At 36.8% G+C, this 72,089-nt stretch overlaps 1 protein-coding gene and 1 pseudogene across 1 annotated transcript; one reads left to right on the top strand and one right to left on the bottom strand.

The window, feature by feature from the left end:
- Window positions 1–4,027: 4,027 nt before the first annotated feature.
- Window positions 4,028–5,930, top strand: LOC141522871 (stress-70 protein, mitochondrial-like; annotated as a pseudogene).
- A 5,868-nt stretch (window positions 5,931–11,798) lies between these two features.
- Window positions 11,799–31,460, bottom strand: PSMC1 (proteasome 26S subunit, ATPase 1). Its single transcript, XM_074235516.1, has 11 exons — window positions 31,392–31,460; window positions 27,518–27,571; window positions 26,077–26,173; window positions 24,758–24,882; window positions 24,223–24,408; window positions 21,691–21,819; window positions 19,987–20,083; window positions 16,175–16,364; window positions 15,620–15,771; window positions 13,641–13,795; window positions 11,799–12,165 (listed from the first exon to the last, which is right to left on the bottom strand). The coding sequence occupies exons 1-11, from the start codon at window positions 31,392–31,394 to the stop codon at window positions 12,031–12,033; spliced, it is 1,323 nt and encodes a 440-aa protein (XP_074091617.1). The 5' UTR covers window positions 31,395–31,460; the 3' UTR covers window positions 11,799–12,030.
- Window positions 31,461–72,089: the final 40,629 nt, after the last annotated feature.

A 72,089-nucleotide genomic window follows, 5' to 3' on the forward strand; every position in this document is an offset into this window, starting at 1 on the left:
AAGCCATTATTGAACTCCCTTAAAAAAAAAATCACCAGGGCCTGATGGATTCACAAGTGAATTCTACCAAATATTTAAGGAACAATTGGTGCCAATCCTATATAAACTCTTTGGAAAAATAGGGAAAGATGGAACTCTGCCTAACTCTTTCTATGAAACCAATATGGTACTGTTACCTAAACCAGGAAGAGTTAAAACAGAGAAAGAAAATTATAGACCTATTTCCCTGATGAATATAGATGCAAAAATCCTAAATAAAATCTTAGCAAAACGACTACAACAAGTCATCACTAGGATAATACATTATGATCAAGTAGGATTTATTCCAGGAATGCAGGGTTGGTTCAATATTAGGAAAACTGTTAGTATACTCAATTATATCAACAACAAACCTATTGGAAATCATATGGTCATATCAATGGATGCTGAAAAAGCTTTTGACAAAATACAGCATCCATTCCTATTAAAAACACTAGAGAGTGTAGGAATAAATGGACTGTTCCTTAAAATAATTAGCAGTATCTATTTGAAACCATCAACAAGCATTATACTCAATGGAGAGAGGCTAGAGGCATTCCCAATAAGATCAGGGGTGAAACAAGGGTGCCCATTATCACCACTACTATTCAATATTGTATTAGAAATGTTAGCATCACCAATTAGAGAAGAAAAAGAAGTTGAAGGAATTAGAATTGGGAAGGAAGAGACAAAACTCTCACTCTTTGCAGATGACATGATGGTCTACCTAGAGAATCCCAAGAAATCATCCAAAAAACTACTGGAAACAATTAGCAATTTTAGCAAAGTTGCAGGTTATAAAATAAACCCTCATAAATCCTCAACTTTTCTATATATGTCTAGCAAGAAACAGCAGGAAGAGCTAGAAAGAGAAATCCCATTCAAAGTAATCTCAGACAATATAAAATATTTGGGAGTCTATTTGCCAAGACAGACTCAGAATCTTTTTGAAAACAATTATAAAACACTTCTCACACAAATTAAATCAGATTTAAATAACTGGGCAAATATCAACTGCTCATAGATAGGTAGAGCTAATATAATAAAAATGACAATTCTACCAAAACTAAACTATCTGTTTAGTGCCCTACCAATCAAAATTCCAAAAAATTACTTTAATGAGTCAGAAAAAATTGTAAGTAAATTCATATGGTGAAGTAAAAAGTCAAGAAATGCCAGGAGCTTAATGAAAAAAAGTGCAAAAGAAGGTGGCTTAGCCCTACCTGATCTAAAATTATATTATAAAGCATCAGTCATCAAAACTGTTTGGTATTGGTTAAGAAATAGAGTGGTGGACCAGTGGAATAGACTAGGTGTAAAAGCAGGAGAGGATTATAGTAATCTGCTGTTTGATAAACCCAAAGAGTCCTGGCATTGGGATAAAAACTCCCTCTTTGATAAAAATTGCTGGGATAATTGGAAGTTAGTATGGAAGAAACTTAGATTAGACCAACACCTCACACCCTTTACCAAGATAAGATCCAAATGGTTACAGGACTTAGACATAAAAAACAATAGTATAAGCAAATTAGAAGATCAAGGACTAGTCTACCTGTCAGATCTGTGGAAAGGGGAGCAGTTTATGACTAAAGAAGAGTTGGAGAACATCACAAAAAACCAATTAGATGATTTTGATTACATTAAATTAAAAAGCTTTTGCACAGATAAAACCAATATAACCAAGATCAAAAGAAATGTAGTAAATTGGGAAACAACCTTTACAACTAATGATTCTGACAAAGGACTCATTTCTAAAATATACAGAGAACTGAGACATATTTTTATAAACAAAAGCCATTCCCCAATTGACAAATGGTCAAAGGATATGCAAAGGCAATTTACAGATGAGGAGATCAAAGTAATCCATAGCAATATGAAAAAATGTTCTAAATCATTAATTATTAGAGAAATGCAAATTAAAGCTTCTCTGAGGTACCACCTCACACCTCTCAGATTGGCCAGTATGACCAGGAAGGATAATGATCATTGTTGGAAGGGATGTGGGAGATCTGGGACACTATTACACTGTTAGTGAACTCATCCAACCCTTCTGGAGAGCTATTTGGAACTATGCCCAAAGGGCAACAAAAATTTGCATACCCTTTGACCCAGCAATACCACTACTAGTTCTATACCCAGAAGAGATGAGGAAAAAAGGTAAAAACATTACTTGTACAAAAATATTTATAGCAGCCCTGTTTGTGGTGGCAAAGAATTGGAAATCCAGTAAATGTCCTTCAGTTGGCGAATAGCTTAGCAAACTGTGGTATATGTATGTCATGGAACACTCTTGTTCTATTAGAAACCAGGAGGGACAGGATTTCAGGGAAACCTGGAGGGATTTGCATGAACTGATGCTGAGTGAGATGAGCAGAACCAGAAAAACACTGTACACCCTAACAGCAACATGGGAGTGATGATCAACATTGAAGGACTTGCTCATTCCATCAGTGCCACAATTGGGAGCAATTTTGGGCTGTCTGCAAAGTAGAGTGCCAGCTGTATCCAGATAAGGAGCTGTGGAGTTTGAACAAAGTGCAAGGACTATTCCCTTTAATTTAGGAAAAAACATATCTTATTGTCAGATCTTGTTACCTCTTAGACTTCTCTAAGGATATGTTTTCTCTCTCATCACACCCAATTTGGATCAAGGTACAACATGGAAACAAAGTAAAGACTGATAGAGTGCTTTCCGTGGGGGAAGGGAAGCAAAATTGGGGAGGAAATTGTAAAACTCAAATAATATCTTTAATAAAAATAAATTAAAAAAAAAAAAGAAAGAAAGGGAAATGTCCTTACCTTTTCTCCTAACCCCTGCCCTCTTATCAGAGGATTTCAATGTGACATGATACTTCCTCAAATACCGCAATTTTCCAGATCCTCAACTTTTCATTTTCCATGATTTAGTTCTCCATTCCATCTCAGCCACACACAGAGCTGGTCATACTCTGACTTTTTGCCATCATCCCTATGCCATTTTTGCCATTTCCACATTTGTTATTCTGAAATTCCTTTATCTGCTTACAAGCTACTATGGACCCTACTGTCCTAGTTGCTTAGGCTTGCAACTGAGGTATCATCCTTGACTTCTCATTTTCTCTCATATCCCAATTCCAAGTCCTCTTGATTCTACCTTCAGAATATCTCTTATATACCTCCCCCTTTCCTCTGATGCAGCTACCATCATAATGCAGACCTTCATCACCTGACACCTGTATTTTAGATATACAGGGTGAATCACATAAGCAACTCTGCCCCCCCCCCAAGACATTTCCTGTAGCTTATTTCCTTTTCCTTTATTAACCCACTGGCCTGAATTTATGCTCTTGAACATTGGTTTCCTGCTTTTCTTAACATCTTTGAATTTGGTATACAATTTGAATTTGGATTTTTATACAGAATTTCTATAAAATTAGAAGTGCTTTGTGGCAAACACAGTGAATTGGATTTAGGAAGACAAGTTCCAATCCTGCTTAAGACACTTCATTTACCTATGTGAGCTGAGCAAATTACCTAATCTCACTTTCCTCATCTGTAAAATGAGGATAACAATAATAGCTTCCTCCCAGGGATATTGTGTGAACCTAGCAAGAAAATATTGATATAGCCTCAGTTTTCTCATCTGTAAAATGAGGGGGGTTAGCCTGGAACTTCTCTAAGATCCTTCCAACTCTAACTGTAATAAATCACTTAGATTCTCTTACCTTATCTGAAGTCAAATGGAGCTAAGTGTTGAGGGACAGATAGAAAAGTAAGCCATTCCCTTCTGTCAGGGAGTTCACATTCTAATGGAGGAGACAACACATGGAGGGTCTCAGGTGTAGATACATAAGGTAGTTTCTAAATTGTTGATTGATAGACCTAGACTCTATGATTCTATAATTTTTTATCTTAAAATAATTTATGGAATCCCTAGATAGCAATTTTCCTTCATTCATCACAGGCCAATCAAACAAAATGCCCCTGCTGGCCCCTTCAGTTCACTTCAGCACTGACCCATCCACTCACCATGCTCAGTGCCAGCTGCATTGCTGTTGCCCACCTCATGGAGCCACCTCCTGAGGCCTGTGTTGGCATGCCTGCTAAACAATAGTCAGTCACCAATCCTAACAACATGTTCTATGCCACCAAGCCCCTCAATGACCATCGATTTGAGGGTCCTGCAGAAAGACATTAAAAATGTGCCTTTCAAAATTGTTCGATCCTCCAATGATGATGCCTGCATAGAAGCCCATGGGCAACTATATTCCTCAAGTCAGATAGGTTCATTTATGTTGATAAAGATGAAAGAGACTGCAGAAAATTATCTAGGACATTCAGCAAAAAATGCTGTTATTACTGTGCTTGCTTATTTCAATGATTCTCAGCGACAGGCCACCAAAGATTTTGGATAAATATCTGGTCTCAATGTACTTCAAATGATTAACAAGCCTACAAGCTACTTCCTTGGCTTATGGCTTAAACAAATCTGAAGACAAAATCATTGCTATGTATGCGTTAGGTGGTGGAACTTCAGAAGAGTGTATTTGAGGTGAAATCTACCAGTGGGGATACTTTCCTAGGTGGTGAAGACTTTGACCAAGCTTTGTTCTAGCACATTGTGAAAGAATTCAAGAGAGAGCCAGGACTTGATATGACAAAAGACAATACAGCTCTTCAATGAGTATGGGAGGCCTCTGAGAAGGTAAAGTGTGGATTTTCTTCTTCTGTGCAGACTGACATTAACTTACCTTATTTGACTATGGATGCTTCTGGACCCAAGCACTTGAACATGAAGCTGACTCAAACTCAGTTTGAGGGCATTGTCACTGATCTCATTAAGAGGACTTTGCCCCATGCCAGAAGGCCATGCAAGATGCTGAAGACAGCAAGCCTGACATTGGAGAAGTCATACTAGTTAGTGGCATGAGCAGAATGCCCAAGGTTAAGCAAATAATATAAGAACTCTTTGGTCGGGCTCCAAGTAAAGCTGTCAATCCTGATGAGGCTGTAGCTATGGGAGCTGCCATTCAGGGAGGTGTGTTAGCTGGTGATGTCACAGATGTGCTACTTCTGGATGTCACTCTCCTTTCTCTGGGTATTGAGACATTAGGAGGTGTCTTCACCAAACGAATCAATAGGAACATAACTTCCAGCTAAAAAGAGCCAGGTGTTTTCTACAGCTGCTGATGGTCAGACAGAAATGGAAATTAAAGTGTGCCAGGGAGAGAGAGAAATGGCACAGACAACAAGCTTCTTGGACAATTTTCTTTAATTGGAATTCTTCCAGTCCCACGTGGAGTTCCACAGATTGAAGTCACATTTGATATTGATGCTAACAAGATTGTACATGTTTCTGCAAAGGATAAAGGCACAGGACATGAACAACAAATTTCGATCCAGTCTTCTGGTGGATTAAGCAAAGATGACACTGAAAATATGGTTAAGAATGCAGAGAAGTATGTGGAGGAAGACAGGAGAAAGAAAGAAGGTATAGAAATTGTCAATATGTCAATATTCATGATATTGAAACAAAGATGGAAGAATTCAAAGACCAACTCCCAGAAGATGAATGCAATAAACTAAAAGAATAAATTTCTAGAATGAAAGAGCTCTTGGCTCAAAAAGATAGGGAAACAAGGAAAAACATCAGGTAAGTGACATTTACTCTCCAAGAAGCATCATTAAACTCTTTGAAATGACATATAAAAAGATGGCACCTGAGAGAGAGGGATCTGGAAGTTCTACTTCTGGGGAACAGAAGGAAGATCAGAAGGAGGGGAAGCAGTAATGTCACCAGCTGACCTTGACTGGGGCAGAAATTTGGAAAACATTTGTGAAGCTTGGGAAAAAAGGGCACAAGGACCTTCCTGGGCAGAAATGGGCAAACTTCAGTCTTACTGTGTTTTTGTAGTAATATATATATATATATGTGTGTGTGTGTGTGTGTGTGTGTGTGTGTGTGTGTGTGTGTGTGTGTGTATGTACACACACAAACATATAATGTATAAACTCTAGTGAGTGTATTAGCTAATTATCATTTGACAGGTAATTCAGTTTAATGCAGTTCTAAATGTTCATCCCCAGCCTATCTTTATTTTCCAGCTGCATGTAAAAGGTAGAGGGATTCATTGATCATTATAAAGGCTTGACACAGTTGTCTGTATCGGCGACTGATTCCAAGGAGTGAAATAAAATCATATCAAAAAATTGAGAGTAGGGGACCATAATCCTTAAAAGACTCAGTAGAGACAGGTCCTAGTTAGCCAAGTACTGATGAGCCATGACTGATGGACTCCTTATCTGTAGCCTATGCAGGGCCAACTTCATTGTCAGAGAAGGGAGAAACTAGATTGAAAGAGATGGATTTATTTTGTTCTATCTAAAACTATTCATTTTGAAACAAGGTGGATGAGTAAGAGCCAATGAGGCTCTTCAGCTTACCCAAAGCATTCTGTTTTTTCTACCTTCTTAGCCTTTGTACTGGGTACCTACTTCCTTGATAATTGTTCTTTGATCCATTCTGGATGTTTTAAGAAAAATAAATATGAAAAGAATATTGCTTTGTTGTTTGTGAAGGTTCCTAACCAGCCACCTAGCATCTAAGTAACTTAAACTCAATATGGTCATATGGAATAATTAAAAGTGACTACTTTCTATAGTGACCACAAAAAATAGTTTTCTTAGCAATGGGGTATGCAGATGAAAACTATATCCTGGCTTCAAGGAACTAAGATTAAATAGGGGTTAGGGAGAGACTAGTTTGAGGAAGAAGGGAGAACTAGTAATGATGAGAAACAGATTTGTTATTGAGAGTGACAGTAGATGCACACCTTGAAGGAAGCTAAGAAGATGTGGAGGCAAATCTGGAATGCCTGTGGACCAGAAGAGAATTCATGAATTAGTTACTGATAAGGGTGGTGATGGGTGGAAGTTTGGGAATAACTTTTATTTAATGAGTTTGAGGGACTCACATAACATAAAATAAGGGCAGTCAGTGATTTAATCCTGGAAAACACATACACATACACACACACACACACACATATATATACATATACATATATATATATATATATATATATATATATATATGGAGAGAGAGAGAGAGAGAGAGAGAGAGAGAGAGAGAGAGAGAGAGAGAGAGAGAGAGAGAGAGAGAGAGAGAGAGATCTGGTAATTGTTTGCATAGAGATTTAAATCTCATGGAACTTACAGGCATGTGTATTCCATGGAAATGATGGTATCTTCTGGGTGAAGTTGACCAGTTTCTAGTATGTATAGAAGAGAATCAACCAGGATAAAATGGATAAAAGCAAATAAGATAAATAAACATCTACCCTGCTTTTGAGGAGAGTAAATAGAAGCAAAGGTAGGATCCAATGAAATTAAATTCTACAGGGGAACTAACTAACCCAAATGGGTAGGAAATTCAAGATGGAAATAAAGATGAGAGGATGAATGTAAGCAATGGAGCTATACAAATAATTTGAGGGTACTTAAACTCAAAATGAAATTGGTGAGGGGATAAAGATTATAAAAGGATGGCTTTTGTTTTAGGAATGCCAAAGAAGAGTTAGGGGTACTACTTGGGTTGATAACTGGCAACAGGCTGTTGAATTATTTTGCTTTTGTTTTCTATCCTAGAAAGAATGTTCATAGAATTGGAAATGACAGCAAAAATGGCTAACTGGGAGAGATAAATAAGGGGTAAATAAAATATTTAGTTGTGCAAAAAAAGAAGTGCCCCTGGCCCTCTTTTCCCAGAGAAGGGTGCAAGATTACCATTTTTCTTTTTCTTTATATTTTTTTGTAATTTTCAAGTCTAACTTCTGTCTCCACCCACTAAGAAGTCATAAAATCGGATACTCATTATTTTGTTAAGTATTTTTAACCCTTGAATATGAAACTCCAAGTTGTGGTGGTTTTCTGGGTCACTTAGGTTTTGGCCTTGGGTGGGTGAGTGGGGTTTAAATAGAAATGCAGATTCCCAAATGATGCCTAGATGAACACAGCAAAGTTAGAATGTGATTTTTCCTGTCCTGGACTTTGAGAATGAGGTCAGATTCTTTGTCTTCCTAGGATGGTTCAGATGCAATACTGATTAGAGATAGGGTGATGGACAAATGGAAAGAACTGGATTGGGAATCAAAGCTTGGTTCTAATGTGATTTCTAACCACTGACCTAGGCCGAGCTGCTTTCTGACAAAACATAGCCCTGCTTCTGTGAATATGTTTGTCTTTCTTTGTCAAAGAAGACCATGACATCAGGGAGGTGATGCCATGACAAGCACACGAGTTGGATTTGGGTGAGGGGGTGCTGTTCAAAGTCATCAGCCTTACTTTCTCCTCTGGGTCCAGTGCCCAGATATGAATCAGGATGACTAGAGATGGCCTTGGATGTGAGGCAGTTAGGGTTAAGTGACTTACCCAAAGTCACAAATAGTAGGCATCAAATGTTTGGGGCTGAATGCAGACTCCATCCTCCTGACTCCAAGGTCAGTGGTCCATCCATTAGCACCAATATAGATACAAGTTGTCATCATCATTATTATTATTACCAATTCTCTCTGAGTCACTTTGATGACCCTATGATCCATCTCCTCCTACCTCAGTTATTTTGTCTGAATAGGAATTTAGGCAACTTCCCTATTTTAACATTCCCCAAATATCAAATTAATCACCTTTTCAGAATTGTGAACAGATCTTAAAATAATTATATCCCAAGAAGGGAGTGAAAACAGAGATCAGGAATAAGGTAATTTATAGAAGCATACAACTGGAGGAGACCCCAAAAGGCTTCTATTCCAACTTACTCATTCAAAGATGGGGATGGGGGGCTGTTAAGTGACTTATCCAAGTCACCTAAGTGACTTATCTAAGGTCACATAAACCAGAGGTAGGAGTTAATTCCAAACCAGCATTCTTTCCATGTACTGCCTACCTCCCTGCTGGCACCTTTTTGTCATGGTGATAACCATGAATTCTCTACTTCCCTACAGAAGCACCTAGCTCTGCTGGTAAATTAAGCTGCCACATGAACCAATAATTATATAGGGCTGTGTCAACAGCCATTTGGTTGCACTTGAGAGGGAAAAATCACCTCTTTTATGACTATTCAGCTATTTATTAGAGAAGTCAGTTCATTGTTCAGGAAATACTGTGCTAAATATGATTTCATTTGTTACAACAACCCTGGGAGTAGGTGCTGTAATTATCCCCATTTTATAGTTGGAAAAAACTCAGGCAAACAGGTTAGAAGACTTGCCCAGGGTCACATAGATAAGAAGTATCTGAGGCTACATTGCTTCAGGCCTAGCAATACTGGGATTCCAGAATTACATCTGCAAAGGAAATATCTCATGTAGAGTAGCCAAGAAGAGGAGACCAGAGTTAGTTGCCACAGTGTTTTACTATTTTATGCTGGTGGAGTTGGCAACAGTCAAGATGACACCAGGTCAGTTGCCTGATGAAGCATCATTGGGTTTTAGAGGCATCCTCACGATGGAGAAAAAGTAGTCCTATTTGCTCAAGTCAGTTGATCAATTTTCAGTGTGAACATTTCAATCTCAGAAATTGGAAAATGTTACAATCATGCTTTGATCTATCATTTTTCTTTGATTTTCAAGACTTAAGAAAGTAATGTAGAAAGTATTCATAATGCAGATCAAACTTGTTCGTTTTATTTTTCTGGAGAGCTGGTTGTTAAATATTTACCACCACACACACCCCTACGGTCTGGAAAGTGTATGGATAGCAAAATGGGGCAAGCAGGGACGGGTTGTGATCAGCATTGTTGAAAGAGCTACCTAACGTCAATGAGATCACAAATTCATTTGGTTGAGTTGAGTAAGATGCATCCTGGAATAGTGGTGAAACCCTGGACCAATTATTCAAGAATTGAGTTCAAGCCCTGGCTCCAGGAAAGTCAATCTCTTAACCTCAGTTCTTTCTCTACCTTCTTTTCTCTAAGCATCTTGATGTACGAACTGTTTGTTTTTATATGTCCAGTACCTGCAAGTTAGTTTTTTATAGCATTTAAAAAAAATGTAGAACTGCATTCCAAGAGATGATGTATATAAATGTATAATGTATATAATATATATAAAGCATGGAAGTCAACTGTACTGCACTGTATGTCTAGACCACTGGCATTATTCAAGCCAGGGGAGTCTATGTTTCATCTTTTATCACACCTGTTTTCCTCAGAGTAGTTTCCTTGACTACCACACAAAAGCAACAATGGGAGGAATGGGAGGAATTTTAATTCCAAATAAATCAGCGAAGTTTAAAAGTTATTTAACTTATTAAAGCTTAAAAGTATGTACTTGCCTATGACTTGTCTCCTTTAGAGTTGACCTTACACTTTTCAGTACCAATTTAGTTAGTTCTGGAACCCTCTCACAGGAAGGACCAAGCCCAGGTGTTTCCTCCCATTGCAAGGTAAACATTCTTATCCTATCAGCCAATCACATTTTTTTTAAATTCACCACCATTTAGGACACTCAATAACAGGATTTCCCTTCCTCTCTAATATCCTTACTTTAGCATTTTTGTAGGAAAGTATTCTGTGACATCTCCAAAAAGCACCCCTGAGCTTTCCTTGAGAGGCAGCAGAATAGACTCAGAGGACTACTAAACCATATTGATTTAGAATATCACATGTTAACAACTATTTTCTATTGCATTTTTATTTGGTTAAGTATTTTCCAATTGCATTTGATGCAGTTCCTCCTACACTGGAGGCTGGGATTACAGGCTGCCTCCAGGCTCCTTTCATGTAACCGATACCCAGCTTCAGCCAGGAAAACTTGGCTTCACGTGCTACCTATGACATATACATGACTGTGACTGTGTGAGACTGGTGAAATTACTTGACCTCTCTTGCCTTAGGCAACCAAGACTTTATTACAAAACACTATTGATGGAGAACATTTAGAACCTCCTCTAAGGGGCTCTTCCATTGATCCTTGACTTATCTTGCATTCAACCATTTATCAACTTGTCTTCTTCCTGTTAGAATATGAGGACCTCATGCATAGTATAGTGCCCAGATTTGATAAGCATGTTGATTTCCTTACCTGGAAACTCCCCAATACCCATGAAAACCATAGGTTAAAAAAAAGAAGACAAGATTTACTATTTCCTGGAGAGGCCAAGCTACAGATGAGTTGAGTATGAATAGGATCACACTGAAATAATTAAGGTAAATACCAATACCAATTAAGGTAAATACTATACCAACTTAAAAACGTTAAGAATGGGCTAGGTAGACTAGATGATGTCTAAGTAAGTTACTTTCCACTCAACATTCTGACCTCTGACCATCATTTAATCTCTTTGCAGTCCAGGTGCCTCCATGAGTAAAATGGAGAGAAGAAATAGCACTGCAGGCAGGGCTTTGTCAGTGATGGCCTGGTCTTGTTGGTGGGGGTGGGAAGAGGCCAAGCCCATGGCAGCAGGCAGGCAGTGCTGGCCTGAGATTTTTCACCTTGACTTTTAAGACTTGCGTGTGTATTGGAATGGGGACCCCAAACATGTGCTTTGCCTTGTTCCTAGGGCTTACTCCGTAAGAGCATTACACTTCTGAATCAAGCAGTAAAATTACTGTCTTGCTAAAAAGACAACCCACCCACAAATGTACCAGTCTTCAGAAGAGATGTTGAGGTGTTAACATAAACCTACAACGTTTATCCTTTATATAAGCTGTCTTTGCAGGTGAGCAGTTTAACACATGGAACTGTGTTCACTGGCTGACTGTTAGTGGTACCACCCTCACATGCACTGTCTGTCTATGAACAGATGACACAACAGATTCATGAATGCCTTCTGAAGGAGAATGTTTTATTGTAGAATACAATGTTAACACAGGAACAAAAGACTAGCACAGTTCAATGGGTACCCCACACATCCTATCTGAATTTTGTTCCTAAAGATCTACAGGAGCATGTATGCTCCTTCAATTCTCCCAGTATTATTAGTGCAGGGGTCAGCAAAATTCCCAAAAACTCTCCTGAAGGCAGCACAGTTCATTTAGAGATATAGTCCCTCGGGGGTGCCTTCCTGTTTCTTATAAAGTACATTTTCTTTAGATTTTTTGAAGTCTTCATTTGTTACTTTCATTCTGCGTTCTCTTAGGGCCATGAGACCAGCTTCTGTACAAATTGCCTGCAAAAGAGAAAAAAATTTCAAAAGTAATAACTTGGGCATTTGATATCTGTAAGTTTATGCTGGCAACATGGAGGGGGAGATATATTTTCAAATAAGGTGTGTGACAGCCAAATTGACCTGTAAAGTGCTAAAATACTACAGGAGAGATATAGTGATCATTTTTAGCTGGAAACTAAATTTGGTTATTTGAGGAGATAGGCAGCAATTAAAAGTTTAGACTCAGAGAATCCCTAATTGAAAGACAGTGACCTTTTTTGGTCACATCAAGTCTTTGTAGTTTGATAACAGAGCTGTTTCATGGGAAACAGCATGGTCCTGTGGGATGACCAACTTATGACTGACTCAGCTCTTGTTAGCAATACAACGATTAAAGACAATAACAAAAGACATCTACATCTAGAGAAAGAACTATGGAGACTGAAATTTACTTATTTTTGCTTTTTGTGTTTTTTTCCTTTTTGTTGTTTCTTCTTCTATACCATGACTAAGGTAGAAATATAGATCCATGATTGCACAAAAACAAATAAATAAATAACCAACAATGGATTTTGGAGCCAGAAATCTGGGGGCAAGTTATCACCTTTCTCAGTTTGTTTCCTCATCTGCAAAGTAGGAACAATAATACTTGTACAACTTACCTCACTGGATTGTTGGGAAGAAATGGTTTTGTAAATTAAGGAGAGCTATGTACATTACTGTCTTTCAGCAATTTTAAAATTATTTCACTTAACAGTCAATGATGACCAGGTTCTATAAAATCTTCAGGTTCTAAAACTGAAGTCTAGTTACCTAAATGGAGAGGTCTTAAAATCTATGACCCATCTTGCAGGTACTGTTAAGTTAAAGTTTGATGAAATGTTAGAAAAATAAGAGCTACAGGTATAATTAGGCTTTGTTATATATTTTGATTTCTACTAAAACTTTTCTTATATCAGTGATATAAAACCAAGAGACGGGGTCTTCCCAAATCATGGTTTAATGGTCATGGTCAAAATATAATAAATAAAACACTCAATTCTTAGGTCAGAACAAGATCATTATGTGTTTGACAACTCTAGTCAAATTTAAGAGCAACAGCTACTCTTTCCCTCTGAGGAGGAAATTGTTCACTTTTCAAGATGTACAAAGTCAAACCACTGCAAGCATACTTGAGAAAATTATTAGCAGGATCAGAACAAGAAAATGGCTCACTATGGGGATCTGTGATTATATTTAAAATTTTTTTAAACTGAGAATGATTTTTTTTAATAAAATTAGGCTATAAAGATCTTCATTACAAAAGAGCATTTATAATTTTGATGTGATAAATCAATAATAACAGATAAATTAGAATAAAAATACCATTTATAATAGTATCTAATTAGTATCTAGGAGATATATATATATATATATGTATATATCTATATATAATATATTCAGTAGTCAACTTAAATGAATTGATTTTTCATTAATAACATAAACATATTTCTTACCTTGATATCTGCTCCAGACAAGTCATCTTTAGCCATGATCAAATCATCTAAAGTTACATCATCTGCCAAAGTCATTCTGCTTGTATGAATCTGAAAGATGCGTTTCTTGGTCTTTTCATCTGGCAGAGGGAACTCAATCTTTCGATCAATACGTCCTAGTATATAAAATGTTTTTAAAGTCATTTACACAATTCTAGCCTTTCATTTAAGCCCTGCTTTGAAAATGCAAGGAATGAGGAATTTGTCAATAAAACCAATGGCTAATTCCCCAATTGACAAATGGTCAAAGGATATGCAAAAGCAATATACAGCTGACAAAAACAAAGCAATCCAGTCATATGAAAAATTGCTCTAAATCCTTACTTATTAGAGAAATGCAAATTAAAGCATCTCTGAGATATCACCTCACACCTCTCAAGACTGGCCAATATGACCAGAAAGGACAATGAACAATGTTGGAAGGGATGTAGGAAATCTGGAACACCAATACACTGTTGGTGGAGCTGTGAACTCATCCAACCTTTCTGGAGAGCAATCTCTCCCGAAAGTGGAAACAAAAATGTGCATACCTTTTGATCCAGCAGTATTACTACTGGGTCTATACCCTGAAGAGATGATGAAAAAGGGTAAAAACATCACTTGTTCAAAAATATTTTATAGCAGCCTTGTTTGTGGTGGCAAAGAATTGGAGATTAAGTGAATGTCCTTCAACTGGGGAATGGCTTAACAAACTGTGGTATATGTATGTCATGGAACACTATTGTCCTATTAGAAACTAAGAGGGATGGGAACTCGGGGAAACCTGGAAGGACTTGCATGAAATAATGCTGAGTGAGATTAGCAGAACCAGAAGAACACTGTACACCCTAACAGCAACATGGGGGTGATGATCAACCTTGATGGACTTACTCATCATGCAACAACCAGGGACAATTTAGGGCTATCTATGATGGAGAATATCATCCATATCCAGAAAAAGAATTATGGACTTTGAACAAAGACCAAAGACTATTACCTTCAAATTAGGAAAAAACCTGTTATCTTATTATGTAATTTTACTATCTCAGACTTTATTTTTCTTCCTTAAAGATATGATTTCTCTGTCATCACATTCAACTGAGCTCAGTGTTACTATGGAAACAATGTAAAGACTAACAGAATGCCTTCTGTGGTGGGGGGGGGAGGGAAGCAAGAGTGGGGAGAAAATTGTAAAACTCGAAATAAACAAAAAATAAATCCAGTGGCTACTAGATAAAGGCAAGTTTCTTTTGGTCCCTTCTGCCCACAAGGGATTTTTCTGGAAAGCATTAAGAGTCAAAAGTTATGGAGAGATTTCTTGCACCATCAAGGCAATTATTTCTCAAAGAGGCTACTACTACTGTCAGATTGTGATTTGTCCAATCATTCTCTGACTTATTAAGTAATGAATTTTCCAAAATACACTTGGCAAAAAGCAACACAAAAACCCTGGTGTACAAAGTTAACATTTTTCAAAAATTGAAAATTTTCTTGTGTTAATTCTTCTGACCCAGGTCAAAGAAAATCTGTGACTAAATGGAGATAAATTAATGACCTCTTAATGGCATTTTATTCAGTGGGACCAGCTCAACTTAAAAAAATGCACAAAGGATACAAAATAAACATTTAGTCATAGTTGCTTAGAAACCAAAATGAGCTTATAAAATAGAGGTACTTCACAAAATATTCTTTTAGAAAAGGTACTGCTTGCTTAAGATTTAATGGGACATTTATCTTAGGACAAGTATCAAGTTATAGGCTAAAATTTAAAGGATTAAAATTTTACAGATAGGGTCTTGGCAGTAGGATCTAGTTCAAAGAGAAGGTATTTGGTATCAAATTTTAGTTACAGTACTGACATAACTTAGTTTAAAGTTGCTTTTAAAGATTTTCTCAATAGCTACTCATTAGTTTCTTGAGCAAGTTAAAATGCCATATAACATAATAAAAACAAGTTTAACCTGGTCTGATTAGTGCTGGATCCAAAGTTTCTATTCGGTTTGTGGCCATAATTACTTTCACATCTCCTCTAGAGTCAAATCCATCCAACTGGTTCAACAATTCCAACATCGTTCGTTGAATTTCTCTTTCTCCACCTGAATTTGAATCATACCTTGGAGGATGAGGAATAAAAAAAGAAGGGAAGGAATAAAGACCAAATTAAAATTAAGACTTGGGCCTTTGTACTAACTTCACAGATATTAAAGCTTGTATTAAGACAGAAAAATACAAATTGTCTTTTTCTCAAATATTCGTCTTCAAACCCATATGCTGCATCTTAATATCACATTGTAGAATCAGCATTGAGCCAAAATACTATACATTTGAAAGGAAAAAGTAAAGTACAAAAGAAAAAAATGATCAAATTAGCCAGGTTTACAGATTTCCTTATCTGTAATAAATGATATACCAGAGAGATCCACTTATAATCAAAATGATGGTAAACATTCATTTTTGCAAAACAGCTTTTATTTATTATCTTTGAAATACTCAAAATTCAATAAAGGAGGGAATACCTTTTGGTCCCAATGGCATCAATTTCATCAATGAAGACAATTGATGGAGCATGTTCCTCAGCTACTCGGAACAATTCTCGAACAAGTTTAGGCCCATCTCCTAAGTACTTCTGTATAAGCTCAGAACCAACAACTCTGAGGAAGGTTGCAGAGGTCTGGTTTGCTACAGCTTTGGCTAACAAGGTTTTACCTATTTTGGATTAAAAGCAAATAAAGAACTGTTGAGAAGCACTTATAAATCCTTTTGCTTTTTAAAGTCTCAGTTCCCTCATTTATAAAATGGGAATAATCATCTTTGTAACACTTACCACTATTCTATAAACCATTAAATATTCTAGAAACACACACTGCTTGTAAGACACATCCCACGTATTTGCTGTTACAGAGGTAACACTGATACTTGAGGGTCAGAGGAAGAGGCCTATGGCAGAGGCAAGTCTTCTGACACACAGTACCAAATGCTTCAGCATTCCCTCTGATCACATTCTAGTCTTCAAGAAATGGTATACAATCATATTAACTACCTCCTCACATTTATTAAGCCTTCTGAAATATTTCCAGCAAAATGGCTAGAACATAGAGGGTACTGGTCAATTTTCCTCACCACAAGTTTGTTTAGTATAGGCAGCTGAGGCATTTTACAAATGAGAAAACTGAGACTCTCTGTGGGCAGACAGTTAATGGAGGATTTAGGTCTCTGGCTGGTTTGCCTCTAAAGTCAAGAGTCCTTAAATATCCAGTTATTTGTGGATGCTGCCATTCAACAATGTTTGTCAAACTGATTGAACTATATCAGGGTAATTTCCCCTATTGTAAAAGTAATGTAATCTCCTTGTATATCAAGTATGCATCTTTGAATCCACATGTCCCAAAGACAACCCTGATCAGATCCTTTCTGGGAGGATTTCTAAAAGATTCTTTTAGATCTTCTTGCATACAGCTGGTAACTTAATTGGGATTCTGACCTGAAGTTATGATAAAATAAGTGACTCAGTTTAATATGTAATATTCAATCAATACATGTTTCATGAATTATTTGTGAACTCTAGTCAATCATTTAACTACCATTTTAATAATGGAGAGAAAATTACTGTCTTTTCCTTTCCTACCTCACAAAGATATTATGAAAACCTATTATTAAAATTCAGGGAGGGAGGGAGGAGACTTTTTTAAAAAGGTGCAATCAATATTATTTTTTTTTAGTTTTTGCAAGGCAATAGGGTTAACAGTGGCTTGCCCAAGACCACACAGCTAGGTAATTATTAAGTGTCTGAGACTGGATTTGAACTCAGGTACTCCTGACTCCAGGATCAGTGATCTATCCACTGCGCCACCTAGCTGCCCCTAATCAATATTATTCTGCTTCAGATATCAATGAGCAACATGAGCTAAGTCCAAGGTCAGGGAGGAAAGAAAATAATAGAAACCATCATGGTGTTCCATTCTCAAAGTTAGAAAAAAAAATGAAAGAAATTTGTTAACTTCCCAATTTTAGTTACTCAAATTACCCATGATTTAAAAATCAAGACACGTGTAGTTCACAAATATTATTAGTCATTGTAGCACCTGAAATATTTTTGACTAAGGCATTAAAAACATGAAAGAGTTGCTCTATGCCTTTTATGAAAAAAAAATCCTGTCACTTCCTGTGAGCATCTGTCCCTTATGTGTTGCCTGTACAAGTTAGCTGCACTACTTTCCCCCCCCTAATTATTCTACCCTACCAACTCTATCAAAGAGTTTGGAAACCCCAACTAAATTCCTTCAAAAGATTTAACAGTTGAAGATGATGATTAAAGACTTATCTCAAATTATAATGAGACAAATTAGAATTGATTTAGGAATTTAGAGGGAGAAAATTTGGATAGCCTGAGAATTTTACTGGGAGTTTAGTGAGATGAATTAGATGACCTCTAAGGTCCCCTTCACCTGCTGTCTAGAATTTTTCTGAGAATTAAACCCTTGAGAGGCTGATTATTTTCTCATTATTTTGTGCCTACAATTCCCATAGCTTCCATAAAGGGAATGGTGCCTCCAGTTCATGTAAACCCAGCAGAAAGAGCTCTTACCAGGTAAGTAGGAGTAATATATAATGGAGTCTTTTCTATAAAAGTGTATCTCTACATTAAAAACATGAGAGGCTAGTAAGCACTAATTTGTTCTTTAAAAAAGAACTAAACCAAGATCGCCTATAGAACAATTTGAATAACAAGGTCCAGGTTAAGTCAGAGTTTAACTAATTCTTTTGATGCAGGAGGCCACCTAGTAGTTCTCAACAATTTAATTTCTTTGCCTATGGTCAAGGATTTGTGATTTTGACTGTGAGGTAAGCTATCTATTGACACTGATCACAACTCCCCTACCATTTAGGAGTTGGACTTCTGAAACTAAAACTAACGTTTTAACATCAATCGAATGGTGATGAATTTCTCTAAGATTTCTAGAAAGAAAGAAAAAACATTTACCTGGAGCACTAGTTCCCAAACTGAATTTAGTACTCAAATTAGGGTCATTAATTGCCTGAACTGAGGGTGGTATGGATATTTTCTTTCTAGATGATTGTGTTAATGTCCTAGGGGTCATAAACATTTTTGATAGGAATGAAGTACATGCCTATAGTCTCAGGGTAAGAGTCGGTTGGAAGTACCAGGTGGCTGTCCAATGAAATTGCTTAGGTATCTTGGGATTTGCCACATCTTCTATTAAACTATCAATCAATGCCTAACTCAATTTTGGCTCTACTTTCAGGAGATACATTTTTAATGTCTAATCTAGTGTGTTCCCAGAACTGAAAAATTCTGAGCCCTCAAGCCTGGCCACAGCACTTTGGAAAACCCCTTGTGGTTTGAGAGTTAAATACTCTCAACCAAAACTAATCACAAAACATCAACAGCAGTGTCCTTCAATTGTTCCTCAAGTCTAACTAGTTAGTCCAGGTGCTGCTGCCTTACTGTTGGTCTCAAAGAAATACTCAAATAGCCTATTTCAATATAGACTATAGATGAAAAGAAACAAATGACAAAGAATAAGAGAATGCCAGAAAAGAAAGATTAATTCTTCATCGAATGTCATACCTATTTAGTAGCAGTAATAATAATAATAATAATAATAATAATAATAATTAATAATGTATCTGCATTTACATAGAATTTAAGAGTTGTGAAGTCCTTTATGTCTTAGCTCATTTGATCCTCCAAACAACATGGGGAGGTAGGTATTATTATTATTATTGTTGTTGTTAGCATTTTATAAATGAGGAAACTAAGGTTGACAGAAGTTAGATGACTTGACTAGGTTTATAGAGTTAAGAAGTGTCTGAGGAAGGATTCAAACTAAGGGCTTCTGTCTGTGAGTGGCCAATTGTAGCTACCCAGATAGTACTTAGAAGATGGAAGGCTTATAGGAATAAAGAAAGAACTTTGTGGCACTGATGGATATGCTTTGGTGATGAGGTATGGTAAGGATTTTCTCAGAAACGAGGGAGGAGAAAAGTAAAATGACTTGAAAATGGGATGGGGAAAGCAACTTAAGAGTAGTCTTCAGCACTTCTGATTGACAGATGGAAGGAAGGCCAGCTCAGTTTCCTGCAAGCAGCCCATTTGATAAGCTTCTAATTGTGAGAAATTCCTTGTGTTTCAAGGAAATCTGCATTCTTGTAATTTAAACTCCCCTAGTCCTGGTTTTGTTCTCTGGAGCTATATAGGATAGGCTTATTTCTTGTACCAGACAACCTTTGTCCAGTTCTAGAGAATGTAATTTTTGTCCCCTCTTTCCCAAGACAGTGCAATAAAAATATCAAACACAAAAAGTACCTGTGCCAGGCGGGCCATAGAGAATCACTCCTTTAGGTGGTTTAATACCCATCTCCTCATAATACTCAGGATGAGTGAGGGGAAGCTCCACAGATTCCTAAAGAATGCAATTGTTCAGTAAAACAATGTTGCTTTTTTTAATCAGAATTAAGCTTTTTAAAGTCCTTAAATTGAAATCCACAAATGTGTGTATGCATAATCATTAGTTTGTTTGAATTGAATTCTCTCATTTATTAATACTATTAAATTTCTTTGTTTCCAATTACATAATCTTTATTCTTCTAAGCAAGGGCCAGTCTCAATCACTATTACTCAAAAACGGTCTACTTATAAATAGTCATCTTACACAACTGAAGTACTTAACGAAGTTCCTGGCTACTATTCTATTTCAATCTTATTCTACTCATCTCAAGGTGAAGGTGATTCTAGATTTCTAAATTTTATAAGCCATGTGGGGTACCTCAGGAGCAGCTTAGCTGAGTTATTACCAAATTTGACCATCAGGTGATGAATTTTATTTTCCCTGGCAACAACAACTGGTCAAAATCATCTACTAAGTTATAAAATGATTATGAACTGTAGAGGTGAGGTCCTCCTCTTTCCTGGGCAATTGTTCCTTCTTAGTCTCTGATATTGAGGTAGCTCTCTCTCCTTGACAAGACCAAAATTCTATCCTCCTGGTCTTCTCCTGCAGATTGCAACCCCAACCATCCTTTCTTTCTCTTCTTCAAAATCCCTTTCTACAAGTTCTTCCTCTAATGCATTCAACACACCCAAGTTTCCCTCAATCTTAAAATGATTTTACTAGATCCCCTCAAGCTATCATACCATTTGGCTCTTCCCTTTCTCAATCCAACTCCTACAAAAACAAAACAAAACAACAATCCTATCTATATACTCAAAGCCTTCACTAACTCCTCAACCCTTTGCAAGCTGGCCTCTGATCTTGCTACTAGACACCCATTCCATTTTTCTCATCTTTCAGTCTAAATGTTGCCTCTGCCACTGTGGACTACCAATTCATCTGTCCTCTCCAGTTCATTAAATACTCCCCCCCCCCCATTTGATTCCTACCAGGTTGCAGTGAAATCAAATGAGACAAAGTATGTAAAAAGTGTTTTGCCACCTAAAGGATGTTAAACAAATGTAAGTTTAATTGCACCATAAAGAAACCTTATAAGGAATGACCAGGGCCCACACAGCTCTTTCTGAATGATTCACTTGTATGGTAAACTGGATGGATGGCTAGAGAGAGCTTTGGTGCCCTCCAGTGATGATACAAGGGATCTGTATTCCAATTACTAAGGCTAGGTTCTAAATTCAGCCCTTTATCAACTACAGTACATCTTTTCCAGACCACAAGATGTAAGTAAAATCCACTGAAGAACTAAAGAATCTATTTAAAAACAAAAAAACAAAAGCTCCATATGAAAATATTTTAAGTTTGAGTCACAGGATTATGTTTGTTAAAAATTATGAAGCTGTAATACTTTTACAATTTATTTTGCCTACTTCTTTTCCAATAACAGAATTAACTAAACTTGTTAAAACCAAAACAATAAACTAATCCCCAAACTGGCAGGTACTAAGGCAATCACTAATCTAGTTAATAAAGAAACCATGAATATTAGTACATTAGGCACACTAAATAATAGAATAAGAAACTAGAGTTCTTATAAAACCATACCTCTTTCCCATTCTCACCTTAATTTCTTGTATCTGGTTATCCAATCCACCAATATCAGCATATGTCTCTTGTGGGGCCTTCTCTACTTTCATTACTGTAACGAGGGGATCTGTGTCATCCATCAAAACTCCTATCACAGCATGAACCTAGTAAATAATGGCAATATCATGATGGGAAATGATTGCTTATAAAGTGTTATCATCTTTGTCTTCCTCACAAACCTATCTGGTAGATGGTACAAATTTACCTATAAGGAAAGTCAAATGCATATATCACACACAGTCAATAAATGACATACTAGATTTGAACTCAAGCCTTATATTTTTCCCATTAGACCACATGCAAATTAATCTTTTTCTTTTTTAAAGGTTCTCCCTTACTGGAGATCTTCCAACAAAAACTAGATCTCTACTTGTTGGATATGTTCTAGAATGTTGAGGAATCTCTCGAAGGGTATTTATGGAAGGACACAGACAAATGTCACACAGGATAGGCAGGAATGGAGGTGTTGTGACCTGTATTGTTGGAGGAAACATCTAAATGACTAAGATTGGGGCAGCTAGGTGTTGCAGTAGATAGAGCACTGGCCCTGGAATGAGGAGCACTTGAGTTCAAATCTGACCTCAGACACTTAATAATTCCCTAGCTGTGTGATCCTGGGCAAGTCACTTAACCCCACTGCCTGAAATAAAATTTTTTTTAAAAAGACAAAACACTAAGATCACAGATCCATCTAAGTATCTCCTTTGAGTAAAACTGACTCAGACCCAAGTAGGTAAGTACATATAATCTTCAGTATACAGTCTGCTATTTCTTCCCCATTAAATCATGGGTAACAACTGTTTCTTCACCATTAAATAATGGGTAACAAAGGAATTCTTAACCAAACAAGGGAAAGAGACAATTAGAAAAGATAAAATAGTTAATCTGAATTACATTAAACTGAAAAGCTTTTGTATGGACAACATTAATGCACGTAGGAGAAGGGAAGTGATCAAATGGGGAAAAAAATCTATCAAATTTTTATGAAAAGGTTTGGTATACCAGCTACATAAACAAACAACACAAAGTTTAATATTTATTCTCCAATAGATAAGCGGTCAAAGGATTTGAACAAACAATTCTCAAAAAATATTCACAAGAATATTGGAAGAATGCTCAAAAATACTAATAATAAGCAAATACAAATCAAAATAATTATGAAGTTTTATCTCATACCCTGCAAATTGACAAAAAATGTCAATAGTCAGTGTTGGAGGTATGGGATAAAAGGCACACCATGAACTGTTAGAGGGAAGTGGGGACTTCCATCTCATAGAAAGCCAAATTGTGCCTAATCTCTAGCCTCTTTTGGGAAAAGGAATGATGCCTTTGGTTAAATAACAAACATGAATTCACATACTATCAAAGACTATAAAACCCAGTAATTCTGAAGTTCTGTAGGGTATTATTCAAAGGCCATTGCCCATACTCCCTCACTCAATTCCATATTTCCCTCTCAACCCTTTCATCTTAAAGTCTTTGGCTTCCTTTATGTCTCAAAAAAACCCCATCTTCTATATAGGAAGGAAGCCTTTCTCAACTCCTCTTAATTCTAGTACCCCCCCATTAAATGCTTCCTATTTATTCTGTATATAGCTTGTTTGTATGTATTGTTGTTTTCCCCATAAGATCATGAATTCCTTGAGGGCAGGGGCTGTCTTTTCCCTTTATTTCAAAATATGTAACACTTAGAAGTGCCTGATTAATATTTAAATACTTATTACCTGCCTGATGGAGCTAGAAATTCACTCCTGCTCTGAAAAAGCTATTTGGAATTATGTAAAGTGACTAAGATGTTCATAATCTTTGACCCAGAGATTCTATTACCAAATTCATCCCCAAAGGAAATAATTGTTAGTTATGTCTCCATATACAAATAAAATATAATAGCACTTTTAGTCACGCAAAGAATTGGAAACAAAATAGATGCTCATGGGTTGGAGAATGGCTTAAACATATATGTAATGGGATATTACTGTGCTTGCTGTTAAGAAATGTTGAAGCTGAATGCAGAGAAGCATGGAAAGTTAAGAGATCTACATGAACTGATGGAGTATAAAATAAGCAAAGTCAAGGAAATAAATACACAATGACTACAATAATGGAAAGAACAACCATTGATAAAAAAAAAAATCAAGAGATCATAACAAAATTATAAAGATGAAATAGGACTCCTCACAAAGTTAGGGACACTCTCAACCCATCCCTTGGTGAAGGTTTGGTGGTCTCAATACATTAAACAGCTTTTTTAGATATTTTCGGTACATTGATTGGTTGTACTAATTTTTCCTTCTCATTTTTTTTAAGTCTTTAAAAACACTACATTTTCTATGAGATGCCTCTATGGGCAAAGGAGAGATATTGGGGAAAAATTATGAAGTTCTTTAATAAAAACTTTTTAAAAAATAGCAAAGATTAGATAGTTTGATCAATGATCAAACTGGCCAGAGCCAAGGCAAGGTAATAACTGCCAGTACTTCTCATCCTTCAAAGGGTTTTCAACTTACCTTATGGTTGAGGAGGACAGAACATCCTGGTTCTAGCAGATCCTTGTCTACAAATGACAGAATGCTGACATAATGCTCCGATCCCACCGAGGTAGACACAATGGCATGATTATCATCAATGATCTCCTCCAAGGTCCCTACAGACATTGGAGTCCCTCTCAGATCATCCACCTTTGATCGTTCTTCCTATTGGAAAAGGAACAGATTAGAAACAAAAACATTAAAGCAAAATCCCAGCACTTGATGTTGTGGATTTAATCTATTTACACAAATGTGCTTACTTTAGAAATGCTTACTTTAAAATAAGTTTGAGACATTTTTATCACAGAATAAGTAAAAATGTATAAAATATTATTTTATGAATAAAAAAATTAAAATATGAAATGTTTTAACCATAGAAGTAAAATTTACCAAATATTTATAAATTTACTTTTACAAATTTTATTTATGTTCAGTTATGGTTCCAAGAGTTGATTTCTAAAAATAGTATCCAGAGCTTATGTGTTTAAAAAAAATGAAAACTGAAGCAATTTACCTCTTGTTTTTCTTCCAGTGGTTTCATCTGTTCTTGATTTCTGATGAACTCTTCTTCCATGAGAAGATAATCTTTAATTCTCTCTAATTTCAATAATTTTAGCCTGCATTGAGTGTGAGGTGTTACTGTGATTAAAAACAAAGAAGTTTCATCATACTGGGACTGTAAAATGCTAAATAATACTTATTAATAATTCAGTACACTCAATTAAAAAAAATCTAACTTAAAAAAGGCCCTCTCCAAATCCTGAAATGTCAATCAGTTTAATATCAGTAATTAGATAAAATGGAGAGTGAGACAATTTCTATCAGTCAGAAGGTAGTGTGGGTATGAATAATTCCATGATTTAAGATGTAAAGCTGGGTCGGGGAACTTTTGGCTCTCAGGCCAAGGGACAGGCAGGACTCAAAATTCAATCAATCTAGGAGCTTTTAGAGGTGAATTAATTGTTTGACCAAACAAAGCCCAAGAATATAAATATCCAAATGGCCTCTGGCAGAAAAAAAGATACCCTATCCCTGATGTAGAGTGTAATTTTATATGAGGCCTAATCCATTCTTGCATGTCCTTATTGAGACAAAAGAAAAGCATCTTTTTCCTCCTGAATATGTGAAGTCTGGTGTCAGGGAAGGCAAAGGACAGAGTAGAAATGAAGCCAACACCAATCTGCAGGTCAAGTGTCTATGAAGTCAGTGCCGAGAAGTGGCATGGGAAATTTGATGGCAGCCTCATAAGTCTGCATGAAACCAGAGCTCCACATTCCTACACCAGAGTGCTTCTACTCATGTACTTTATGGCTTAGGCTCCAACAGATAAGCAGTATTAGAAGCAAGTTTTCTTTTTTTGTGGCTTGCCCAAGGCCACACAGTTAGGTAATTATTAAGTGTCTGAGACCGGATTTGAACCCAGGTACTCCTGACTCCAGGGCCGGTGCTTTATCCACTACACCACCTAGCCGCCCCTTAGAAGCAAGTTTTCAATCCCACCACCTTTTCACTAATACCACCCTGACCTTCTTTTAGTAAATACATGTTAAGATTACTTTTTTCAAGCATCAAAAAACCTTTTGCCAAGAGAGTTTATGGAAAATACTTTAAGAGTCTCATCTTCACTACCTATCTAAGCTGTCAATTCCTATGGATCAGAATTGGTGAAAATCTATCTCATCTTATCCTCCTTTATGTTCTAAGTACTACAACCCCACTATAGATAGTTAAATGTCTACCTTTCTAAGACTTATGTCTTGATAAGGCAAATTCTCCCCATTCCCCCCCACCCCCTTGAGAGTTGACTTCAAAAAATATTAACCATGTAATTACCAAGTGGCAATTTGCTGGCAGCATCTGGTCCCTTTGTTTTCTTCTTCTTTTTTCCCACCCTAGTTGGAACTGGAGGCTCATATTTCTTTTTCTTGTCCTTTGATTTATAAGTAAAATATATATATATAAAATTAGAATACACAGGAATAAAATGAAACAAGAATTTATGTTCATAGTACAATGATCTTTCCTCATCATCTACTTCCCTTATCTTTAAAAGTAACATAAAGTAGTTCCTTTGTGACTATGTTAGCACACCAATGTAGCTTTATTTTAAAATGTGTATTAAAAGGGAGAGAAAGAAAAAATCTAAGTCAGGTACACAGAAGTAAATATCCAGAGTTATACTCCATTTCTTACCAAAAGCTTAGATTTGAGTACTTGGAACAAGTTTTCATGGTTCAGGGATATGGAAACTTTGAAGTGTTCACTTAGGAATATGAACCAAGCAAGCCTTAAACCTACACTTCAATAGTGTCCTATACTTTTATCATTTTTTGAAATCAATGATTAACACTCAGTGTCTAGAGGACATTTTCTGTGTCATCAACTTTTCTGGTAATCTGATAAAATTTATGGATCTCTTCTCAGAGTAATTATTAAAATACAGAAGATTATACAGGAAACCAAATATAATGAATTATAGACTTTAAAATAGGAAAGACTATGTGTATGATCTTTTGTGAACTAGAGGCTACACTGAAATATTGATGAATGTACTATTTTGAGGTTTCATTAGTGACCCAATCAGAGGAACTCCTAATACTACTGTGGTTTTGCAATTGAAGCAAACACTACATTTCAGCTAGACATTAGTGAAAATTTTGATTAATTTTTCTAATCCAAATTCATGAGCCACAGGCTAAGAATCTCTAGTTTAGGGGGTTAGCTAAATAGAAATTTACTTATTTAAGTTTCATTTTTCCATTTTGCTTTTGTATTATTTCTCCTTTTCACCTGCTTTCCCTTTTCACTTCCACTGGTCAATAAACTTTTTTTATATATAACAAAGAAAAAAATTAAATAAAACTAATGATATAGAATCAGTCAAATGATCTTAAAAATTACCCCCAAATCACAGTACAAGAATATATGGACATGGTACTTTGCTCTACAATTTACAGTCATCCCTTCCACATGGTGACTTTCTTCATCAGTTTCAATATATCACATGCTGACATAAGAAATTATGGGAGCTTGGCAGAAGCTGAAGACAACGTGGAAAAAGCTTAGAAACTCAGAAATGCCTAAAAATATGTACTGACTTTTATATTCTTAACATATTTCATCTTTTAATACCGTAATTCAGGCTTCTTCTCTGGTACAAAGGGAGGGCTAAAAAATTTTACATGACTTTTCCAGATTGAGGGAGTACTGTGTTTCTAATCCCCATGATTGAACAGGGTAACACTATTTATGTTATGTCTGCTCTGGCATTTACCTTATCATCCTTCTTGCCACCCCCAGGACCATGTCCACCACTTTGACTTTGACCCTGAAAAAAAAAATCACAAATTACTTGAGTTGTTCTAAAATTAAACACAAAATACCAAGACACAGCAGGTGAATGCAAAAATTTATGGCAGCCAACAGAGGAGAGCAGAAAATAATTTGTGAAACAAGAAGCAAGAAAAAATTAACAGAAGGAGGACACCAATAAATTCTTATAAAAGAGGTCCCATTTTAAAACCAAGAGGCTGGATTTATTCATTTTTTAAGAAAGTATCAAATAACCAGGATGCCTTTCTTCTAGCTCCCTCTGTAGCCCCTACAAATCTTAAAAACCTAATTTAGTATCTAATCCAGGTATAACCATAGTTTGAGAAAACAATGCTATCAAAAAGAAAAGAATACTAGTGAAATTGTACTGGATAATGTACATGGCTAATGACTACAGTCAGCTTTGCCAATGAAAGTCAATGTATTAGAGCAAAATGATTGTTAAATTTGGAGTCAGAGGTCATACATAGAATCCTGTCTCTACTATTTACTAGTGATGTGTGTTTGGTAGGCAGGTTACTTAGTGTCTTTGGGTCTCTAGTTTCCTGATCTGTAAAAAGAGGTGACTGGATCAGACAATTTCTGAGGTCCCTTAACAATTCTTACTTTTTTTTTTTTTAGGATTTTTTTGGCAAGGCAAATGGGGTTAAATGGTTTGCCCAAGGTCACACAGCTAGGTTAATTATTAAGTGTCTGAGGCTGGATTTGAACTCAGGTACTCCTAACTCCAGGGCTGGTGCTCTATCCACTGTGCCATCTAGCCACCCTGAACAATTCTAATATATATATATATGATCCTATAACTTATTAGCTGTATGACCTTAGGCAAATTAAAGTCTTATCACCACACCAGTGAATAGTATACATCTCAGTTTTGAGATTTGATAAGAATCAAATTAAATGTTTGTGAAGAGCTTTAAGTAAGAGTTTAATTATTATTTAAATCACTAGTGGGAGCTTCTTAAGAATTTACCTAAAATTACCTGGACTTCTTATAGTCTCAACAAATAGGCACTGTAAACGATATCACTGTAGTCTTCCTGGATTGTTTTCCTTTTTCTAAATAACTATCATTTTTTTTTTCCTAGAACAGTAATAAAACCACTAAGCAAAGATCTGAGTAAGAATACCTTTTACAATATCCATAAGTGGTAATCTAGCTTCCATTTCAATGCTTCTGGTGATGGCCAATTCACATATTATGATGCAGTCCTATGAGACCATGTCGTAAGATCATACATTTGGAGCTAGAAAGTATCTCAGACATCATTTACTCCACTTTCCTAGTTTTACAGATAAGAAAGTTGAGGCTCAGATATGGAAAAAGTATTAAGTAGCAGACTTGAACTTAGCATTCTTTTCCCCCCACAGAATAGACAATGGCTGGGATGCTGGCTTTGGAGCCAGGGCATTCCGGAGTAACCTCGGGCGTCACAACTTCTGAGGCTCAGTCTCTCCATCGGTACAATGGAGGTTTGACTTGATGGCCTCTAAGCTCCCATACGGTCTAAATCTATGATTCTATGATATTTGGTAAATGACTCAGGAAGGACTGTGTCTGAGCATTTGAAGGGCTTACACATAGAAGAGGGTTTCTATCTGTTCTGAATCAGGAGTAAAGGATACAAGCTATAAATTTAGGCTTAATGGCAGGAAAAGGTTCTAACAATAAAAGCTGTGCAAAAGTGAAAGGAGCTGCCCCTCTACCCGCTATAGAAGATTTCCAAGTAGCGGTTGAGTACTTCCTGGTAGGGTTTCTATTAGATATTCATAGGCTACAGTAGCTTCAAATGCTAAAGTCCTATGATTTTGTATTACAAATATATTCCCATTCTTCTGATAATAAAAATAATTGGAGGTCACTGGAAGATCCACAAGTGACAGTATTAGTCATCAGACAACAGGGCACCCATATTCATCTTTATTATTTTTACTATTGGAGATGGGGCCACTAATCAAAATCCATTCTCATCTACTCCTTGTTTGCCCCATGGAACATTGTTGTCTTATTATATTATTATATAAATTTAAATGTATTATATGTTGTCATCACTAAAATTTCTTTGTGGCTCCAAATATAAAAAAGTCTATAGTACAACTAATGTAGGGTTTCCTAAAACTGTTGTCCTGGCAAAGGAAATATTGTCACTGGAGAAGTTTGAGGAGAGAATGTACAATGTAAAAAAAGTCATTTAGGGAATAAATACTATTTAAGATTCCTTCTAATTTAAGAGAGTTTATAATCCAACATACAGTTACAGGGAAAGTAGGGGAAAGTATCTGCATAGAATCACAAACAAGCTAATTAAGAGTAGCCTCTTATCCATGTGTAACATGGAACCAATGTAAACACTAACCTAATGCCTTCTGTGGGAGGTGGGAAACAAGAATGGGGGGAAAATTGTAAAACCCAAAATAAATAAAATCTTTCTTTAAAAAAAAAGAAGCATGGAGTTGGAACAAAGTTCAAGGACTATTCCCTTTAATTTAGAAAAAAACAGATATCTTATTGTCTGATCTTGTCACCTCTTAAGACTTCTTGTCTCTTCGTTAAGGATATGATTTCTCTCTCATCACACTCAACTTGGATCAATGTACAACATGGAATCCAAGTAAAGACTGACAGGTTGTTTTCCGTGGGGGTGGGGGAGGGAAATAAGATTGGGGGGAAATTGTAAAACTTAAATAATGTCTTTAACAATAAAACAAAAAAAGAAAAAACTGATATCTTGTTGACTGATCTTGCTATCTCTTGTACTTCACGTTTCTTCCTTAAGGTTATTTCTCTCTCATCACATTCAATTTGGATCAATGTATACCACGGAAACAATGTTAAGACTGACAAATTGCCTTCTGTGGGGGGTGGGGAGAGGGAAGATTGGGGGGAAAACTGTAAAACTCAAAATAAAATCTTTCTTTAAAAAAAAAGAACCCTGGAATTTGAAAAAAGTTCAAGGACTATTTTCTTTAATTTAGAAAAAACAGATATCTTATTGTCTGATCTTGTTATCTCTTGTACTTTTTGCTTCTTCCTTAAGGATATGATTTCTCTCTCATCACACAATTTGGATCAATGTACAACAGGGAAACAAAGTAAACAGATTGCTTTCTGGGGGGGGAATAAGATTAGGGGAAAAATCGTAGAACTCAAAATAAAATCTTCAGTAAAAAAAGAATAGGCTCTCTTGATTGTCACAGAACAGCAAGAGACTCAACCCAAGTACGGGACAGAAGGGAGCACAGACACATCGGGGCTGAGGGGGAAGCCTAGAATCTCTGATTTCCAAGGCCCCCTGGTCCCACATTCTCATTTTACAGACGAGGAAACTGAGGCTCAAGAAGTTCAAGGGTTGAGTCCGAGTCACAGCCGGGGTCTTTTGGGCCGGCCTCAAGTTTCCGGGGCGTTTCGGGGCTGAAGGCCGTGGTCACACGGCTAGGCCTCGCCGTCCGAGCGGGGAGGGAGCCGCGAGAAGCGGCCCGGGGACCCAAACAAACCGGCTGCTCCCGGCCCTGCTCTCAAGGAGGGGAGCCGAGGGGCAGGGGCCGAGGCGCCTGTGCGAGCGAGGCCCGGCCGGAACCCGCTCCCCGCGGCCCCACAGCGCTCCCGGCGCCGGGGCAGGGCGCAGGGGGAGGGGCAGGGGCGGACCGTGACTCCACAAAACCGAGGGCCCGGCCCCCCGCGCTCCTTCCCGGCTTGCTGCCGGCCCCGGCCCCAGCCCCGGCGGCTCGGCCCCTCGGCCAGGCCCGGCCTGCGGCCGGCGGGGCCCCACCGACGCCAGCGGAGGCCACCAACGGAAGGCGGCCGAGTCACTCACCATCGCGCTCCCGGCTCCGCGACTCGCCCTGACGCCGGAAGTGCGTCCCGCGACGCCGGCCGCGCGGAGGCGGGGCTTCCGGCCCTGGTGGCTACGGGGGCCCAGAAGGGCCTGACGCCGCAGCCGCCCCGCCGGGAAGCACCATTAGGTCTGGCCATGCCTTCCGCGCTCCCTCCCCTGCTCCCTCCCTCCCCCTCCCTCCTCCTCCCTTTCTTTCTCCTCCTCCTTTTTTCCTCCCCTCTCTCCCTCCCCCTCCCTCCCCTCCTCCCCTCCTCCTCCCTTCCCTCCCTCCCTCCCTTCCTCTTTCCCTCCCTCCCCTTTCCCTCCCCTCCTCCTCCCTTTCCTCCCTCTCTTCCTCCTCCCTTCCTTTCTCTTTTCTTCCTTTCTCCTTTTTTCTTTTTTGTCTTCCTCTCTCTCTTTTCCTTTTCTCCTTCCTCCTTCCCTCCCTCCCTTCCTCTTTCCCTCCCTCCCCTTTTCCTTCCTCCTCCCTTTCTTTCTCTTTTCTTCCTTTCTCCTTTTTTCTCTTCCTCTCTCTTTTCCTTTTCTCCTTCCTCCTTCCCTCCCTCCCTTCCTCTTTCCCTCCCTCCCCCTTCTCCTTCCTCCTCCCTTTCTTTCTCTTTTCTTCCTTTCTCCTTTTTTCTCTTCCCCTCTCTCTTTCCTTTTCCCCTTCCTTCCTTCCTTCCTCCCTCCCTCCCTCCTCCCCTCCTCCTCCCTTCCCTCCCTTCCTCCCTTCCCTCCCTCCCTTCTCCCCTCCTCCTCCCTTCCTCCCTCCTTCCCTCTCTTCCTCCTTCCCTCCCTCCCCTTTCCTTCCTCCTCCCTTCCTTTCTCTTTTCTTCCTTTCTCCTTTTTTGTCTTCCTCTCTCTTTTCCCTTTCTCCTTCCTCCTCCCTTCCTCCTCCCTTCCTCCTTCCTCCCTCCCTTCCTCTTTCCCTCCCTCCCCCTTTCTTTCCTCCTCCCTTCCTTTCTCTTTTCTTCCTTCTCCTTTTTTCTCTTCCCTCTCTCTCTTTTCCTTTTCTCCTTCCTCCTCCCTTTCTTTCTCTTTTCTTCCTTTCTCCTTTTTTCTCTTCCCCTCTCTCTTTCCTTTTCTCCTTCCTTCCTTCCTCCTTCCTTCCTTCCCTCCCTTCCTCCCCTCCCTCCCCCTTCCTTTCTCTTTTCTTCCTTTTTCTCTTCCTCTCTCTCTTTTCCTTTTCTCCTTACTTCCTCCTTTCTTCCTTCCTAACTTCCTTCCTTTTTCCTTCCTTCCTAACTTCCTTCTTAACTTCCTTTCTCTCTTCCTCCCTTATTTCCCCTTCCTTCATTTTCACCATCCTTTCCTTTTTTCTCCCACCTTTCATTCTCCTTCCCTTTGGCTTCTTTTTCTCTTCCCTTTCCTCCCTTTTTTTCCATCTCTTCCTTCTTTCCTTCTCCCTCCCTCCCTTCCTTTCTTCCTCCTTTCCTCCTTCCCTCCCTTCCTTCCCTCCTTAACTTTAGGAAATAAAGAAGAATTAAAGGGAAAGTGTCAAGTATCCATTGTGAGTTCTTGAGCAAATCACTTCATCCCTCTGGGCCTCAGTTTCCTCTTCTGTAAAATGGAGGAGTTAAAATTAGATCGTCTCCAAGGTCTTTTCAGTCTCTGTAACTATGATCCTTTAATCCTACGAGAGAAAAGGAAGTAAAGAGGAAGAAAGGAGCAAAAACTTTTAAGACTTTTCCAAGTGTCCTTTGAAGTATAGACTCTCACTTTACAGGTGGAGAAACTGAGGCTGGAGGGGAATGCCTTGCTAAATATCATGGAGTGGATTTTTTTTTGAAGTATTTATTATATGGCAAGCACTAGGGATTCAAAAACAAGAAAAGAAAAAGACAATTCCTGCTTTCTGGGAACTTACATTCTAAGACAGGAAGAAAACACAAAAGGGCCTGAAAAACAGTGGAGAGAAGGTTTTGGGCCATTGTCCAAAATGGAGGTTCATAGAGGAGTGCAAAAACTTAAGAAGAGGCATGAGGGAGATACCAAGATCTATTCTGTGGTCAGTGTGCTATAATGTAAATATTTATGGATTTGGAGACATAGGGCAGTGGTCTGAGTCTTGGATTTGCCATTTTTTTAATTGATCAGGTCATTTAATTTCTCATGGTCTTAGTCTCCTAATCTATAATATAGAGTAGGTGACCACTAAATCTTTTGTTGTTATAAGTCTATGATTCTGATGGGGTGGATTTTAATCTCTGTTTTCTGAGTTCAAATCTAGTACCTTTCTGGAGTTGCCTATCCTGGAGAAGAAAAGACAGCAGTCTTCACATATTTGAAAGACTGCCAATTGGAAGATTTGTTCCGTGTGACTCCACGTGGCAGAATTCAGACAAGGGGGCAAAAGTTGGAGGCAGAGTTCAACTTAAGGAGAAATTTTCCTTACAATTATAGCTCAAAAAAAATGTAATGGACTACCTCAGTGGGTAGTAAAACATGCCCCCCCCCCCAAATTGGCATAAGGTTTTTAGGTATTTTGTTGATGTTATTGCCATGGTTTAGTGAAAAGAGTCCCAGACTTGGAGTAGAGGTTGTTGTTGGTGTTCAGTTATGTCTGACCCATTTGGGGTTTTCTTGGCAAAGATACTGAAGTGGTTTGCCATTTCCTTCCTTGTTTTATAGATGAGGAATAGAGGCAAACAGAGTGAAGTGATTTGCTCAAGGTCACAAAGTAAGTGTATGCTGAGACTGGATTTGAACTCAAGTCTTCCTGACTCCAGTCCTAGAATTCTATTCATTCCAGCACCTCGATGCCTCTTTTAATTTTAGTGTCCTGCAAATTCATTTTGGATGTCTATGTATATGTATGGGAACCCCTCCAAAAACTAATGTACCCTTAAATTGGATTAAGAAAGTTTATACTAGATGGATAATAATCTTGATTTTCAAAAATGGAAAAGTAATATTTTATGAACTAGAATGTGATCTTAATTCTTGGGAAAATTTTAGAATGGATTAGTGCAATGGTCTGTGAACCCTCTGGGATATCAGAGATCTTTTCAGGTGGTTTAAGAGTTCAAAATCATTTAAGCAATGGTACTAAGAGGTTATTTGTCTATTAAAATATTCCTTCCTTATCTAACTACAGATCTGTGTGAAACTGGACTTTCTTCATATACTTAAATTGAAACATTATTTCACAACAATTTGAATGTAGAATATATGAGAATATATTTGTCTTCCATTAAGCCAGACATTAAAGGAATTTGCAAAAATATGTGAAACAATACCCTTAAAAATTTTTCCATTTTGGAAAATATAATTATTTTTCATACAATGTTATTTAATTTATAAGAACTTTATTATGATTATTAATCACTTTTAAGTTCTTATAAATATATATTTTAAAATTATCACTTAACATAATAATATATAATTTTATAAAATATATAATCTAATATATTATGTAATAAAAATTAATATAATAAAAATACTGATAATTATAATACATGTAAACAAAAGCTCTTCAGGGTCCTAAGTATTTTTTTTTTGCAAGGCAAATGGGGTTCCGTGGCTTGCCCAAGGCCACACAGCTAGGTAATTTTTAAGTGTCTGAGACTGGATTTGAACCCAGGTACTCCTGACTCCAGGGCTGGTGCTTTATCCACTACACCACCTAGCTGCTCCAGCCCTAAGTATTTTTAAAGAAGAAAAAGGAACCATGAGGCTTAAAAGTCTGAGAATTCCAATTTAGAGGAATGTTGTAGACACTGTATATCTGGAGCTCAGTGAAGTATTTAATGAAGTATCTAATACTACTGAGGTGGAGAAAATGGAGAGATGGGGAGTAAATGATAATGCAATTAAATAGATTCAGAACTAATTACTAGATGTCAGTTTGGCAAGAGATCTCCAGTTTGTCTGGCCTTTTGCTATTTAGTTTTTCTATCAGACTCAATTAGAGGCACGGATAGCATGCTTATCAGATTTGCAGATAATACTAAGGTAGGAAGAATATCTAACACACTGGATAATAGAATCAAAATTTTTTAAAGATTTTGACAAAGAAACAGTGGGCTGAATTTAATAATATGAATAAATGTTACATGTTCAAGATGTCAAAGATAAGAGTTAGCTTATCTGAAATAGATATAGGGATGATGGTAGGTTCCAAGATCATTATGAGCCAACTGTTAGGGACCCCCCCCCCCGAAAGGTTAACCTGCTTTTGAACTGCATTAAGAGCAATTAGTAGTCTTTCTATGGTTGGTCCTGACTGATCTACTTAAGGAATTCTGTTTGGTTCTGGGTACCATATTTTTTCTTTTTTTAATAATATTTTATTTTTTCCATTTATATGTAAAAACAATTTTTAACACTGGTATTTTAAAATGTGGAGTTTTAAATTCTCCCCTCCCTCCCTGCATCCCTCCCTCTTTGATCTGCATTCAGATAATATCAGTTCTTTCTCTGGAGGTGGATAGCCTATGAGGCCTTTGAAATTGTCTTGAATCATTATATTACTGAGAATAGTTAAATCATTTACAGTTGATCATTGTACCATATTGCTGTGACTATGTACAAAGTTCTCTTGGTTCTCACTCCATTTTGCATCAGTTCCTATAAGTTTTCTAGGTGTTTCTGAAATCATTCAGCTCAGCATTTCTTATGGCACAATAGTATTTCATCACAATCATATATCAAAACTTATTTAGCCATTCCCCAATTGATGGACACTGGGCACTATATTTTAAAAAGTTTATTGATTTATTAAGGAGTGTCTAGAGGACAGGATGGTGAAAATCCTTGAGTCCATGTCATATGAAGATTGAAGGATAAAGGAAAGAGGGCTGTTTAACCTGAAGGGAAAAAAAAAACAATCAGGGGAGGCATAATACATTTGTTCAAGTCTTTGAAGAGGGAATATGGAAGAAGTAGACTTTTTTCTGGTTGGGGTCAGAAGATAGCTCCAGAAACAAGTAAAGGGATGATGGACAGAAGCAAATTCATCCTTAAATGGCAGAAGGAACTGTCCAGAAGTAGAATAGACTTGAGGGTTTTCCCCTCTGAGGTCATCAAGCAAACTGTATCTTGTATATATTATAAGGACAATTTAAAAATAAATATTAATTAGGTTAGACTGTATGCTCCTTGAAGGCAAGGACTGTCTTTTGCCTCTTTTTGCATCCCTATCATTCTTGCCACATAGTAGGTAGATTAACAAAATTTTTTGATTGATTAATGAGTGGCACAATATGTCCCCTGAGGGGTCTTCTAACTCTAAAATTTGGCGATTTTGTCATCCACATGTCCAAATTCAATCACATTTGGTATATTGTGTTCAGTTCTGGATACAAGCCTTTAAGAAAGTTATTGATTAGCTGGAGAGTATCCAAAAGAGAACAATTAGGATAGGGAAGGGCCTCATGATCATTTAGTATAGAGATTTATGAAGGAATTAGGTATGATAAGCCTGAAGAAGAGAAGACATGGAGGTGAATGAATACAAAAAGAATTATGAATGTGAAAACACTATTATATTCTAAGTTTGGCAGTCCTGAGGCCTAGGAATCTAAAAAAGAAACACAAGATAGTTCCTCCTATATTTTATTATTATTCTAATTAGACACAATCACACACACACAACCCAAATGTATGTACAGTAAACAAAAATGGCAAGGCAAGTGATCCATAAGGTATAGCAGTAGGTTAGATGGCAATTCCCAGAGATACAGAATGTATTGTGGCAGATGGTAAGGTCCAATGGTGTGGGACAGATTCTAAGACATGGTGATCTTCCATTTTACCAGAAATATTGTAGATGCTGATTCCTTGCTTATCCAAATTATATGCTTGTCTATGCCCATCAGGAGTGGAGAAGGTGAGTGATGGCGAGAAGACTGCATAGGCTCCCCACCACCACCATTAGGAAAGTGTCAGAGTGGATCAGAGACTCTGGGTTCCCTACTGTAATGATGAGAAATCATTGTCCAACCAGGAGGGGGGAGAGGAAGAAGGAGGAAGTTTAGGGGAATGATTCTCTATGGTGTCTGCTCCTGTTGTGATCTCTACTTACTGTACATAATAGTTGTCTTTAAGGATCTGAAAACTGTAATTTGGGAGAGAATGTTTCTACATTCCCCAAAAAGCAGTGATAATGGCAAGGTGCATAAATTACAACGATGCAGATTCATTTTGATACAAGGAAAAACTGCATCACAATTAGATCTATCCCAAATTGAAATGAGTTTCCTTATGCTCGTGGATTCCTCCTCCCTAGAGGTCTTCAAGAAGAGCCTACATGATCACTTGTTGGGGTGATCTATAGGGGATTCTTGTTCAGGTATTTGTTGGATTAGATGACCTTTGGTGATAGTCCCTTTGAATTTTGCTTATTTGGAGATTTCCTTATTATTTGGTTGGGGAAATAGTATGTGACATAAAGAAAAATTCATCAGAGACAATATATACTCAGCACAAAGGTGGAGTTACAAGTGGAGCCCATGATGGTTGCGTGGACTGGGATGATCAGATAAGGCTTCTTGAAGGTGGGAAGATCAACTTGAAAGGATGAGCTAGGACTAAAAATGGCAGAAAGATGAGTCTTTGTATAGCCCTTCCAGATGAATCAATTGAAGATCAGTATTTCATCTGGTAATTTCAGTGAAGAAGAAGAAAAAAGAAAAAAAAGAAGAGAAATAGGGAGAGGAAGATAGAAACAATAACAGAATGGTCAGAAAATTGTGAAAAAAAAGGAGGGAGCAAGCATACTTCCAGATTGCAAATTATTCTAGAAAACAGTAATTACCAAAATTATCAGATACTGGCTTTAGAAAATAGAAAAATAGATGATTAAAAGAGACTAGATGATAATGATCTACAACCAAATGCTTACATTAGAACCTAAGATATATATATAAAAAAAGAACCTAAGATTGCAAGACATTGGAGGAGGAATTCACTTTGTTTCTAGGGTTTTTTTTTTTTTGGTAAGGCAATGGGGTTAAGTGGCTTGCCCAAGGTTACACACTTAGGTAATTATTAAGTGTGAGACTGAATTTGAACTCAGGTCCTCCTGACTCCAGGGCCTATGCTCTAATTCACTGCACTACCTAGCTGCCCCTAGGAATTCACTTTTCAATAAAAATTATGGGGAAAATTGGTTGATGGTTTGTTGCAAAATGAATGTAGACCTGCATCATATATAATAAATACCAACTAACTCAGCAATCTAAATATTTTTAAATTATAAAAGGATAATAGAATGTTAGATAATTCATAGTTGGGGAGAGGTAAAAAATTCTTAGCCATCTGTGATTAAGACAGGTTTTTTTTTTAAATTACATATTCAGTTTCATGGATATGGGGAGCATTCTTACCAGTGCAGATAGGCACTTTCTCTCTGTCTTATAGTCTTAGAGGGTCAGTTGGTCTAAACATTTTTAAAGCTAAGGCTAGGGGTACAAATCACCATCAGAAGAATATCAATGGGGTGGAGGTGGTGCAGTGGATGGAGCACCAGCCCTGGAGTCAAGAGTACCTGAGTTCAAATATGACCTTAGACACTTAATAATTGCCTCGCTGTGTGACCTTGGACAAGTCACTTAACTCCATTGCCTTACCAAAAAACAAAAAAATAAAAAAAAGAATATCAATGACAAAATAATAGGTCTTGTTTCAGGGGAAACAGGATCACTAAGAACACTATAGTTTTGTTTTTTGTTTTTTTTAGGTTTTTGCAAGGCAAGCAGGGTTAAGTGGCTTGCCCAAGGCCACACAGCTAGGTAATTATTAAGTGTCTGAGACCGGATTTGAACCCAGGTACTCCTGACTCCAGGGCTGGTGCTTTATCCACTACGCCACCTAGTCACCTAAACACTATAGTTTCTCAAGGGCAGTCTAGCCTCCCATTTAAGGCTTATGTCTTAGATTATGCAGGACCTAGTTCCTTTGCAGGACTAGTTGCTTTGGTTGTTCTATCCAAATGTGTATTGTGGTTTGGAAAGTTTTTATCCACTTGGTTTTATAGAAGCAATTTGTATAAACAAAAAGCTAGACATTCAAAATCAGAAGAGACTGAGAAAAACTTTTTTTGCAGTAAACATCTCTGATAAAATCTGACATCTGGAATCAATAAGAAAGTGAAAAGAATTTCTAAGAATAAAGATCATTTTCTAGTAACAAAATTATCAAAGGATAGTAAGATAGTCCTTAGGGGAAGAAATATAAAATGATTAATAACCATTAAAAATGACTTGACAGTTGAATGATAGATTTTGTGCCACATACATATTTTAACTATCTCCTTTGTTTTCTTTAATTTTGCAGTTTTAAAGAATTAATTTTATATTTAGGAATATTATATCAAGGCAAAAGTTATAACTCTTAAAGAGCATGTTTCAATGACAATAAGAAATACCATAGCATCTGCTGATATGCAGTACTAAAGTATTTCAAGGGTCATTCAAGCTTATAATAAACAAGATCAATTTCACCTATGGACAAAGGAAAGTACAGTTGAAAATGAAAAGCATGGTTATCATTGTTAGACTAGAGCCTAATTCTCAGAAAACATGCAGAGACTGTCAACTCATTCCTCTACAACAGGGGCTGTATATAATTATATATGCATTATAATATATAATATAAGGCCCACAAAATCATTTGGTCTGGCACTGCTCCAGCAATCATAGGCAGGTTTCAAAATTCAATAATTCTAGAAACTTTTTAGGGATGAATTAATTAAATGTTCGACCAAATATTAGCAGGATAATTTTTAAGTTGATAATTTTGTTTGACCTGCAAATGATGTTATAAATATCCAAATGGCCCTTGATGAAAAAATGGTTCTCATCTCTGCTTTACAATGTGACATATACTTTTTGAAGTTGAAAGAATAGCAAGGAAATCAATAAATACAAACCAAATAAAATAAGTTGCTAACTGTTGCTATGAAGAAAAAGTAATTTACAATAGGTAAATTGTACACTAAAAAAAAAAAAAGAAACATAACTTGCTTTTTCATTCATTGTCAGAAATCCAGGTGATCTTACTAGATCTGAATATCATTAGACCATACTACCCAAAATGGATTGATGATTTTTTGAATTTGCATTAGGCCTATAAATCTTGTCCTCTTTGAGGACTCTGACAAATATATTGCTACGGTGAAAACCAGAATAGTTTTGGAATAACAGAAATTCTCAAGTGGAGATGGAATTCTGTAACCTGGTTTTGTACCATATTATATGTCAGAAAAAATAAAGAACTTTATCCAATAGATGGAGATAAACATGCTTCAGTGGCCTGGAAACTCACTTGTTTAAAAGTCTTTGAAAGCCAATGGACTACAATCAGAACTAGATTTGGAAAACGTACTATTTGTCAAAGGTATATTTAATATTCTATGTGATAAAAATTTATTTTCATCATGAATTAAATGATAAAATCTTGTGAACTCAAAGTCAAATCATAAGAAACAATTGATAGCAGCAAAAGGAGACCACATTGCACATTAAAAGATCCCTAAACTTGTAAAAAGTTATAAAGCTTATTATTGTGTGTTAATAATATTAATACTTATATTTTCTTACATTAATTTATATCACTCTGAGTGTGTGAATTTATTAAGGATTCTTTGGAGGTTAAAGGAATGTAAAAAACAATACAAACTCATGTCAATCTAGCCTTGCTAACAAAGAAATAAACAAAGGGTGATAAATTAATTGTCAGATCTTACTATTTTGATGTGCTATAGACAATAAGGGAGCAGCCTTCAAATAAAAAAAAAACAGAAGATACATTGCAGACCTCTACTAAACTCATTTTCTCATGATTTGAAGGTGGTCCTATGTCTTACAGTGTATAGTGTTAAGAGCACAACTTTTTTGTAGAAACTTCTAAACTGGAAAAGCTTCAGTCAACAGGTCTGACTACAAACTTCCTGTCTCTCTGCTGAGAACCAGCATAATTAAGTTCTGAAAACCTTACCACTAGATGATAAATTTTATTTTATTATTTCATTTCATTTCATTTCATTTCATTTCATTTCATTTCATTTTATTTTATTTTATTTTGACCACAGCAGTTTATGGCAGCCATTTCACTAAGATGTAGATGTTTTCACTGAAGTATCCATAGAATTTGAATATAGTCTCAGACACTTAGTAACTGTGTGAAGTTGGACATGAGTCACTACCACTCCTTACCTCAGTTTCCTCCTCTGTGAAATGATAGCACCTACCTCACAGTATTGTTATGAGGATGAAACTAGATAGTAATATATGGCAAGTGTTTTGTAAACTTTAACGTGTTATAGCAACCATTAGCTATTTGTGTCAGTGGAAGGACTAACCAACCACTCTGATGAAATCACTGATCTTTTTCAATCAGCAAAATAGTCAAGGACAAAGATGAATAGATGGATTTTAATCAGGTGATGGACATTGGCATACATATATATGTATATAATACATATATACACATAGACATATGCATATACATTCATATTGTATGATCATATATTTCTCTGTGAGATTTGGAAAAGTTAGAGAATATAGCTTTTGTTTTACAGATGTGAAAATTAAAGGTTAAGGAGGCTACAATATATAACTAAGATTAGTATCACTGAGTAACTATTATTTTTCTCCCAATTTATTTTGTTTTATTTGTAGAGAACTCTCTTAGGGACCTTGTGAATGCAGGAAGAGCATAATGCCAGATGATTACACACTTCGGGTTCACATAGTACTTCTTATATAAACCTTATTTCCTATCACATTGTGCCTATTTTCTGTACTTTTATAATAACAATAACTCCATTTGTATAAATATTTAAAATTTGCATTTTTAGGGATGTCAGGAAATTGTTGTTATTGCCATTTTACAGAGAGAAAACAGCTAGGGAGATGAAGTGACTTCCTCATGATAACAAAATAGATGAAATATTGGATTTAGAATTCAAACCTTGGTCTATAAATCACTGAAAGTATGGTCAGTTTCACCTTTTGGTTTCCACCTCCCTCTCCCCAATTCTTTTGCCTTTGTCAAGGGTGCTACCATATTTTTTGAAAGAGACCACTGTTAAATGATTTAATCACATGCAACAATAGAGGAGAATCATTCTCCCTAATTAAACCTCTTTTTGAAATCTCTATGCTAAAATCCATTCATCTGGCTTTTTAAACCATATCTCTTTTATCCCCTAAATTTCCTCTAATTGCTTATTGTTCCTCTGGGTTTAAGATGCCCATCTACAGAATCAAAGGACCATAGAAGAAAACCATAGAGCTAAAGGGATTTTAGAACATAGAATGTTCTGACATAGATTTGGAATGAACTTTAAAAAATTATCTAGTTCAATTTTTTTATTTTTCTGGGGAGGAAAATGATGCAGTTTGGAAATTCCCTTTTGTTTAAACTGCAGAAAGCATACACCTGACCATAGCATACAGCTGACCAGCTCAAAAACCCTACACTGGTTTCCTATTGTTTACAGCAATTCTCAAAGTTTTTTTTTTAGTCTCAGGACCCCTTTACCGTCTTAAAAATTATTGAGGATCCCAAAGAACTTTTTTAATTTGGGTTATATCCAAAGACATTTACCATGTTAGAAATGAATATATTTCAGAATTATTATAAAAATAGTTTTGACCTCACAGACCCCATGAAAGGGTTTCAGGGACTTTCAGAGATTTCTGGCCTGTAATTTTAGAACTAGAGTACAAAACACAAACTCCTCTCTTTGGCTTTTTTACAATGTGACTTAGAACAGCTAGGTGGTTCAGTGTGTAGAGTGTGGGACCTTGAGTCAGGAAGACTCATCTTTCTGAGTTCAAATGTGGCTTCAGATACTTACTAGCTATGTGACCTGGGCAAATTACTTAACCTTGTTTGCTCAGTTTCCTCATCTGTAAAATGAGATGGAAAGGGAAATGGAAAGCCAGTCTAGGATCTTTGTCAAGAAAACTTCAAATGGGGTAGCAAAAGAGTTGGACATGATTCAAGCAACTGGATAACACAATGTGACTTAGTCTAAGACTACTTTTCAGAATTCTGTAAGTCTTTATTTTAGCCAAATTATGCAACTCACTACACTATTCCATATTATATATATATATATGTGAAATTTATATTCCATGTTGATGTGCCTTTACAGTTTTCCTCTCAGGCTTGGATTGCTCTCTCTCTCTTAATATTGCCCTGTAAAATCACTGGCTTCCATCAGAGCCTAAGCTTTGCTTCCTATATGAGACCATTCCTGTTCCCCCAACTGCTAGTGCCTTTGTATTTTACTTTGTATTTTAATTTGTATTTTAATTTCAACTATTTTGTATTTACTTCTATGTATACCCTTATAGATATTGATTTCTTTATACTTTAAAATTAATTTTACCTTTGTTTTAATTTCAATATGCCTAACATATAATAAATACCTAATACCAATAATATGTGCCCAGCATATAATAAATACCAAATAAAGACTTGATTGATTTGTCACATCTGCCATGGTTCTATTTTACAAATATTTTCTCTTTGTGGAATTTCTGATGATTTTCCCCCAGAGAACATAGTTTGCAATTTTCTAAGTTGATGATCATACTATTCCCTTGCTATGTAGCATAAAAGACAGCACTAATGGAGGAGGTAGGCGTATTGTGTAGAGAGAAGGAGAGACAACAGAAGGATAGTTTTAAGTGTTGATTTGGTGCTTTGGTACAGCAGGAGAGGATGGACTTTGGCTGGTTTGGTAGATACTCTTAGGGAAGAATTTTGGGGAAGTATGGAAAAGAGTTCCATGATGGGAAGGCATGTAAAGATAGAAATCCTTAAGGATTTCTGTTTTCCAGGTAGAAGTATCACTGAATTTCCTCTTTCACTGACTGTTACATTTCTAAGCTCTGCCCATGATTTTTATATTGTCCCCCAATTTAGAACTGTAGTAAATTTAATTTCAAGGATTTGGGACTTTATTTAATATGTTCCTGAATCAGAATTCTTTGTGAAACAAAAACAAAACAAAACATGAGAGGTGTAATCAAATACAGAGGAGAGTGCTTGACTTGGAGTCAGGGAGATGCCATTTTATTTTATTTAATACTTTTTATTTATTTGTTTTTCCAACAACATGCAATGGTAGTTTTCACCAATCTTTTTTTTGCAAGGTTTTGAGTTTTATATTTTTCTCCCTCCTTTCCCTCCCTCTCCTATAGGTTTATATAGATTCACATTAAAAAGAATCAAATCCAAACAGAAGAAAAAAATTGAGAAAAAACACAACATAAGACATAAGACAACTTTTAAAAACTGAAGATAGCAAGCTTTGGTCTGCATTTAAATTCCATAGTTCTTTCTCTGGATATGGATGATATTTTCCAAGTCTTTTAGAATTGACTTTGATTATTGTGCTGCTGAAATGAACAAGTCCATTATAGTTGATCATGACCCAAATGTTTTGTTAGTGTATATAATGTTTTTCTAGTTCTGCTCATTTCAATCAGCCTCAGTTCATATAAATCTTTCCAGGCTTTTCAGAAGTCCCATCCCTTACAATTTCTTATAAAACAATGATATTCCATGTAAGCATTTAAAGATATAATATATCCCCTGACAGCCGCTTTGAGTGAATCCCATAGGTTTTGGTATGTTGTTTCATTATTGTCATTATCTAGGATAAAATGATTAATTCTTTCTATAATTTGTTTTTTGATCCACTCATTCTTTAAAATGAGGTTATTCAGTTTCCAATTGGTTCTGGGTCTATATCTCCCTGGCCCAATATTGCATATGACTTTTATTGCATTGTGATCTCAGAAAGATGTATTCACTATTTCTGCCTTTCTGCAGTTGATCATTAGGTTTTTATGTCCTAGTACATGGCCAATTTTTGTATAAGTGCCATGTACTGCAGAAAAAAAGGTATATTCCTTTCTATCCCCATTCAATTTCCTCCATAAGTATACCATATCTAGTTTTTCTAACAATCTGCTTACCTCTTTAACTTCTTTCTTGTTTATTTTATGATTCAATTTATCTAGATCTGAGAGTGGGAGGTTGAGGTCTCCCACTAGTAGAGTTTTGCTGTCTATGTCTTCCTGTAGTTCTTTCAGCTTCTCCTCAAAGAATTTGGATGCTATCTCATTGGGTGCATATATATTCAGTATTGAAATAACTTTATTGTCTATGGTACCTTTTAGAAGGATATAGTTTCCTTCCTTATCTCTTTTAACACTACCTATTTTTGCAGCTGCTTTGTCTGAGATATGGATTGCTACCCCTGCTTTTTTCACTTCAGCTGAAGCAAAATATATTTTGCTCCAGCCTTTTACCTTTACTCTATATGTATCTCTCTGCTTCAAATGAGTTTCTTGTAAGCAGCATATTGTAGGATTCTGGTTTTTAATTCACTCTGCTATCTGCTTACATTTTAAGGGAGAATTCATCCCATTCACATTCAAAGTTACAATTACTAATTCTTTATTACCCTTCATGCTATCTTCCCTCTGTTTGTATTTTTCCCCCTCCCCATTATCTATATTCCCCAGTATTTTGTTTCTGAAAACCTCCCCCTTCAGTTAAAACAATGATATTCCAACACATTTACATACCACAATTTATTCAGCTATTCCCTAATTGATGGGCATCCCCTCAATTTCCAATTCTTTGCCACCATGAAAAGAGCTACTATGAATATTTTTGTACTTGTGGGTTTTTTACCCTTTTAGAGATGCCATTTTAAATCTGACCTCTGCCTTTTATTAAGAGTATGACCCTGAACAAATGATTTAATCTCCATGTTCCTTAAACAGTTGCCTTGGATTTTTCTAGGAAGTTTTTTGGAATAGTTAGAATCTGAACTTTGGGAAGTGTTTATTTTTTTATATCAATTACCAAACATCTTTGGGACAGTCTTAATCTTTTTCCATTATAGGTTTTCCCCCCAGAAATCTAATATGTGACAGAGTCAAGAAGCATACATACATACCCAGACACAGAGTCATCTATGACTTGCCTTGTACACAGGAAGTAATGAGTGCTGAATTGTAGAATTAGAAGAGATTTTAGGGATCACTTAATCTCAATGGGATATTAAAAGAGAAAATGACAATTAAACCTGAATTTTATACAGAAGGATACTGAAGCTCAGATCCATCAAGTGATTTGACCAGGCAACACACCTACATAAGGGGTAGATTTCAATAAGTCAGGCAAGACACATTTAAAAGTGTCTCCTATGAGTCAGGCACCATGTGAAATTCTGGAGAAATAAAAAATTTCTTTGTTAGGTTACCTTACATACTAACACCTGGTTAATGAAGAACATCAAGCTCTCAAACCTAAAAAAAAATCACACCTTCCCATCTTGTAGATTCCTGAATACCGGCGTTAGAGACCTGAGTCTCTGAACCTTATTAAAATACAAAACCTCCCTAAGACATGACAGGCTTTAAATTATCAACCTGTATATGCTATATCTTTGTGTATCTGAAGGGTTTTGAGAAGTTTCTTTTAGGGAGAAGGAAGGCCACCTCTTCCCCCAACCAAACTCTGCCTACTTCACATTAATGCTTAGCAAGGGCCCTTTTTGAACATTGCCATTTCCTTGGAAAATTGATTGAGCCTCTTAAACAAGTTCACCTGAGGATGTAGTTTTTCCTAAATACCAGCAGAGGACACTGTACAACTGAACTAGAAATTATAGATGATGCTGTATAACCATCAGCACCTAGCCTACTTTTGCTAATTCTAGTTTTGACATTCCATTACTCTATTTAATCTCACCCTCTACTCCCCTCCTCTCCCTTCCATGCTTATAATTGTCATTTTTAAAAAAAGAAAGTGAGTTGAATCATACAATATTAGAACTGGAAAAGATCTTAGAGATCTAATTTAATTCCTTCATTTTAGTGATGAAGAAATTAGTAGATCAGAGAAATTTAGTGATTTGTTGAAGGTTACACAGGTAGTAAGTGGTGGACAGAGACAAGATGCAAGTTTAGGTCTTCTGGGGGATGTAAATTAATTAAATTTTACCTTCTTTTATACCCCTGAGTCATAAGCTCTTTGAGGGCAGGGTCTGAGTTTTGCATTTTTTTTGTATCCCTAGTGCTTAATACAGGGCCCTGTACACAGTAGGTGCTTAATAAATGTCCATTGATTGACTGATAATAGATCCCAACCTTGAGTCCCTCACACAATCTAATTTCTCCACCCCATGTCCAAAGTCATGGAAAAATGGAAGGTTACCTGAATCTGGTTTGCTAGAAATTCATGCTGGATTATTATCATTTCTCTTATTTATTTATTCTTGACTTCCTAGTATTCTCATTATATTGTTCAAGATTTTTTATCTCTTTCTTTAAGTCACTAATTAATCTCTCTTTCTCCCTACTCCTGCTCCAGGTCAGAATTTCAGCAAATGGCCCCATACTCTACCTTTTTAAGATGTAAGCCATCTTAAGGCCTCCCCCCACCCCATATTTATCTGAATACCAATATTATTACCTCCCAGTCCATCCTTTCCTAATTCTTATTTTTTGTTTGTTTGCTTTGCAAGGCAATGGGGTTAAGTAGCTTGCCCAAGGCCACACACCTAGGCAATTATTAAGTGTCTGAGACCGGATTTGAACCCAGGTACTTCTGACTCCAGGGCCGGTGCTCTATCCACTGTACCACCTAGCCGCCCCCATCTTTTTCTATTTCAGAGAAAAAAGATGTCTCTCTCCTAATTTTTTTTATGTTTAATCCCTCTATCAGGGTCTTATATTTCATCTCTTTTCAAATGAGGGAAATTACATGTATATATTTTGAAAGAGCACATTGGTTTTGAAGTTAGAAGATGGAAGTGCAATGGCATTTGTTTCCTATATGACCTTAGGCTATTCAATTAACCTCTCTGGGCTTCAGTTTCCTTACCTGTAAAATGAGCATGAACTAGATGACCTTTGAGGTTCTTCAACTCTTAATTTATGAACTTCTGTCTTCAATACTTTTGGTCTGTTTCCTTTGCCTTCTTCCATACATTCTTCAAATATGCAAAATAATCCCCAAGTCCCATCTCCAGATCTACTTTGAAAAAGTCATCACTTGTTCCTTCTAACTATCTAGCTTCTCTACCTTACTTTTGCCTCTCCTTCCCATTATAATTTTTGGAATGAGTGATTGGTACCTTCTGCCTCTATATCCTTTCCATGTTTTACATTCTTGACTCTGTGAACATCAGGCTATTGAAACCATTCTCAAAGCTCATCAGTGACAGCTTCTCCTATTTTCAATCTCATTGACCTTGCTTTGACTCTGTTGACTAACTCTTTTCTTAAAATTCCTCTTCCTTGGTTTCTATAACAACTATTTAAAAATGTCATTCTATGATTTCTCTTTTTATCCCAATTCTTGACATGGACTTCTTTAAGGTTTGTTCTTCTCTCCTTTTACTCATTCCTTGGGAAGGCTTTTGAGTCAGAAGTTCAAGTCCTACTCTGCTATTTATTAGCTGTGTGACCTTGGGTATATCACTTCTCTCTTTGGATGGCAGTTTTTCTCATCTATCAAATGAAGGAGTTGATTTAGAAAACTTCTTTTATCATTTTAAATCTTTGATCCTATCTATGGTCCTATGATTTCATTTTCATTATTTTCAGTGTTATTTTTCTGAAAATAATTCCCAAATTTCCTCTCCAGACCTGAATTTCCTCCTGAACATTATTAGTCCTTTTTCTCCTGTAGACATGGTACTCCCACCATGAACATTTTTTATATTGTTACTTTATGCAGAGTACATCATAGTAATTGCCAGACTGAACAAATAAAAATCCAAAAGATTGCAAATATGCAAAAAAGATGCCATTATGATAGCAGAAAAGTGAAGAATTAGGCAACCTCTTGATGGCAACAAACATGTTTGGTCAGACCTTGGAAGATAATGGATTTAAAAGGTCTAGTAATGCTATGGTCCATGGGGGCCATGAAAATTTGCACATGACTGAAGATCAACAGCATAGTTGACAGAAGACAATGTGGTAGCTAATCTACATCATTATACAGGTACAAAGTAGTTTCTTGCTCTTCTACTTCCCACTTAGCACTGGTGCTCAAAAAGCTTATGAATTCATGTAAATGTATACCAAAATTATGAAGTGTTGATTCATATCCTGGATCTATTCATTGTCACACAGCTTTGGAAATGTCTGCTCAAGAGGTTTAATAGTGTTCAGCATTTTTGGTTCAGATCTTGGGCAAGATCTCTTCATTTCCTCAAGTGGTTTAATAGCATTCAACATTTTTGATTCAGATCCTGGGCAAGATCTCTTCATTTCCTCATCATGTTTATTAGTATTCAGCATTCTTAGTTCAGATCCTCAGTTTTCTTTTCATTTCCTCAAGTGGTTTAATAGCATTCAACAATTTTGATTCAGATCCTGGGCAAAATCTCTTCATTTCCTCATCATGTTTAATAGCATTCAGCACTCTTGGTTCAGATCCTCATTTTTCTTTTCATTTCCTCAAGTGGTTTAATAGCATTCAACATTTTTGATTCAGATCCTGGGCAAGATCTCTTCATTTCCTCAACAGGTTTAGTAGCATTCAACATTTTTGGTTTAGATCCTCATTTTTTCTTTTCATTTCTTAGGCACTTTAACTCCTGAAGGGTGAAAGCTGGCTTCAGGCTGAGGCTTTTAGGGAGCCTGCAGCACGTGCCGGGATCCAGAACTTGCCACTCCATACTGCTACAGGAACCTCTACAGCTAGAAAGCCACTATGAACATTTTAAGACTCCATATATCTTAAAATGAAATCATGATTTTTCTCATTAAACCAACTCCCACTGTTAATTTATCTGTCTCTGTTAATAGAACTGCCAAGGTTCTAAAACTTAGAGCATTTATCTTTGACTCCCTTCCCTGTCTTTCATCCCCTTTGTCACCAAATAATTTTGCCTTTGAAATTTTTTTGTCCCTGCTTTCTCCCTTCTCTGTCTTTCATCCCCTGTGTCACCAAATAATTTTGCCTTTGTCATTTTTTGTCCCTGCTTTCTCCCTTCCAACTATAACCATACAAACTCAGAGACTTAGCAGTTTGTTGTCCTCTCTGTTCCAGGTGGTCCTGTATGTTTCAGACTAATCTTCCTTAAATGTCATTTTCATCATGGTGATCCTTTTCTCAAAATCTCCCTATGATTCCATTTCCTACAGTGCTAAGTCTTAAACACCTTTATCTGTTTTTTGAGATCCTTAAAAAATCAGTTATCTTAAGTTGACTTCTCACATAAAAATGTGTGGGATGGCAAGAAATACATAGTTCATGTAAGCCCAAGTTTCCTTTTCGGCTACATTCAGCTCATAGTAGTTGTTGGGGTATTGGTCTATTCATATCTCAGTAAAGACAAAGGAGATTAGATGGGGTGCTAGAGGAAGTAGGGAGTCATAGTAAGATTTCAAGCAAAAGAGCACCCTAATGAAAATAACATTTAAGGAAGATTAGTCTGACTTGGACATGTAGGATCATCTAGAATCAGAGACACCCACAAGATCCTAGTCATCCCTGACATAGCCTTTTAAATCAAATCAAGCCAGACATCATATAAATTCAAAACAAAAATCACTTAATGAAACAGAATACCTGGGCAAGGAGGAATAAGGGAAATTCTCCCCTATAAGAGAAAACTGGCCAATGAGCTCCAACCATCAGAGTGCTTGGCTGGTGAATTTGTCATATATATTTTGGAGACATTAGGTGGATTATGGTTCATTAACCACATGGTAAAGAAGAATTTCTTTGATTTGCTTTGTTGCAACTGATAAATTGGGTACATTCAAAAAAGTATTGATCAGCCAAAGTTAATCCATTAGTTGATCTTTTTCATTTTTTTTGTGTGTTTTCTTTAGGTTTTTGCAAGGCAGTGGAGTTAAGTGGCTTGCCCAAGGCCACACACCTAGGTAATTATTAAGTGTCTGAAGCTGGATTTGAACTCAGGTGCTCCTGACTCCAGGGCCCGTGCTGTATCCACTGCGCCACCTAGCCACCTGCTTTGTGTTTCTTTTTTCAATGTTTGACTCTTCATGGCCCTATTTAGGGATTTTCTTGGCAAAGATACTGGAGTGGTTTGTGATTTCCTTCTCCAGCTCATTTTACAGATGAGGAAACTAAGGCAAACAAGGTGAAGTGACTTGCCAAGGTCCAAACTAGTACATGTCGGAGTCTAGATTTGAACTCAGGAAGATGAGTCTTCTTGTGTCCACTCTGTCCACTGTGCCACAAGCTGCTTTTCCACTCCCTGCCCACCCACTACTTTTTTTTTTCATTACCCGACTACATTTTCATGGTAAAGAGAGAGGAGACAAGCCTTCCAGACCTAAGGTTAATATGTGCCAAATTAAGGTGGTCTTTTATTTTTTTGCCTGTTACCCTTACTGACTTCCCCAGCTTTCTTCAGATCCCAACTTTTACAAAAAATCTTTCCTAACACCTTTTAATCCTAACGCCTTTCCTCTGTTAAATATTTCCTTTTATCCTGTATATAGTTCTCTTTGTATATATTTGCATATTGTAAGCCCATTGAGGATTTTGTCTCTTTTTGCATCCTCAACATTTAGCAGAATGCTTGATATATAGTAACTCTTTTTTTTTTAAGGTTTTTTTGGCAAGGCAAATTGGGGTTAAGTGGCTTGCCCAAGGCCACACAGCTAGGTAATTATTAAGTGTCTGAGGTCGGATTTGACCCCAGGTACTCCTGACTCCAGAGTTGGTGCTTTATCCACTGCGCCACCTAGTCACCGCTATAGTAACTCTTAATAAACATTTATTGATTGGCTGGTGGAGGAGATTAGAGATGGTTATGACTTGGGAACTTTGAAAATTTTGGAGAAAAAACTATCATGAGGAGTAAGAGTCCTTGCCAGGTTTGGGGGCCAGTCAGTTCAGCACAGAGGTCAAAGAATGACCTTTAGGACTCAGCCTACAGTAACAGAGAAGCAGACTTATCCATTCATCTCTGGGTGAACCTGATGGGGCAAATACTATGGAGAAACTATGCTAAGTCTGAGCTCACCCAGGGACCAAGGTGGTGTAGGGGAGACTGTACCTTCAGCTATTGGAGTGGGGTTGTTTGTATTCCTGTATTTGCTATAACTTCAATGTAAATATCCCTTTGTGAAAATTATTTGATATTACTTAGAGGAACTGAGGAATAAATTGCAATAATTGACAGTGGAAGGGAACACACCAAAATTATGACCAATCAAGTCAATAGCTTGATTATAGAAACTCCTGGTCCTTCAGGGGTATATTTAGAATCCAAGAGGAAGATAATAGTTGACCTTGCTCTGTAAGAGTGAGAACAGAATGGTTACTATGTCCATATGGCATCTCCTCTAGATTTCTATATTTTCCCTAGACAACTCACACTCTTGGTGTTAACATCATTGCTCCATGACTTTGATTTCCTAGCAATCTGCTGGGCATCACTGCTATTGGCTAGGCTTTACTGCTGCTGCTCAATTTTACCTTCAAATGGACTTTTTCTGCTTCCTCGGCAAGGTTATTGTTGTCATCTGTTGCCACTGAACTACTTCTCCCACTTGGTTGTTTCTCTTCTTTTTTTTTTTAAGGTTTTTTTTTTTTGGCAAGGCAAATGGGGTTAAGTGGCTTGCCCAAGGTCACACAGCTAGGTAATTATTAAGTGTTTGAGGTCAGATTCAAACTCAGGTACTCCTGACTCCAGGGCGGATGCTCTATCCATTGCACCACACGCCCCTGCTTGGGATTTTTATTTTTTTATTTTTTATATTTTTATTTTAATTTTATTTTTTTAATTCTCATGTTGTACAAATGTTTTTTTTACATTAATAAAATATTCTTGTTTAAGAGTAAACAAAATACCCCTCCCCCCATGAATATAGACTTGCTTGGGTGATAAAGTAAAGGGGAGAGAAAAAAAATTAAAGTTAAAAAAAAGAATAATAGTTATAATTGTAGGTATGGCCAGGTGGCGCAATGGATGGAGCACCAGCCCTGGAGCCATGAGCACCCGAGCCCACATCCAACCCCGTAGGCCCAACAATCACCCAGCCATGTGACATGCAAGCCACCCAATCCCCACTGCCCTGTCAAAACCAAAAAGAAGAAGAAAAAAAGACCCAAAATAAAATAAAATAGTAATAGTAGTAGGGGTGGCTGGGTGGCAGACAGAGCATTGGCCCTTGAGTCAGGAGCACCCGGGTCCAAATCCAGTCTCAGACACCCAAAGATCACCCTGCTATATGGCCCCAGGCAGGCCACCCAGCCCCATTTGCCCTGCACCCTCCCCCAGATAATAATAATAAAAAATGTGCTTGAGTCTTTGTTCCAACACCAACAACTCTGTCATGGGTGGATGCATTCTTTATGGTAAGTCCATCACAAAAGTTACTTCCATATTTTTCCAATGTTTCCATTGCTGATCGCAACTCCCTCCTTTCTTATTTCTCCACTACCATGTACTCTATTTTCTCTCTCCTTTCACTCTGACTCTGCTGTAGGGTCGCTGAGTGGTACAGCAGACAGATCCCTGGTCCTGGGGCCAAGAAGCCCTGAGCCCCCCCATACCACACCTTAGGCCCAGAATCCACCTGGCCCTGTGGTCCTGGGCAGGCCTTCCAATCCCAGCCCCTTGAAGAAGTAAAAAAGAAAATGTGTTATATCTGACCACTCTCCCCTCATGGTCCATCCTCTCCTCCTTTATTCACATCCCTACCCCTTCGCCCTGCTCCCCCCTCCTTCTTACTTCAGATGCCTATACCCCATTGAGTATATATGCTGTTTCCTCTCCTAGCCATCTCTGATGAGAGCAAAGGTTCCCTCATTCCCCCCTTGCCTCCCCCCTTCCATATCATTGCAATCGTTCATTGTAATAATAAAAAAATCTTATTATATGAAATATCTTGGCCTATTCCCCCTCTCCTTTTTCTTTCTCCCATTACATTTCCTTTTTTTTCTATTGACTCCATTTTTACACCATATTTTATCTTCAAATTCAGCTTTCTCCTGTGCTTCAACTATAAAAGCTCCTTCTACCTGCTCTTTTAATTGAGAAGGTTCATATGAGTATTATCAGTGTCATTTTTCTATGCAGGAATACATGCAGTTCATCCTCATTAAGTCCCTCATATTTCCTTCCTCTCCTCCAATCTCCATGCTTCACCTGAGTCCTGTATCTGAAGATCAAACCTTCTGTTCAGCTCTGTCCATTCCAAAAGGAACATTTGAAATTCCCCTGGTTCATTGAAAGTCCCTCTTTTTCCTTGAAAGAGAACATTCAGCTTTGCTGGGTAGTTGATTCTCGGTTGCATTCTAAGCTCTTTTGCCTTCTGGTATATTGTATTCCAAGCCCTATGAGCTTCCAATGTAGCTGCTGCTAAATCCTGTGTGATCTGACTGCAGCTCCACAATATTTGAACTGTGTCCTTCTGGCTGCTTGTAATATTTTCTCTTTGACTTGGGAGTTCTGGAACTTGGCTATAATATTCCTAGGGGTTGTTTTTTGGGGGATCTCTTTCTCTGGGGGATCAGTGGATTCTCTCCATTTCTATTTTGCCCTCTGCTTCTAGGATATCAGGGCAATTTTCCTGTAGTAATTCTTTGAAAATGATGTCAAGGCTCTTTTCCTGATCATGACTTTCAGGTATTCCAATAATTTTTAAATTATCCTTCCTAAGTCTGTTTTCCATATCAGTTGTTTTTTCAATGAGATATTTCACATTTTCTTCTAATTTTTCATTTTTTTGGTTTTGAAGTATTGATTCCCGATTTCTGGTAAATTCATCAATCTCCCTGAATTCTATTCTTTGTCTGAAGGATTTGTTCTCCTCAGAGAGTTTTCTTATCTCTTTTTCCATCTGGCCAATTTTGCTTTTTAAGGCATTCTTCTCCTCAATAACTTTTTGAACTGTTTTATCCATTTGACCTAAGCTGGTTTTTAGCATGCTATTTTCTTCAGCATTTTTTTGGATTTCCTTGACTAAGCTGCTGACTTCATTTTCATGTTTTTTCCTGCATCTCTCTCCTTTCTTTTCCCAGTTTTTCTTCCAACTCCTTCATTTGATTTTCAAAGTCTTTTTTGAGCTCTGTCATAGCCTGAACCCAATTTCTGTTTTTCTTGGAGTCTTTAGATGCAGGAGCTTGTACCTCCTCATCTTCAGACTGAGTATTTTGATCCTTCTTGGGCTCATGAGCAAAATATTTCTCAATGGTCTTCCTCTTATTTCTCTGCTTGCTCATTTTCCCAGCCTTAGCCTGTTTTGGGGTGCTTTCTGAGCTTTTGGGGCACTCCCACAAGGGTCTCAGTGTGTGAGGCTCTGTCTTCCCTCCTGGTCTGTGAATGACCATAAGCACCCCCCTCTGCCATGGGGCTGAGGTGGGGGGGCCCTGCTGTTCTATGGGGGGGCCTAGACTGGGATCAGGATCTGAATGTGGTCAGAGCCCTGTTCCAGGGGCAGAAGACAGAGCTCTGCAGTCTCTCTTCACTCCCCTCCCTCAGCTCAATGGGCTCATGCCCTGGGGGCTCCTGCTTACCTGCTCCACCTGCTTCTGTTTCCGGATCTGGGCTGTGGAAAGACCAAGCTGCTTGCTGTGTGCCCTGAGGGCTGGGCTTCATGTGCTCTGGCAGAGGTCCCCAGCTGTTCCCCCACTTTGTGCCTGGTGCTGTCCGGGGTGCAGCTCAGGAGACTCCCCTGCTGCTGTGAGCCTCGGCTCCCAGTGCCCTGGGGTTGCCTCCGGGAGGCTGAAGTTCTTTGGCTCTGGCGGGCCACCCCTCTGGTGGGCCACCCCTCTGACCCCGGGGAGCAGAGTCTTTCTGCTCTTTTCCAGATTACCTTGAGTAGGAGAACTGTCACAATGGGTCCCTTTGTGGGTTCTGTCTCTCGAAAGTTTAGTTAGAGTCCTTAGTTTCACGTTTTATCAGAGAGAGCCTAAGACTGGATCATTTCTTGTCACCATCTTGGCTCTGCCCCCTCTGCTTGGGATTTTTAACTTAAATGCAATATTTTTGCTCTTTTGAGAGATTGCCTTGCTTAATGTTATTTTAGCTCTCTTGTTAGTTGGTTTATAGCCATACCTACCCAGTCAGTACAGAAAAGACTCCTTAGGGTCAAGAGGTCTTTAAGATTTCATGTATTTAGACATAAAAAGTGATACCATAAGCCAATTAGGAGAACAAGAAATAGTTTATCTGTCAGATCTATGGAGAGGGGAGTTTATGATCAAATAAGAAATAGAGAACATTATAAAATCCAAAATGAATAATTTTGAATACACTAATTTAAAAAGATTTGCACAAATAAGAACATTGCAACCAAGTTTGGAAGGAATGCAGAAAACTAGGAAATGAGTTTCACAGTTTCATCTCTAAATTATATAGAGAACTAAGTCAAACTGCATTTGTAAACATAATTCTGAGAAAGAATCCCAAGAATCACCAGACTGACAAAAGTTTCCAGAAAAAAAATGGTTAAGAACTCTTCTTTCTCATTAACTGTCCCTATTATATGGAATTTTCTCAGGTACACTAGATTTTTAGGTTGGTGTGATTGGATGGTTTTCAACACCCAATTCTCATCCTGCCTCTGGCCCATAGCATTAGGATACTACCAACTACCATGGGGGCTTCCATTAACAACACTGTAGGGGGCTGTGGGGCAGGAGAGGAGATAAACCTGGTGAACCTTGCCCTTTATTACTGTAATATCTAAATATATGTCCTCTTTAGATGTGATTTGACTGGTTCTCCTGCATCTTCCTGCACATAAATCCATATGGATCTGTGTCTTCTAGTTCTTTTATATTCCCTAGAACATCCAGTATTTTGCTGAGCAGTGGAGTTTAAAAAAAATCTATATTTATTATATTAAGAACTCACATTTTATATAATACTTTACAAATACAATATCTAATTTGATTCTCAAGATAGCTCTGTGAGTGAAAAATATTATTCTCATTTTAAAGATGAGGAAACTGAGAATTGGAATACGGTGTTTGCTGAAGCCATTAAGTGAAAAGACTCAGGCCTCTTTATTCTAAGTGACCTTTCCACTCTTCCACCTAGTCTCCCTTAAGAAAAATTTAAGAGAGAACATATCATAGATTATAGGATTGAAGCAAAATAGTCCTGGGAATTTGGAGTTATCTTGAGTCAGAGTTCACTCTCCTCTTTCACAAGACAGGAGCTTCACCCCTAATTCTCATGACTCAGCCACTTCTATTCCACTGCTGGACTGTCAGATGTAGATCTAACTGCTTTTTTGAGTTAGCCAAGCTGTCTGAATCACCTGGAGAGAAAATGCTTTGTTGTTGTTGTTGTTGTTGTTGTTTTTGGCAAGGCAGTGGGGTTAAGTGACTTGCCCAAGGTCACACAACTAGGAAATTATTAAGTGTCTGGGATCAGATTCGAACTCAGGTCCTCCTGAGGCCCCCTGACTCCAGGGCTTGTTGTATCTTAAAGAAGTTCTCAAGGCTTCTGTTTCCCAAGGTGTTGGGCATTTTTTATTTGTCAACTTTCAAACAGCCAGAGCTAACATTCTTTCCTCTGGGATAAATGAGTATGCTGGCTAAAAGGTATGCTGGCTAGGACCCAGTGTTTGAAGTGGAAGGGGCTTAGACATTATCTAATACAATAACTTTATTTTTCAGGATCTGAAACTGAAATTCAGAGGGGAAATGAATTAAGTTAATATAGATCTTCTGACATAAAGCTAATGCTCATTCCCCCATGTACCATGGAGCACATAATATAAAGACTTGTGGGTCAGTTATGTCAGAGTTGGAAGAACTCTCATAGAATCAATCAATTAATCAATTAATAAACAGTCATTAAGTGCCTACCATGTAGCTGTCACTGAGCTAAGTGCTGAAATTAAAGTGTTAATCAATCAATCAGCATTTATCAAAGTCTTGTTAGGTTCCAGAGAAATCATTAAATATTATAGTTAGAAGGAGCCTTTGTGATCAACTGGGTCTACCCTTCTCTTTTTATTAGGAAAGGGAGACTCAGAGACATCAGTGGACTTGATCAAAGCAGTCCATGAATGAATAAAGATTAGAACCAGTGTCCCCTAGTCCCCAGTTCAGTGTTATTTACACTTTACCAGGCACATTAATTAATTAATGTACATAATTAAGGGAATAAAAAAGAAGGAAGTGATCTTTTCCATTGCCTGAGTCTAGAGTAGTGGGAAGTTCTACTGATAGGAAGTTTGATCCTATTTCTTCATATTTGGTTCTCTCCAAATTTTTCTGGAGTTGATTTCCTATATAAAATAAGATACAACTATACATTTTAGTTTAACACATTTATATGACTGAACAACAAATGTAGACTGTGCATAGATTTACTCTGTACATATTTTATATAGAGTAGTAGCTGAGTATTGTGGTTAGGAAGCTGACCTATGACAAAGGAAAGCTGGTGCAAGTCTTCTTTTGACAAGTACTTCATATCAAATGAGATAATGTTTGTAAACCATTTCATACAGTGCCTGGTGCTTATTCCCCTACTATAACCATGAGTAAGTCACTTAATTTCTTAGTTCCCCTAGCATCTACTCTGTGCCAGACCTAGTATTAGATTCTAGAGCTAGAGACAAAAATGGAAGGAGTTTACATATTGGGAGGAAACAATATGTCCAGAGTGAATTATATACAAAATCAACATGAAGTAAATTCAAAGTAACACAAGAGTGTAGGGTGATCGATCCCAACTGTAGGAAAACAGTTAGAAAGCATGGGAAATAGCTAAAAAAGAAGATTCATAAAATGCCCCCCCCCAAAAGAGAAAACAGTCATAAAATAACTAAAAAAGAGAATCATGAGAAGTCCAAGGCGAGCACAAAGATATGTGTTGTATCTGTACATATATTCAAATTTATAAATATATATTAAATGTATATATATGAACATACACACATCCATATAATAGCATCCAGATTAATTTATGTCATTTCTCTGCTCAACAACCCACAATGTCTCCTGTCTGTAGAATAAAATACAAACTCCAGAATCTTCCAGTTAAGTTCCTCCACATTTTGGCTCCAACTTAATTTTCCTAAAATTCACATTTCTGCCTTTCCTGTCCTGTAGGTAATAGCAAGTATCTATTGTACTGATCTTATTTTGCTCTTTCCCATCTCTGCATATTCACATAGACCATCCCCCATGACAACATAATTGGTGCACAGTTGTCCTTCCTTTTTTCCAGAGATGTGCTAGCTTAGCACTTGGGTGCTCTGAGGATGAAGAACTCGTTGGCTGTTTTCCATTCAATAATATGATCGAGCACTCTTGCATCTTGAGATGATGAAGCATCTCCTTATTGGTCACCAAGTTGGAAGAGTTAATGACTCAGTGGATCTTTTTTTTTAAATTATTTATTTTCCAATTACATGTCAAGATAGTTTTCAACATTCATCCTTTTGCAAGTTTCTGAGTTCTACATCTTTCTTTCTTTCTTTCTTTCTTTCTTTCTTTCTTTCTTTCTTTCTTTCTCTTTCTTTCTTTCTTTCTTTCTTCCTTTCTTCCTTTCTTCCTTTCTTTCTTTCTTTCTCTCTCTCTCTTTCTTTCTCTTTCTTTCTTTTTCTTTCTTTCCTTCTTTCTTTCTTTCTTTCCTTCTTTCTTTCTTTCTTTCTTCTTTTTTTTTGAATTCCACATTTTTCCACCACCTTCCCTTCCCATCCTCCACCCTGTTGGCAGCAAACAATCTGATATAGGTTGTTCAAGTAGAATCAAGTTTAATATATTTCTACATTAGTTAAGCTGTGACAGAAGAACCGCAACTAAGGGCAAAAACCATGAGAAAGAAAGAAAAAGCATAAAGGAAGTTTTTTAAAAAGTGAACATAGTACTGTTCTACATTCAGAATCCATAGTGGTTCTTTTTTTTCCCCTCTGCTTGTGGAAGACCTCTTCAGATTGTCCTTGATCACTGAACTGCTGAGAGGAGTTGTGTATGTGTGAGGAATATGGGGGTCTTTAGGTTCCACAAGAATGTGAAGGGAGATTATTAATTTACATTACAAAGACTGGGCTCTGCCTGTATTGGTGGTGCCTATGGACAGGTATGTGAGTTAAGACAAGATTTAGCCTCAACCTGATCAAAACCTGAGATTTGACAGGTCTGCCCCACCTAGTTCTGAGATTAACCTAGAGTTTGCACCCTTCTCCTTTGCACGTGCTCAAGGGGGTAAGCTGTTCTCACTCATAAATATAATGAGAAGAGCAGGGAAAACCTATGGGGACGAATGTAACAATTAGATTGTGACCCCAGCTAATGATTGGCTCAAAGTGGGAGGAACAAAGCCTTTGAAAGTGCATATAACACCTAGTAGTTCTGGATTTTGGTGCCCCTCTCCCCTTGAGAGAAGTGTGCCAATTATTAAGATGTCTTTTTTGTTGTTGTTGCTTTTTTTTTGTAAGGCAATGAGGTTAAGTAATTTGCCCAAGGTCACACAGTCTTAAATAAGTATTAGGTATCTGAGGTTAGATTTGAACTCAGGTCCACCTGACTCTAGGGCTGGTGCTCTATCCACTGTGCCACTTACCTGCCCCTATTAAGATGTCAATTAAAAAAAACATTTTAATCACTCTGGACTAAGTATTTACCAGCTATTTATAACATGTTTGTCAACCATCATGGCATAGTTGATATTTCATAATGCTGTGCTAGTGTGCATAATATTCTCTTGGTTCTGCTCACTTCACTCAGCACCAATTCATCTAAGACTTTCCATATTTTCTCAAGCACTTCTTGATTTCTTTCAAAACAACATATTCTAAATTAAAGGTAATAGTCCTTGGTCTTTGTTCAAACTCCACAGTTCTTTCTCTGGATGCAGATGGTATTCTCCATTGCAGATAGCCCCAGATTGTCTCTGATTGTTGCACTGATGGAATGAGCAAGTCCATCAAGGTTAATCATCACCCTCATGTTGCTGTTAGGGTGTATAGTATTTTTCTGGTTCTTCTCATCTCACTCAGCATCAGTTCATGCAAATCCTTCCAGGCTTCCCTGAAATCCCATCCCTCCTGGTTTCTAATAGAACAATAGTGTTCCATGACATACATATACCACAGTTTGCTAAACCATTCCCTAATTGAAGGACATTTATTTGATTTCCAATTCTTTGCCACCACAAACAGTGCTTCTATGAATATTTTTGTACAAGTGATGTTTTTACCCTTTTTCATCATCTCTTCAGGCTATAGACCCAGTAGTTGTATAGCAGGATCAAAGGGTATGCACATTTTTGTTGCCCTTTAGGCATGGTTTCCAATTTCTCTCCAGAACAGTTGGATGAGTTCACATCTCCACCAACAATGTAATAGTGTCCCAAATTTCCCAAAACCCTTCCAACAGTGATCATTATCTGGTCATATTGGCCAGTCTGAGAGGTGTGAGTGAGTCAGAGAGAAGCTTTAATTTGCATTTCTCTAATAAGTAATGATTTAGAGCAATTTTTCATATGACTATGGATTGCTTTGATCTCCTCACCTGTAAATTGCCTCTGCATATCCTTTGACTATTTGTCAATTGGAGAATGGCTTTTTTTTTAAATTTGACTCAATTGTCTGTATATTTTAGAAATGAGTCCTTTGTCAGAAACATTAGATGTGAAGATTGTTTCCCAGTTTATTACATTTCTTTTGATCTTGGTTACAGTGGTTTTGTCTGTGCAAAAGCTTTTTAATTTAATGTAATCAAAATCATCTAGTTTGTTTTTAGTGATGTTCTCCATCTCTTCCTTAGTCATAAACTACTTCCCTTTCCATAGATCTAACAAGTAAACTAGTCTTTGATCTTATAGTTCAAAACAATATATTCTTTAACATTCATATCCCATAGCTTGTTCTTCTTTGCCACTTCAAAAACAGCTGCTATAAATATTTTTGTACATTCCCTTTTTTATGAGCACTTTGGGATACAGATCTAGTAGTTGTATAGCTGATTCAAGGGATATGTACAGTTGTATTGTCCTTTGTTCACAGTTCCAAATTGCTCACCAGAATGGTTGGATCAGTTCACAACTCTACCAATAATGCATTAAGATCCCAGTCTTCTAATATTCTCTCCAACATTGATCATTTTCCTTTTTTTTGTCATTTTAGCCAGTCTTATAGGTGTGAAGTGGTACCTCAGTTTTATTTTGCATTTTCCCTAATCAGTAATGATTTGGAGCATTTTTTCATATGACTAAAGATAGTTTTATTCTTTATTTGAAAATTGCCTGTTCATATCCTTTGACCATTTATCAATTGGAGAATGTCAGTCAAGCTTTAAAAAAAAAGAGTGATCTTCTTTTGGCTTTCCTATGGTGGCGAATAGTTCTATCTTTCACTAGACTGCAGGGATAGGGATGGGGATGCTCTTTTCCCCTATCCCTTTCATAATGGCATTGAGATTAAGAGTGCTCAATTAGGCAAGTTTAAATTAGCTTCCCTTTTTCTCTTTGTATTTTCTTTCCTGGAGGGGCTCTCATTGATAGGTTAATAATAAGTCCTAACCCAAGTCTCATTTGTCTTGCTTGGGCTTTGATGTTTCAAAATGAGTGTAATTAGCAATTGTTTCTGTTTTGGACAGCAACTCTGAGGGACCTTCCCTTTTTAGAATGATTTTTTTTTTTTTGATTATCAGGTTAAAAAAATGCCATTCCTTGCCTCAGTTTTTTACTGAGAGTTAATTACTGCATGTGCTTTGCCTCAGAAATCTGCAGTCTGATAAACAACTTGCCATTGGATCCAGATGTCTCTGGAAGAGAGAGTGAGGCTGGTGACTTTGTATAGCCTTACCTCACTTAAATCCAATTCACTTTCAAGTCATGACATCACTTTCCAAAGTCACATATGTCATGGTCCTCTTCAAAAATGAAGAACAAACAAAATAACTACAAGGAAAGGAATAAATGTTGTTCTGGAGGTAGATGCCCAGACTTTTAAGTAATCATGTGACATTTAGAGGTCCTGAGTTCATCAGGAGGAATTGATGGGTAGCTAGAGGAGTATATTTATCAGACAAAAATACCACCCCCCCCGAAGGATAATGGACTAAGCCATGTATTGGATTGTCAAAAGACATGGAATAGGAATCATAAGGACAAAGTTAAGCTGAAATGAAATGTGGAATTCCTATTTAATATCCCCACATATTGCTTTATGTTCTAATGCTTGTGACTAAAATTCTAGATAGATGAATGTTTTACTTAATTGAATGTTTTTGAGTGTAGGAAATAAATGTCTGTCCCAAACTTAATTCATATTGTATATCAAATACCTTTCTACTCTCCCTTTGGGGAGATCTTAAACATGGATCCAAATCCAAGCTATATGTAGTACCATAGTGTTGGATTAGATCCTTAATGAACTAAAGAGTGGGAAAAGAGGATGCCTGCTCCTTTCATTTAGAGTTGAGGCTCCCAGGACTAAACCTGGATTAGATTACTCCAGTGGGTCCAGAGCAAAGAGTTCTCTTAATGAAAAGTGATTGGTCACAGTGTCCTATGAAGCCCTTTGGGCCCTGTGGTGGTTCTTGGTATTAGAACAAAATTCTATTCTTTTTTCTTTTCCTGTTGAAACTCTTCTCTTCTTTCAAAGAGTTCAAACTACTTTCTCCATGAAACCTTGTTTTAATCCTTGCTTAAAGTAGCCTTTCCTTTCTCAAATTTTCCTGAAGCATATTAAGGAATATTTAAAAAATTATTAGTTTAAATTAAAAAATTAAATTACAACATTTATTTTATGTTTTCTATGTGACAATGTATTAAGTAGGTGGGCAAAAGCAAAAGTAAAGCCAATCCCTGCTCTCACAGTTTATATTTGAATAGAGATTTTTTCTTTCTACCTTGTATTATACTTATCTCTATATATGTTCTAACCCCTGTGTTTTAGAACAATATCTTTTTGAGGCAAAGAACTCTATGGTTGTTCATCTTTGTGTCTCCAGCAATAGGCCTAACTCTTAATAGGCACTTAATAAGTATTTGACTAATTGAATTACTGAATAGTAATCTAATTACTTTTTCATTTGAATGCAAAACTATATTCCTTACTTTGTCCATAAGCCATGATAATTTTTCTAGCTAGGATATTGCAATCTGAGTACATTTAGTTATTCAGCTCAGGACATAGATAACTAAGGAGGGTCATCATCAGTTCAACATACTAACCAAATGATGATGAATTCTTTAGCCATGAAATCCCATAGCAAGAAGAAAAATATTAAATGATACTCATTGCATCACCTTTCTTAGTTTCTCCAAATTAATAGTGTTGTGAAAGAAGACACAGACCAAAAAATAAACAAATCTGTGGAAAAAATAAAGTGAAAAATAGTTAGCTTCTATCTCCATTCATTCTCCATCAGTTCTTTTTCCAGAAGTAGATAGTATTTTTCATCATAAGTGCTTTGCATTTCTTGAATCATTATATTTGCTGAGAAGAGCTAAGTCATTCAGAATTCTTCATAATACAATATTGCTGTTACTGTGTACTTTGTTCTCTTGGGTCTCTCTTCCCTTTCTATGCATTTTTTTTTCCACTTCTACAGTGGCAAAGTAAGAGTGATGGGGGGGGTAGATGGTGCTAAGAATATCACATCACTGCTATAAACTGCAACAGGACTGCAACATCCTTGTCTATTATCAACAAAAAGATGTACTACTGTTATGAATGACATACCAGTGAGAACAGAAGATAGAAGTGGCCATTAAATGGGAAGTTGGATCAAAGGTTCTTTGAGGAAAAACTAATAAAGGAATTGGCACAATAGGTTTTATCATATCCTCAAAGGCAACAAGAAATATCAATTCATGGGACATCTGGTCATCTCACATTGAAATACTCCTGACAAGTATCTTCAAAAAGATCACCCTGAAAATAATCGTATGATCAATTGACCAATCAATCAATAAACATTTATCAAGTACTTACTATATGTCAGACCCTCTCCTAAATGCTAGGGATATGAAAAAAAAAAGATGAAAGGCAGTTCTTGCCCTCAAGGAGCTTAAAATCTAATGGGAGAATGTCGACAAAGAATTCCTTATAAGCCTTCATAGTAAATCAACATATATTTTATTCCTTATTGACATCAATGTAAAGGAAGGAATAACTGAGGATTATAAGATATGTGTTGGGAGAAACTGGATCAGGAAAAAAGGAATAAGAGGAGCAAAGATTGTTTTAGAAGTGTCATATGTATGTATGGTTATTACTTTTTTTGGTATGTTGGTCATGGTGAATACTGAATAATATCACAAAAATGAAATTATTTGATAAGAAATGACTCATTGCTGATGTGGGAGTTATTCCTGAATCAGTTCTGTATAGTCAGACCACTAACTTCTTAGAACAAAAATTAAAATTAGTTCAAAGCTAGAAGAAAAGATAAAAGTGAGAAAAAGATATGATATACAATGAAAATAAACTTCAAATTATCTACTCAAGCCACTGATAAAAATTGGGATCAAAAGGAAAGAAATTATATCATGTAGATTTTTAACTGATCTAAATCAATTGCCATAATGAGTAGACCAAGGGATATTGAGAGATCTCATTGAACAGAGTAGCAAGGAAGAGTTAGAATCAATGTAAAAAAAACATGATGAGCAATCCAACCAAATATAGCAAATGAATCATAGATTCACTTGTTCTACATGAAATAGAAATTTCCAGATAAGTTTTAATGTCTCACTCTATGTCTTAGGGAGGCTGGAGTTACACCTTTATGAGGAGTAAGGAGTATAGCCATCACTTCTTGCTCTGAGCTATTGTTCTCAAGAAGGATATTTAGCTTGGAATTATATCTATCCATTATACATTAGATATTTGAAGCATAGGCATATGATGCTGTTGGGGTTCAGGATTAAAGCCCTTTTCCTGTTTTCTATGGGGAGAAGTATTTCTAACTCAGACCTGGAGGTTAAGTAATACTTGATTTAATCTCAACAGTTTTAATGACTCATTCCCATCACAACACAATTACAAATAGTGAGAAAATATTTATTGTAGCAAGCAGAATGTCATAAAAAATTGGCTTAGGCAATTGAATGTACAAGAATTATGAGGCTCTGTGAAGATGAGATGAAATCTTAGTTCAATCAGGGAAGGATTTCATTAAATTCTACTCTTAACAGTCTTGGAGTGAGGGTAAACTCCCATTCAATGAGAATGAAGGGATATGTTGAGGTACAGGCTTTCCCCCATATATGTATGACTCTGAGGGCTTCATGATGGCAAGCTAGGTCATTTTTTGACTCACTTCTTGCCAAGCTCTTAATCACTGATGGATGTTGCCTCAGACCAACTGAGACCTGGGAAAGGTCTTGGTTACTGGACCATCTCTAGTCATCTTGATTTTTGTCTTGCCCCTGGACTCTGATGACTCTGGAGGATTTTGCACAGCTCTACCTAGCTTAAATCCAATTCACTTGAGAACAAAAACATCAACCCATGATGTTATTGGTCCCCTTTAAGAACAAAGGATGAACAAGGGCAATAATATTTGCCATCCAAAATCTATGCCTTATCCTTTTTGTTCTGCCTTATATTTCTCTGCCCCTTTTCTCCATCTCCATTTCTCTTTGCCTTCCCTTTTCTCCCTCTTTGTCTTTCTTTCTGTCTCTGTCTGTCTCTCTTTCCGGTCTTCCTAACAATCAGGAGTCACACCTCCCTGTACTTTCTCGGAGTAGTGCTCTTTTATTTGAAGGTGGAATTACATAAACAAAGTCATCATGAAAACAGTAGAAGGGCCTCACAAGCAGAAGAAAAAAAATCTGCAAAGATTTTTCCCAACTATTTTCTTCATCAAAGACATTAGAGCCGTTAATGGACTCTTGGACTCTAGTGACTAATATCAGATTTTCTTGAAGATAAGGTACAAATTACCTTCAAGAAAATAAAGATTGGGATTAAACTAAGTATAAAGAGAGGAGAACCATATTGAAGGTGGAATAATTGTGTCACAGACAGTTGATGAGGATGTGAGATAATTGCTCTAAAGAGAGACTAGGGTTGGATTTCTAGAGCTAGAAGTCATAGGAGTAGAGATAATAATCGAATACTTGAGAGCTGATAAGATTGCTAAGTGACAGCACAGAAAAAGAAGAGAATATAGATGATAAATTAGCAAAAGAGAATGTGAAAAAGGAGTCAGATATGAAGCAGGGGAACACAGAGAAAGCTGAGAGAAAACCCAGGAAAACCCAGAGAAAGTAGTAGCAGAGGGTGGTAAAGAAAAAGTTTTTGCCTCAAGAAACTTACAAAGCAATGGAGAACACATTTTTTTATTAGGTTTTTATATTTGAATCTGAAGGCAATTGAACTTTTGATTTTAGGGGGTGATAGGATCAGACCTGTGCTTGATAGCCAAGGGGAGAATGAACATGAGTGGGTAGAGAACTGAGGAAAGAAACGCCAACCCAAAAGATGATTATATTAGTTTAGATATGAGATGTTAATTGATTGCATCAGAAAGAAAGTGTCAGAAGAGAAGAAAGACATATATACAATTGTTGTGAAGAGAGAATCAAAAGGATTTGGCAGCAGATTGGCTATGGATAGAAAGAATAAAGAGTTTAAAATGAAACCTAGGTTGTGAGCCTTGGTGGCTGAGAGGATGATGTACCCTGGACAGTAACAAGCAAATTTGGAAGAAGAGAGGGGTAGGAGAGAAAGATAGAGTTCAGTTTTGGATATGTTGACTTTAGCACTGCTGATACTTCTTTTCTCTGGGTTTTCCTGATGTGGTTTTCTTTGTATTCTCTTTCTTCTTGCTTCATTCCTTTCAACATTCTCCTTTGCTAGTTCATCACCTGTATTCCATCTCCTTTCTCTATACTCTAATTCAGTAACATCACTAGCTTCCAAGTGTCCAATTATTATCTCTATATAGCTCTCTATAGATTATCTCATATATACTTATGACTTCAAGCTCTAGAAATTCAGACCTGTCTTTGCTTTCTTGGCATCTCCAATGCTTAGCCCAGATAGTGGCACAGTCATGTCTGACTCATCATGTTCCCATTTTGGGGTTTTCTTAGCAAAGAAACTAGAATGATTTGCCATTTCCTTTTCCAGTTCATTTAATAAATGAGGAAATTGAGACAAATAGAATTAAGTCACATAACTAGCAGGTATCTGAGACTGGATTTGAACTCAGGTCTTCCTGATTTCAGATTTGCCACTTTATCACTGTGTTACCTAACTGCCAAGCTAGACACATTTTAGACCCTTAATACATGTTTATTGATTTGAATTGCAGAAATGTTAAAAAAGATGACTAAAAAAATTCATTGGCTTTGAAAATTAAGACATCATGGATAAGTTTAGGTGAGCAGTTTCAGTTGAATGATTCAGTTAGAAGCTGGACTACAAGTGGGAGGAGATGAAGTGATGAAAAGAAAGACAAATTTTTCTAGGAGTCTGAGTGAGAAAGTAAGGAGAAATTTAGCAGAATAACTTGAGGTGAATAATAAGGTTATGTGAAGGGTTTTTAAAAGATAACTGAGACTTGGTATGTTGTAGGTAGCAGGTAAGGAAACTATAGATAGAGACTGAAGACTGGAGTTGAGAGGGAAAGGGATGTAATAGAAGGGAGTTAGGATATAAATATAGATGATCTTTGATGAAAAGGGTCAATTCTTTTTATTTGTATGTTTTTTCTTCTTTTTTACTTTAAATTTAAATACAAAATAAGAAAAATATCATTATGTGAGCAGCAAAACATAGGAGAGGATTAAGCCTAGATCTTAAATTCAGAAATGAAATAGGCTAAGGCCTATCATAAATATTAAAGGCAAGATCCAGCTCATAATGGTACCTTACTCTTACATAGCACTTTACATTTTTTAAAAAGATTTTATTTATTTTGAGTTTTACAATTTTCCCCCAATTTTACTTCCCTCCCCCATCCCCCACAGAAGGCAATTTGCCAGTCTTTACATTGTTTCCATGGTATACATTGATTCAAATTGAATGTGATGAGAGAGAAATAATATCCTTAAGGAAGGAAAAAAGATAAAGTAAAAGAGATAGCAAGATCAGACAATAAGATATCAGTTTTTCTTCTAAATTAAAGGTATTAGTCCTTGGTCTTTGTTCAAACTCCACAGTTCTCTCTCTGCATACAGATGGTATTCGCCATTGCAGATAGCCCAATATTGTCCCTAATTGTTGCACTGATGGAATGAGCAAGTCCATCAAGGTTGAACATCACCCCCCACGTTGCTGTTAGGGTGTACAGTGTTTCTCTACTTCTGTTCATCTCTCTCAGTATCAGTTCATGCAAATCCCTCCAGGCTTCCCTGAATTCCCATCCCTCCTGGTTTCTAACAGAACAATAGTGTTCCATCACAAAAATATACCACAGTTTGCTAAGCTATTCCCCAATGGCTTAGCAAGTGAAAGACATTTACTTGATTTCTAATTCTTTGCCACCACAAACAGGGCTGCTATGAATATTTTTGTACAAGTGATGTTTTTATCCTTTTTCATCATTTCTTCAGGGTATAGGCCCAGTGGTGGTATTGCTGGATCAAAGGGTAAAGGGCCAATTCTTAATCAGAGTTTTGAATAAAGGAAGAGAGAATGATTTTTATATTTAGGAGTTTTGAGGTGTAGATCCAAGGAGAAGAATAAATTCATGGCAAATGATCTCTATTTTCTCCAAAAAAGTATAAGGTAAAATTCTCTCCTGAGACAGAAAAGAAGGGATTGTTTGGGAAGCATTGGGGAGAAAAGAAGATGTTTAGAATAAATTTTATATAGAATGTGATAGAGTCAATTATTGAGGAGTAAAATAATTGCCTTGTGACCCTATGAGGGAATGATGGCTTTTCAATTTCTTTTTTCTAAGATGGGGTTAAGTATTTTATTTCCTCTTCTGTTAATCTGGACAATGTATTTTTATAAATATTCATCTACTTCATTTAAATTGTCAAATTATAGGCATATAATTGGTTAAAATAGTTCTTAAGTATTGCTTTCATTTCCTCTATTGATGGTTTTTAGGGACTGTTGTGTGGAAGTGCTGTGAACTTTCATCACCTGGCATCCTTGAGCACCAGAGCCTTGTTTTACTAAGTGACATGGGATTAGGAGTGGATTAGAGACTGGGAAGGTTTAAGCACTTGTATTTTGTTAAATAAATGGAGATCTTGGAGACCTTGGTGCACAAAGGGAGAACTTGTCTTCCTTGTCTCCTGCCCTTTCAACAATTGAGGGAATCCAGAAAGGGACTCAACATATGACATCCGAAAAGATGGTGAATTCACCCTTTTCATTTTTTGATGCTGGTAGTTTGATTTTCTTCTTTTTAATCAGAAGGAAGCTAGACTATATTGCTTCCTCTTACTCTACCATTTTGACTGGTCTTATAATATCCTTTACAACCTTACAGGGGTATGACTTTACCATTTGGGTAGGAGCCTATAAGTGTATTCTGGGCACCATATCTTTTTAATCAGATCAAATATTTATCTATTAGTTTTTTTATAAAACCAACTGTTTAATTTTATTAATCTCTTTATTGATTTTCATCTGTATTGAATTGAATATTTTTTAATTTTTTCTTTTTCTAACTTTTTAAGTTACATATCCAATTCATTGGTCAACTCTTTCTCTATTTTAAACTTGTAAACATTTAGAAATATGAAAATTTTTCTTAAGGACTTCTTTGACTGCATCCCATGAATTTTGATTATGTTGTCTCATTATTGTCATTCTCTTTGATGAAATTATTGATTGTTACTATGATTTTTGTTTGACCTACTCAATCTTTAGAATTAGACTATTTAGTTTTGAAATAATTTCTAACCTTATCTTTCCTTGGCTTTAACACTTAATTTTTATTGCATCATGCTCTGAAAAGGATGTTTTTAATATTTCTACCTCTCTGCATTTTATTGTGATGTTTTTATGCCCTAATACATGATCAATTTTTGTGTAGTGCCATGTACAACTGAGAAAAATATATATTCCTTTCTATCCCCATTCAATATTCTCCAGAGGTCTATAATATCTAACTTTTCTAAAATTCTATTCACCTCTTTAACTTTTTTCTTGTTTATATTGTGGTTAGATATATCTAATTCTGAGAGAGAGGTTGAGATTCCCCCCAGTATGGTTTTGTTGTCTATTTCTTCCTATAACTCACTTCACTTCTTTAAGAATTTAGATGCTATACCACTTGTGCTGCATAAATATTTAATTATTGATATTACTCTTATCTAGGCACCTTTTAGAAAAACAAAGTTTCCCTCCTTATCTCTTACAATTAAATATATTTTTGCTTTTGTTTTGAGATCAGAATTGCTACCTCTGTTTTTTTACTTCAGCTAAAGCATAATATATTCTGCTCCAGATTTTTACCTTTACTGTGTGTGTGTGTATCTTTCTGCTTCAAAGATGTTTCTTATAAGCAACATATTCTGCATTCTGATTTTTAATCCATTCAGCTATTCTCTTCCCTTTTATGAGAGAGTTCATCTCACTTTCTGACAACTTTATTTGTCTAACTTTGGAACAAGTTGCTTCTTTAAGTAAATAATTCTCCCTCATTGGAAGTATTCAAATAGAAGTTGATAGAAATTTATTAAGGATATTGTAGAGGGAATTCATGTTTCAGGTAAGAATGAACTAGAAGATCTGCAATATCTTTTTCTGGGTCTGAGGATGAGTCCACAATCTGCCCTCAGTGACCCCCCCCCCCACAATTGACTCAATCTTATTTGAAACCAAA

The sequence above is a fragment of the Macrotis lagotis genome, chromosome 4 (assembly GCF_037893015.1).
Source record: "Macrotis lagotis isolate mMagLag1 chromosome 4, bilby.v1.9.chrom.fasta, whole genome shotgun sequence".
Taxonomy (NCBI): Eukaryota; Metazoa; Chordata; class Mammalia; order Peramelemorphia; family Peramelidae; genus Macrotis; species Macrotis lagotis.

What these genes read in the sequence shown, in the direction of transcription:
- PSMC1 (XM_074235516.1), bottom strand. An exon ending in CTATGGCCCGCCTGGCACAG is followed by an intron (nt 16,365 to 19,986) that starts GTACTTTTTGTG and finishes AATCCAAAATAG; the next exon opens with GTAAAACCTTGTTAGCCAAA. An exon ending in GATGCCATTGGGACCAAAAG is followed by an intron (nt 15,772 to 16,174) that starts GTATTCCCTCCT and finishes TCATCCTCCAAG; the next exon opens with GTATGATTCAAATTCAGGTG.